General features: G+C 43.9%; 1 protein-coding gene across 1 annotated transcript; it reads right to left on the bottom strand.

Annotated features, from left to right (window-relative positions):
* Nucleotides 1–11,616: 11,616 nt before the first annotated feature.
* Nucleotides 11,617–53,905, bottom strand: CTDSP2 (CTD small phosphatase 2). The gene is made up of 8 exons (XM_066584386.1): nt 53,372–53,905; nt 25,622–25,770; nt 24,752–24,790; nt 18,987–19,088; nt 18,357–18,413; nt 17,633–17,725; nt 16,200–16,385; nt 11,617–13,751 (listed from the first exon to the last, which is right to left on the bottom strand). The coding sequence occupies exons 1-8, from the start codon at nt 53,433–53,435 to the stop codon at nt 13,626–13,628; spliced, it is 816 nt and encodes a 271-aa protein (XP_066440483.1). The 5' UTR covers nt 53,436–53,905; the 3' UTR covers nt 11,617–13,625.
* Nucleotides 53,906–72,089: the final 18,184 nt, after the last annotated feature.

Below are 72,089 nucleotides of genomic sequence, written 5' to 3'. Positions count from 1 at the left end.
TGAAACGCTTGTAGACAACTCATCAGAAAGTCTAGTAAACCTGCGGCATGACGCGTGACTGAAGACCTGCTCTTTATTCCAGACACTTCTGCATGTCAAAAAAAAGTGATGCTTCATAAAATATAGATCTCCCCCTAAGCTTTTCTATATCCTCCTAGCTTTCCAGCCTCTGCAAGATGCTCAAAAGAACAACTAAGCATTAGCGCCATCTTGTGGTTTCAATGAAAACTCAAATCCACTGGAGACGTCAAGTTTTTCGTGGTTTTATTTTTCTAGTGTATTGCCATTAGGCTTTATCAAATATGTTGTGCTGCGGGAAATTATTGCGGCTTCACATGGGCGGAATTCACAGTGTGCCACAGAAGGTATGCAATGACATTGCATGTTTGCTGCACGCCACCAATCGTGATGCACCATCTTAGTGTGTATTTGCGCTTAAAACGTGCCAAAATATAACGCTGTGATCTTTATTGTGCGTGTATTTTGCGCAATGTGTGTGAGCGGCAACATGGGAGCCTATGGCAGATTGGTATAGCATATTACATGCGCAAAACCTGCACACGTAATACGCTGTCACCACACACCCATGTGAAAGAGCCCTAGGTAGAGTGACTGAAAGAACTGTGTTAGGTGGTTGACATTGAAATGTGAAACCTCTATTTACATCGGGGGTCAATTGGACTCTTAAAGGGAACCTATCATCTTAGAAAAGCTGTGTAGTCTATGGGCGGCAGGTTGTTGAGTAGGAGGAGCTGAGCAGAAGAATATATAGTTTTGTAGGGAATTATTCAGTAAAGCTTGCATTTTATTCATTTAAGTCTCTTCTCTGTCTATGCTTAGGAGTCCAGTGGGCGGTCCTATTCTGTGATTAACAGCCTTCCATTCATAAATAAGCAGAGATAGCAGTCAATCAGTGATCGCATCGCTTACTGGACTCCTAAAATCAGATTAGGCAACAATTTAAATGCTGGCAGATCAGACATTATGTTCAGCGTACCAGGTTCCCTTTAAGGAAAAGCTGTAAAAAAAAAACAATTTGGTGATTTCATCCCTCTTCATCCAAGCAAGACAGTGGCATGGATGTAGTTTGTTTTGGGCTCACCCTTGTACATTAAGCAAGTTCTTTATAGTTTTGGTCACTTTGAAAGAATATGTAATTGCATGTATATGTGTGCTTTTTTACATGGCTGTGAAGAAGGACCGAGGTAGAGAGACTCTGTCAGCATCTTTTAGCACCCTTCTCCAAGGGCAGCATAAAGTAGTGAAAGTCACACGGATTACAGCGACATGTTTGCTGTGTGGATCTATGCAGCAGTTTTGGAGAAATTTAATATTACTACTGGGGCTGCAAAGGCGGTTACTATTATTACTGGGGCTACTGAGAGGGGTTAATATTACTACTGAGGGGGTTGTTATTGTTACTGCAGCTACTGTGGGGTTAATATTGCTATTGAGGGGGTTATTACTGGGGCTACTGATGGCCACTGTGGGGGTCACTATTACTACTGATGCCTCTGTGGGGGGTAATATTACTACTGAGGCCCTTCTGCACGCTGTGAACATGTTCATATTATACACTAGAATGTATTAGATTCTTATCATGTGTTTGAGCAGTAACACATACCTTAAGGTGTTAACATACATTAATCACTAGAAACTAATGCCAATGCGGAGTTCTTATGACTTTAAGGGCATGTACCTATTGCTACGTCATTTGGAGTATATATGTAGTAGGATGCTATTAATAAATCAGAAGCATTGTGTCAGTCTCCGTTACTCTGTGTGTACACATTCCTCAATAACCAATTTTGCCCACACAGTAAAACCAGGGGATAACAACATGTATAGAGGACTACTTAAAGTAGTCTTGGATATTCACAAGTTGCAGGCTAGCTACCGGCACCTGGCCCTCCAACCAATGATTGACAGCTCTCTGCTTATTACTGTGCACAGAGAGCTACCAATCATTGGTTGGAGGCCGGGGTGGGTGTGGCTAGGCTGCAGCTCATGAATATGCAGGACTTAAATCTGTTTCTGGCTGCTACTAATAAAATGCAAGTTTCTTCAAAAATACTGCATGCAGGAGACACATCACTGTAATCAGTGGGACAGGCTCAGATCACTACTACAACCGCAGGACCTGAAAACGTCTCGCCCGTTGAAGTGAACCAAACTTGTTACCAAAGACCCCAGGTCTTATGGCTGGGATGCAGATGCTAAAATTTAGATGCATTATAACTGTCTAAATGAATCCTTGGCCTGTATTTACGGAACATAACCGTAATGAAGCTTTAGGGTGCCTTCACACTTGCGATCGCAATATCGCTGCGTTGTTTTTTTTTAACGCAAATGTCAATAGGACTTTCTAATGTTAAACACACATTGCATGAAAATCTCAAATTTGGGCTTTGTGATTTTTGTGCAATGCTTTTTTTAACATTAGAAAGTCCTATTGACATTTGCGTTAAAAAAAAACAAAAAACGCAGCGCTATTGCGATCGCAAGTGTGAAGACACCCATAAGATACATTTATCTGGCAGGAATTCAGACATTCCCTACCAACCTGCCTCAGATTTAAGATTCTATTTGCTAGGCTGTGTATCTGGAGGGTCTATTACCATTACATTTTGATGGGAGTTTAAAAGGCTACACTGAAAAAAAAAGTACACAGGCTAATTACGGCAGGGGAGGGAGGACTGTTGCATATCATCATATAGAGCCAGGAAAGGTGGAGGCCGACGATCTCCTGGAACCTTTTATTAGAACATAATTAGTGATTTTGATTCTGTAATTCAACTCCGAAGTCCAGACGGTCAGTGCGGCGTCCTGGTGCTGACCGCTGGGACCCTGCTGCTTCTGCTGATGTAAGCTTGGTTCGTTCAGGGATATTATAGATTTTTTGACAGTTCTCTCTGCCGCTGCCCAGGGAATGGGTGATTTAGGAGGGGAAAGCGGAACTACTGGCAGCGGTGGCAAAGAGAAAAAAAAAGATCTGATTGCAGAGAGGAGGCCGATGTACAGTGGGACAAGTTCACTTTAATTTTTATGTGCTTTGCTTTTTCTCCCCAACTTGATTGGTGTTATCTCAGCATTCCTCTGTATACAGATCAGTTAATAGTGATTGAAGGCTGGGGTTCCATCATAGTAACGCTGTTGTGCCCAAACCATGGCAAGATTGTGATAATGTCAAAACGGCAAGTGTTTAAAAAAAAAATAACTAAAAAAAATTACCGTAAGCATTAGAGATGAGCGAGCACCAAAATGCTCGGGTGCTCGTTACTCGGGACGAAAATTTCGCGATGCTCGAGGGTTCGTTTCGAATAACAAACCCCATTAAAGTCAATGGGCAACCCGAGCATTTTTGTATATCGCCAATGCTCGCTAAGGTTTCCATTTGTGAAAATCTGGGCAATTCAAGAAAGTGATGGGAACGACACAGCAACGGATAGGGCAGGCGAGGGGCTACATGTTGGGCTGCATCTCAAGTTCACAGGTCCCACTATTAAGCCACAATAGCAGCAAGAGTGGGCCCCCCCCCCTCCCAACAACTTTTACTTCTGAAAAGCCCTCATTAGCAATGCATACCTTAGCTAAGCACCACACTACCTCCAACAAAGCACAATCACTGCCTGCATGACACTCCGCTGCCACTTCTCCTGGGTTACATGCTGCCCAACCCCGCACGACCCAGTGTCCACAGCACACACCAAAGTGTCCCTGCGCAGCCTTCAGCTGCCCTCATGCCACGCCACCCTCATGTCTATTTAGAAGTGCGTCTGCCATGAGGAGGAACCGCAGGCACACACTGCAGAGAGTTGGCACGGCTAGGCAGCGACCCTCTTTAAAAGGGGCGGGGCGATAGCCCACAATGCTGTACAGAAGCAATGAGAAATATAATCCTGTGCCACCGCCATCAGGAGCTGCACAGGTGGGCATAGCAATGGGGAACCTATGTGCCACACACTATTCATTCTGTCAAGGTGTCTGCATGCCCCAGTCAGACCGCGGTTTTTTATAAATAGTCACAGGCAGGTACAACTCCGCAATGGGAATTCCGTGTGCACCCACAGCATGGGTGGCTCCCTGGAACCCACCGGCTGTACATAAATGTATCCCACTGCAGTGCCCATCACAGCTGAGGTAACGTCAGATTAAATGCAGGTGGGCTTCGGCCCACACTGCATGCCCCAGTCAGACTGGGGTTTTTTATAAGTAGACACAGACAGGTACAACTCCCTATTGTGAAGTCCGTGTGGACGAACAGCATGGGTGGCTCCTTGGAACCCACCGGCGGTACATAAATATATCCCATTGCATTGCCCATCACAGCTGAGGTAATGTCATGTTTAATGCAGGTGGGCTTGGGCCCACACTGCATGCCCCAGTCAGACTAGGGTTCTTTAGAAGTGGACACATGCAGTTACAACTCCGTGTGGACCGACAGCATGGGTGGCTCCCTGGAACCCACCGGCGGTACATAAATATATCCCATTGCAGTGCCCAGCACAGCTGATGTAACGTCAGCTTTAATGCAGGTGGGCAAAAAGTTAATTGTATTACACTGTAGGCGAGGGCCCAAAAAAATTGGTGTACCAACAGTACTAATGTACCTCAGAAAAATTGCCCATGCCCAACCAAGAGGGCAGGTGAAACCCATTAATCGCTTTGGTTAATGTGGCTTAATTTGTAACTAGGCCTGGAGGCAGCCCAGTTAAAATAAAAATTGGTTCAGGTGCAAGTTTCAACGCTTTAATGAGCATTGAAACGTATAAAAATTGGTTACAAAAATTATATGACTGAGCCTTGTGGGCCTAAGAAAAATTGCCCGTTCGGCGTGATTGTGTCAGGTTTCAGGAGGAGGAGCAGGAGGAGGAGGATGAATAGAATACACAGATTGATGAAGCTAGAAGGTCCCCGTTTTTGATTGTGATAGAGAAAGATGCTTCCATCCGCGGGTGCAGCCTACGTATTGCTTAGGTATCGCTGCTGTCCGCTGGTGGAGAAGAGAAGTCTGGGGAAATCCAGGCTTTGTTCATCTTGATGAGTGTAAGCCTGTCGGCACTGTCGGTTGACAGGCGGGTACGCTTATCCGTGATGATTCCCCCAGCCGCACTAAACACCCTCTCTGACAAGACGCTAGCCGCAGGACAAGCAAGCACCTCCAGGGCATACAGCGCGAGTTCAGGCCACGTGTCCAGCTTCGACACCCAGTAGTTGTAGGGGGCAGAGGCGTCACCGAGGACGGTCGTGCGATCGGCTACGTACTCCCTCACCATCCTTTTACAGTGCTCCCGCCAACTCAGCCTTGACTGGGGAGCGGTGACACAGTCTTGCTGGGGAGCCATAAAGCTGGCAAAGGCCTTGGAGAATGTTCCCCTGCCTGCGCTGTACATGCTGCCTGATCTCTGCGCCTCCCCTGCTACCTGGCCCTCGGAACTGCACCTTCTGCCACTAGCGCTGTCGGATTGGAATGTTACCATCAGTTTACCGCCAGGGTCCTGTGGTATAGCATCACTCTCGAACCCCTTTCCTCTTCGGGTATGAGAGTGGAAAGGTTCTCCTTATACTGTGGGTCGAGCAGTGTGTACACCCAGTAATCCGTAGTGGCCAGAATGCGTGTAACGCGAGGGTCACGAGAAAGGCATCCTAACATGAAGTCAGCCATGTGTGCCAGGGTACCTGTACGCAACACATGGCTGTCCTCACTAGGAAGATCACTTTCAGGATCCTCCTCCTCCTCTGGCCATACACGCTGAAAGGATGACAGGCAAGCAGCATGTGTACCCTCAGCAGTGGGCCAAGCTGTCTCTTCCCCCTCCTCCTCATGCTCCTCCTTCTCCTCCTCAACGCGCTGAGATATAGACAGGAGGGTGCTCTGACTATCCAGCGACATACTGTCTTCCCCCGCCTCCGTTTCTGAGCGCAAAGCGTCTGCCTTTATGCTTTGCAGGGAACTTCTCAAGAGGCATAGCAGAGGAATGGTGACGCTAATGATTGCAGCATCGCCGCTCACCATCTGGGTAGACTCCTCAAAGTTTCCAAGGACCTGGCAGATGTCTGCCAACCAGGCCCACTCTTCTGTAAAGAATTGAAGAGGCTGACTCCCACTGCGCCGCCCATGTTGGAGTTGGTATTCCACTATAGCTCTACGCTGCTCATAGAGCCTGGCCAACATGTGGAGCGTAGAGTTCCACCGTGTGGGCATGTCGCACAGCAGTCGGTGCACTGGCAGATTAAACCGATGTTGCAGGGTGGCAGCGTCTGTGTGGGACTTGCGGAAATGTGCGCAGAGCCGGCGCACCTTTCCGAGCAGGTCTGACAAGCGTTGGTAGCTTTTCAGAAAGCGCTGAACCACCAAATTAAAGACGTGGACCAGGCATGGCACGTGCGTGAGGCTGCCGAGCTGCAGAGCTGCCACCAGGTTACGGCCGTTGTCACACACAACCACGCCCGGTTGGAGGCTCAGTGGCGCAAGCCAGCGGTCAGTCTGCTCTGTCAGACCCTGCAGCAGTTCGTGGGCCGTGTGCCTCTTCTCTCCTAAGCTGAGTAGTTTCAGCACGGCCTGCTGACGCTTGCCCACCGCTGTGCTGCCACGCCGCGCGACACCGACTGCTGGCGACGTGCTTCTGCTGACACATCTTGATTGCGAGACAGAGGTTGCGTAGGAGGAGGGTGGTTTAGTGGAGGAAGCATACACCGCCGCAGATACCACCACCGAGCTGGGGCCCGCAATTCTGGGGGTGGGTAGGACGTGAGCGGTCCCAGGCTCTGACTCTGTCCCAGCCTCCACTAAATTCACCCAATGTGCCGTCAGGGAGATATAGTGGCCCTGCCCGCCTGTGCTTGTCCACGTGTCTGTTGTTAAGTGGACCTTGGCAGTAACCGCGTTGGTGAGGGCGTGTACAATGTCGCGGGAGACGTGGTCGTGCAGGGCTGGGACGGCACATCGGGAAAAGTAATGGCGACTGGGAACTGAGTAGCGCGGGGCCGCCGCCGCCATCATACCTTTGAAAGCCTCCGTTTCCACAACCCTATACGGCAGCATCTCCAGGCTGATAAATTTGGCTATGTGCACATTTAACGCTTGAGCGTGCGGGTGCGTGGCGGTGTACTTGCGCTTGCGCTCCAACACTTGCGCTAGCGACGGCTGGACGGTGCGCTGAGAGACATTGGTGGATGGGGCCGAGGACAGCGGAGGTGAGGGTGTGGGTGCAGGCCAGGAGACGGTAGTGCCTGTGTCCTGAGAGGGGGGTTGGATCTCAGTGGCAGGTTGGGGCACAGGGGGAGAGGCAGCGGTGCAAACCGGAGGCGGTGAACGGCCTTTGTCCCACCTTGTGGGGTGCTTGGCCATCATATGTCTGCGCATGCTGGTGGTGGTGAGGCTGGTGGTGGTGGCTCCCCGGCTGATCTTGGCGCGACAAAGGTTGCACACCACTGTTCGTCGGTCGTCTGCACTCTCAGTGAAAAACTGCCAGACCTTTGTGCACCTCGGCCTCTGCAGGGTGGCATGGCGCGAGGGGGCGCTTTGGGAAACAGTTGGTGGATTATTCAGTCTGGCCCTGCCTCTACCCCTGGCCACCGCACTTCCTCTTCCAACCTGCCCTGCTGCTGCACTTGCCTCCCCCTCTGAAGACCTGTCCTTAGTAGGCGTAGCAAACCAGGTGGGGTCAGTCACCTCATCGTCCTGCTGCTCTTTCTCCGAATCCTCTGTGTGTTCCTCCCTCGGACTTACTCCAATTACTACTACCTGAGTGATAGACAATTGTGTCTCATCGTCATCCTCACCCACTGAAAGCTCTTGCCGGAAGTCCCCAGCCTCATCCCCCGGACCCCGGGAACTTTCCAAAGGTTGGGCATCGGTCACGACAAACTCCTCCAGTGGGAGAGGATTCGGAACCACTGCTGCCCATTCTGGGCAGGGGCCCGAGAACAGTTCCTGGGAGTCTGCCTGCTCCTCAGAATGTGTCATTGTAATGGAGTGAGGAGGCTGGGAGGAAGGAGGAGCAGCAGCCAGGGGATTCAGAGTTGCAGCAGTGGACGGCGCAGAATTCTGGGTGGTCAATAGATTGGTGGATGCACTTTCTGCCATCCACGACAGGACCTGCTCACACTGCTCATTTTCTAATAAAGGTCTACCGCGTGGACCCATTAATTGTGAGATGAATGTGGGGACGCCAGAAACGTGCCTCTCTCCTAATCCCGCAGCAGTCGGCTGCGATACACCTGGATCAGGAGCTCGGCCTGTGCCCACACCCTGACTCGCCCGCGTCCACGTCCTCTAGGCCTACCCCTACCCCTCAGCATGGTGTATTACCAGTAGTGCAGAAACAGAACGCTGTAATTAAATGTGCCGCTTATTGGCCTGTGGTTGGAGGCGGACTTCGCTTACGGAACGCACAGCAGAGCCAGGAAAGAATTTTGTGCAAGCCTGCTGTAACACTTAGCTGGCTGCGTATTAATTAGGGCTACTACCCCCAGCAGACACGCAGTACACTCAGGACGGTCACAGGCAGCCCAAATAGAATGTTTTTTCACAAATTGTTTTGGAAAAGCCCACTGCCTATATACACAGTATATCTCTTTCACTGTCCCTGCCTCACCACTACTGGCCCTGGACTATGTAAAATTACTGCAGACTGAGGACGCAATGCTCTGCACGGCCGATATACAAAAAAAAAAAAAAAATGTGCAACACTGCAAAAAGCAGCCTCAACAGTACTGCACACAGTCAGATGTGGCCCTAAGAAGGACCGTTGGGGTTCTTGAAGGCTAAAATAACTCCTAACACTCTCCCTATAGCAGCTCCACCATCAGCAGCACTTTCCCTGAGCTATGTCAGAATGCATCTGTGGCGAGCCGCTGGAGGGGCCGATTTATATACTCGGGTGACACCTGATCTCCCCAGCCACTCACTGCAGGGGGGGTGGTATAGGGCTTGAACGTCGCAGGGGGAAGTTGTAATGCCTTCCCTGTCTTTCTATTGGCCAGAAAAGCGCGCTAACGTCTCAGAGATGAAAGTGAAAGTAACTCGAACATCTCGTGGTGCTCGTCTCGAGTAACGAGCATCTCGAACACGCTAATACTCGAACGAGTATCAAGCTCGGACGAGTACGTTCGCTCATCTCTAGTAAGCATAAAAACCATACAAAAACGATTTTCATTTTATACGCATATGAAAAAAAGCCCAAAAGAAAAATCATAAGTGCACGAGAAACGCGCAGAAAACGTCGCTTGCAAAAAAAAAAAAAAAAATCTGACAAATTTTTATACTCTGAATTTGCAAATGTCTGTGTGAATAAACCCTTAGGGCTCATGTCCACGGGCAAAATATGATTTAAGATCCGCAGCGGATCTCCCGCATGCGGATCCGCATCCCATAGGGATGCATTGACCACCCGCGGGTAGATAAATACCCGCGGATCGTCAATAAAAGGGATTTAAAAAAAAATGGAGCATGGAAAAATCCGGACCATGCTCCATTTTCGTGCGGGTCTCCCGCGGGGACGGCTCCCGCGGGCTTCTATTGAAGCCTATGGAAGCCGTCCGGATCCGCGGGAGACCTAAAATAGGAATTTAAAGTATTTACCATCCGGCGCGGGCGGGGAAGGTCAGCTGTTCCTCACGGCCGCATCTTCCTTGCTTCGGCTCGGCGGATGTGCCCGGCGCATGCGCGCGGCACGTCGGCGACGTGCCGCCGGCGTCAGGAATTCATCCGCCGGCCGAAAATGAAGATCCGGCCGTGAGGAACAGCTGATCTTCTCCGCCCGCGCCGGATGGTAAATACTTTTAAATTCTTATTTTCGGCGCTCATGTCCGCGGGGCAGGAGGGACCCGCTGCAGATTCTACATGTAGAATCTGCAGCGGATCTGATTTTCCCCGTGGACATGAGGCCTTAAGGCTGGTTTAGACGCAACGATAAATCGCTCAAAAGATGTCACTCCAGCGACTTTTAAGCGATCATCGTTGTGTCATTTACAGCGCAAGATGAGCGATCACCTTGCGCTGCCAGCGGAGGATGCAGAAGACAAGCGGGGTGTCCCCGCTTGTCTTCTGCATCTAGCTGTTCTCCCGCTGTTCCTCAGTATTGCACGGGCGATGTAATAATTGTCAGTGCCTCAGGTTTACTTACTATAGGATATCCTGAAAACATGACCTGTTGGGGTGCCTCGAGGACTGGAGTTGTGCACCCCTGATCTAGTGGCTCAGTTACAGCAAATGTGGACTGATATACTGCAGGATACAATGCAGAACCTGTATGCCTCCATGCCTGCCCGTATCACATCTTGTATCCAAGCTAGAGGAGGTACAACAGGGTACTAGAGCCTCCATGCCCCCTGTATCACATCTTCTATCCAAGCTAGAGGCTGTACAACAGAGTACTAGAGCCTCTATGCCTGTCCGTATCACATCTTGTATCCAAGCTAGAGGTGGTACAACAGGGTACTAAAGCCTCCATGCCTGCCCATATCATCTTGTATCCAAGCTAGAGGCGGTACAACAGGATGCTGGAGCCTCCCTTCAAGTGTTCATTTCTCTGTAATAAACTATCCTTTAGTTCTGATATTGTAATCACTTACTTGGAACGTTTCATTTGATTCCGACAAACCCTTCTAGGTGCTTGATTCTTTTTGACAGTGAGAGTGGAAGATCATGATTTACCAGTAGACCTTGATGTTATGCCGCCAGGCTGTTCTCTTGCTGGTTTTAAACACAGATGTGAAAGAACAGCAGACAAGTGTTTCTTTGTACGAGCGATCAGCCTTGTCTAGTGAATGTGTCAGTGAAGAATCATATAGGTACTTCAAAAGAGATAGACGTGGAGCGACTCCAGCAAACTAAGGAATCCAATATTGATGCGACTGTGTGATGGATAGTAATAAATGAAATAAAGCTCTAAGAGTATACCTCAGTTCTAAATGCATGTGTCAATATAGCCAATTGTGAAAAGAGGGGGAAATAGCGCAAATCATAATTGAGACCAGAAATATAAACCCAACTCCTATTTTAAAACAGAACCAGCGCACTGATACATTTCAGATGAAGCCCCTTCTTCAGAATCGCATCTTCTCTAACCCCGAACGTGTCCAGGCTGCCCATCCTCAAAGAGCCACGCTCCGCTCAGCCATTCTGAGAAATGGGCCATGTCCCTGAAACAAGTCAATGAGGTGGTTCATGTTTATATTCCTCGTTTCAATTATTTGTAAAAGACGGCTTTATCATTTGCCCAGCTTTTCCACTTTCTCCTTTGGCTGTATAGGTACTTGACTCTTGAACAATGTCATTAGCGAGTTACTCAGTCTCTGTTGCAACAGGGAGAACAGGAGCGTCATGTATAAAGAAAGCATGGCTATGGAGAAAGTACACCAAGTAACTAGCTAATATCATTGTTACGGGGACACCAGGGCATCTGAAAAAAGGGGCATGCGAAATAAAATTAGAAAAAGAAAAAAAAAAAAGTGTAGCAGCGACCTCGACCTGATAGATTGCGGAAGTCAAGCCCTGAAAACTGCAAGTCCCATACTTACAAAAAACATTTTTTTTTAAAAGTTTTGCCACAACGTTGACTGTCAGAAGTCCCCCCCCCCCTCTTTAAAATTCAATCACACAATACAAGGTAGGGCATAAAAATAGATTTTATTACATGCTCTGTTAGAGGGATTACATAATTTTAACAATTCACCCATTCAACCAGTCTTGTAGAATCTTAAATACAGCAATGTGCTGAAAAACCATCCAACAGCTGCTCAACCTAAAAGGAATTAAAAACCTAATACTTATTGTAGACCTTCGCTCAAGAAGGTTGTATCTCAAACGCACATCCTCACACCATGAAAGAGACACACAGGAATGTACGTTATTCTTTTTTTGTTGTTTTTCGCCTACATATGTGCAGAAGTGTTAGTTTAAAAAAAAAAAAATCAGGATGGCCAACCAACTCCACGGTGGGTCAGCCGAATTACATGATGTATAATTCAGTAGGAGTGTTTCCCCTGAGGTCTACTTTGTAACAGTCTTACAGAATCTTGTAGATCACTCACTACCAGAGAGGCAGCATGAAAAAAAATAAAAAAATAAAAGAGGGTCTGAAGATGACAGCTACATACCTCAAATTGAAAAACAAGTGTTATAAAGAGTAAAAAACTGCTTTTTTTAGCTATAGGCTTTTAAAATACATGTTTAAAATAGCCGAAAAAGGCACTGCATGGTTTTCCATTCATTACCTATCAGGAAAGTACCTGCTCAGTGACCAAATACTGGCATCATGAGGCCACGGCCGTCTTATAGCTGGGTAGTGCCAATGGAATATAAATAAAAAAATTTAAAAAAAGAAGACTAGAATGTTTTTTATACCCTTGCTATAAATAAGGCATTGCCCTTGTAGTGTATGGTCAATGACAGGTCTAAGTTACCGAGCACCACTCTCCACAGGCTTGATAAATACAATTATCAAAACCCTCAATAGGAGATCAAACAGTAAAGCTATTCAGATCAACCCCCGACCCCACCTACCATGGCAGCAGATGGACAAACATTTTGGATTCAAGTCAGTTATTAGCAAAAAAAATAAAAATATTACATATAATCTCAGAATGGCTAAAAACATCAATCGTTAAAAATTCCTTTGGCTTTGATATTTTTTGCTCCATTAAATACGGTAAAATGGGGGGGGGGGGGTGGAGGAGGAGGAGGAGGAGGAGGAGGAGGGTGAAGCACAAAAGCCGAGAATACGACAGTTTAACAAGTTATAAGTAGCCATACAGTTACCCCACTGCCTATCATCTGCACGGTGCTTGTGCCATGCATGTCTTCGTACTAACAATACCCTGTACATCACTGGCATTTACAGCACGCCTGGCATGCGGTCAGCATCTAGACAGCAAAGCTTTCTTCTTGAATAGTCTTACAATTACCGTATAGATCAGTTTCTGTAGAGATGATGATGAGTTGCGATCATCTTTTGGGATGAATAGCCATGACGAAAAAAAAAAAAAGATGGACTGTAAAAGGGCACAAAATGCCAGTGAGTGCCAAGAGTTATCAAGGTAAGTGCATTCAGCTAAAAATATGCATATAAAACAGACATTGGCATGTAGAGAGTTAAGGAATCAGTGAAAAGGTTATGACGGTGTCCCATTTTATGCAGCCTGATCCCTAATGTTTGTCAAGTTATTGAACTAGAGTACCTGTGTGTGCCCTTTCTGTTATTGGCATCCTGGCATCGCACCCGCCTGGTTACAGTCTGACGTCTTAAGTGATATGAAAGCTAAAACAGAAATGGAGAACCGAAAACCATAGGTACACGGTACCATTATTTTAAAAAAGGGCACTGTCTTCTACTAGTGCAGTGCACCAAAGTCATGGCATTGATAGATCCCTGCATTCACTGCTAACATGCCACTGGGCACGCAAGCCACTAGGAGTGTAAGCCACAGCCAGTTTGCTTAAGGGCAGAGAAATTTCTCATGAAATTTTCATTCTGCTTATGAATAATCCACTTTTTGTTCCTCTTCCTCCGAGGCCAAAGGCACAGTGAGTGAGAAATTTGAAGAAAAAAAAAGACAAAAATAAAAGAATATTTAAAAAGGTACAAAAAGTCCCCTGAAAAAACTAAGACAATAGAGTCTTAAGGTGCCTTCAACTGTCCAAGACTTGCATAAATGTCCTCCGAGTAACTGAGCTCCTCAAAGATGGGGATAAGGCTTAAAAGTTCTGTGTCTCCCATGTCGTCAAACCACGACTGCACAGGTACCTGCAAACAAAAGACCAACGATTAGTACCATGAAGGAGGTATAAGAGACATTGTATGTAAAGGTGTTGTCTACTTGTAAAACTATTGATGGCCTATCCTAACTCTAAGCCATCAATAGTAAATCGGCATGGATCAGCCGCCTGAAATCCCTGCCAGTGTGCTCAGGACTGAGACGATTTCTGCAAGAACCAAACAGCTCCGATTTCTGTGTAGTGGCAAAGCTTGGTATTACAAGCAAAGTTCCCATTCATTTCAGTGGGAACTTTACCTGTAATACCAAAACTTTCCGATTTTTGCAGGAAGTTGACACGTGCATAAGCACAGCAGAAACATTGGATTCTAACATGTACTGCAAGCTACAGGTCCGCATGACTGCACACGCATAAAAGCTATTGCTATGTATATAATGTAGTGCAAGTCAAATATCTTGGCATTATGACTCAATTACTCCGCTTCACCTAAATTGTCAATGAACGCATATATACAAATGGTAATCAACATAAACCTAGCTATATTCCTTATGCAGTAACATAGCCTGCACAGCTCTAAGATTAGGCTGGCAGATAGTTTATCTTTGCAAGGGTGAGCAAAGTAAGGAAAGGTGAAAACCACCTTCAAAGTTAAGGAGCAATTTTTTAAAAATAAAATTGTAAAGTCTAACCTTAATTAAATGCGTGATACATGGGAAGAAAAGGTTCTCATAAATCCTTTCAAATGTAGCTCAGGCCATATCTTTTGATTAGCACAAAAAGAAGTTAAAAGCCTTAAAAAGGGCCACTCCGGTGAGATTATTGTTCCAGTCATTATGTAACTAGTCCCCCAGTATAGGTTGGCTAGTATTACCCTATTTAGTTATTCCTTTCTATCTGAAACTCCTGGAGTCCTTCTCCTCAGGTGGGTCATGTGATCCTTCTGACAACCCGAAATTCACTTGGAGAGTTCATGTGCTCTCAAATTAGTCAGTGAGCATAATCAATGCATAAACCCTATCAGACAAACTCTTTAGAAGGAAACACAGAAACTCCAATCACAGTTATTGCCAATGATTCGAGTCTCCTGTCACACAGTTCTAATGAAGGAGATTACAGCTCATCCTCCTGACTGTATACTTAAGGTCTGTAACTTAGGTGAATATAGAAGGTAATGAGAATTACACTGTCCTCCCTGCAGGCAGAGCTGGTACAGGCTCCAGCTGCTCATGTGAGGTTTACTGATGCATCATGGGATTAAAAAAAACAGAATAGCGAAAGCAAGGAGAAATCTCAGCATTAAGACAGTGCCTGATAAGCATCAGACAGGACGCTACACTGCATGGGCATGACTGTAATATATGAAAGAGGTGTACAGAGTTTGACAGGCAATCAGGTGAGAAAGTATAGGGAAAAATGTGTTTTTTTTACTGGCAAGGCTCTTTAAAAAGGTAGACTGATCATATGAGCCTCGTAATCTAAGCAGCGCACGATTTATGGCTATAGAATCCTTACAATGGAAAGTAAGATTTGTTTATAGGATTACACATTTCTTAAAAAAAGTCTTAAAAAGGGAATCTGTCAGCTTAAACTTGCTGTCTAAACTGCAGGCATGATGTTATAGAACAGGAGGAGCTGAGCAGATAGATATATAGTTTATGGGGAAATAGTCAGTACAACTTGCGTTTTATTCATGTATACCTTTACGCATTCTGAGCTGAACAGTCCAATGGGCGGAGCCATTAGTGATTGACAGCCTTTTCTCCATGTACAGTCAGACAGCTGTAAATCACTGATAGCTCCGCCCATTGGACTGTTCAGCTTAGAATGTGCAGATATATAAATGAATATAATACAAGTTATACTGAATATTACCCCATAAAACCATATACCATTCTGCTCAGCTCCTTCTGCTCTATAACATGCCGCCTGCGGTTTGGTTAGCGTGACCAAGCTGACAGATTCTCTTTAAAAGTTGTGAGGCAAAGAGGAAAAAAAAATTAATTAACCTGAAGGTAATTGTTAAGCACAACATGTTATGTACTAGTGTTCATGTAGCAGCAAGAACTTTAAATCAATGTTCTAAAGCAGCATCAGACATCTGCTATTGTTAATGGTTTCCTAGCAACTGGTCCGTATTACCTCTCAATACAATCTGTCAGCAATATTATTGTGTGCAATAATTAAAAAGAGGGAGCTTGGAAAAATAACAGACTTTGCTCTTAAAGATGACCTGTGGCTTTCCGACTGCAGAAACACTACATTCGCACTCCTCCCAGGCAGACAGTATTGTACATCCATATACTGATGGTTTAATAACAGATATAGACAAACAATCAATAGTCTGGATACTGATGCAGCTTAGCCAGTTATAATAGCAGCTATTTAGAAACCAAATCTAATGCAAGTCTTTTAGAGATTGCAAGGAGAACGCCTCTTCCAAGAACACATTAAGATCAGAATGGCTTTAAACACTTACAGCATTATCTGGATGGAAGATATAGGATGCAGGAGAGTTGTCTAAAATGATAGTCTTCTTCAGATCTCTCCCTAGACGGCTCAAGTCTTTGACGTAGCAGCCCTGATGGAATACACAAGCTTCCCTGAAGAGCCGGGATCGGAAGATTCCTTCCTTGTCCAGAAGATCAGTCACTGGATCGGCATACTAGAGATAAAAGGATAAATCACAAGGAAGGAGTTTCACTTAAGGCAGACAGATCACCTTTAAACATAAAGCAATACTGAAAATCAAAAGGTGATACAGTACAGGTTTTGTCCTATGTCCCCCTTTACTATTCTTCCCTTGCAAAGGGGCACCCTGGTCATATGCTGTGTAAGGAACTGCACGGCGGTCAACTGCAATTCCCTAAACAGTCAGCTGGGAGCGCTGCTGTTGGTGGGGTGGAGGGGGCAGAGAGGAAGAGATTTAGAAGGGAAAGCAGCGCTGAACCCATCCATGTTCAGGTCACTAGGAAGTTCCAGAGATCGGACCCCCACCATTCAAAAAGTGAGGACATATCCTAGCGATATACCACCATTTAATAAGATGGGGATACACCTTTAATAAGAGTTTTCTCTTCATGGGTATTCTTCCGACCTTGCATTTTATAGTGTTTAAAGGGAACCTGTCATCGGCAAATAGGTTTTAATGCCAACACCATTGTGTGGTGCAGTATAACACATAAGCCAGCCACACATGCTGGCACCCAAAAAAAGGGTATGTAACAGTAAAGGAAATTCTTACTTTAGATTTTCCATACACCGTATGCAAATGCCCCACTTCGAGTCAAAGAGGCAGCATTAGCATTCCTTCAGGACAAGACGTCATGGCGGTAACCCGGCCTCTTCTCCCTCTTGGCGCCACCCCTTGCCTCAGGACGTTGGTGGTCCGAGCGCTGAAATCTTAGACATGATGCATCCTCCGACGTACGGGCAGTGAAGTTGAAATGTATACACCCCCGATTTCACCGAGGCAGTGCAACAGAAGATGCGGCAGGAGGCGTACACAGCAGGTGCACAGGATTTCAGAGGGTGTGGCACCAATAGGGAGAAGAGGCCCAGTTACCGCCATGAAGCCTTGACTCAGAATTGTTGGCGCTGGTTCTTCGACTTTGCATTCTGAAATATAAAGTAAGAATTTCCTTTACCGCTGAAAGCCTTCTTTTGCATGCACACGTGTGTGGACGGCTCATGGTGGTGGCTTTACAACTAAATCTTCTGGCGACAGGTTCCCTTTAAGGTAAAATACTACAATATCGGATTGGTAAACAAAATTTTAAACATGTGGCAACGAATAGATGTAATATTTAACCTGTTGTACTCCTACATGCATGTAGGACCTTAGTGGACTTCCATATGCATCCAATTTAGCATGCTAGTAATTTATCTATTACTGTGGAAGCTTTTCCTTACCTTGGCAAGGCTAGCAGTGAATAGTACACATTCATAGAGTTCCCCCATTCTTTCCAGAAACTCGTCTACATAAGGCCTCTTTAAAACGTACACCTAGAAGGAAGAAACAGATCAGAGAAAGAAGCCAAATATTAGTATACTGTGGTTTGACCAGCCAACGGAAGCCGCCACACAAGTCATAGAAGGCTGTTACATAGCTGTTCTGCTGTAAGACGACCGGCAGATATGCATTCACGAATGTGGCACCGTATAGCACACAACCACTAATCCATGGTCATAAAGTAATTTATATAAACTTGTTTTACACCCCCCCCCCCCCCCCCACAAAGACCTATGGTCCCAATGCTCTAAACCCCAAAAAGGACAGGCACAGTCACATGGAATATATAGAGTCTCATTACCAGTCCTCCTATCTGCCATGGTGAATGCACCATATAACTAAACTACAAAACTAAGTTAACTATAAAATGAATCTTCAGCCAAACAACCACTTGTTCATACATAACTTTACCCTCTGTCTTAGGCGAAATATCAGCTGCTTCCTGAAACAAGTAATCAAGAGTAGGCCGTGCTGTGAGGAAACAGCCTATCCTGGATTACTTGAACCGGGCTGCAACCATGACTTTGACATCTTCACTCTTGTTTCCGAAAGCTGATGGGAAAATTAGGATTTAGAGGGGAAAAAAAAGTTTTAAAACTATATATAAATGTTATTCCCCCTTACCTGATGAGTGGTCCCCTCAATCTCCACGGGAACAATAAAATCTGCATTGCTGATTGGCTACATGAAGAAAAAGAAGGAGAAAAAAAAAAAAAAAAGATCATCATAAGGCAAGAGACCAAACTATTTTCTCTCCAGTCAGAAAAGTTACAAGTATTTCATAAAAGATGCAAAAGCACAAACTACAAAATCTGTCATTAAACGTGTCTAAAAGACTTATCGGAATAAAGGTGCATTCAGACGATCATTTATCGGCTGGGTTTTCACGCCCAGCCGATATACGGCGTCCCTCTCTGCAGGGGGAGGAAGCTGGAAGAGCCGGGAGCAGTGCTCTGAGCTCCCGCCTCCTTTCCACCCCCTCTCCGCCCCTCGCCACTATTTGCAATGGGAGGAGGAGGAGGGAACTTAGCTCCGCTCCCATCTCGCCCCTCCCATTGCAAATAGTGGCGAGGGGCGGGGTGGAGAGGGGGTGGGAGCTCAGTGCACTGCTCCCGACTCTTCCAGCCTCCTCCCCCTGCAGAGAGAGAGGCCGTATATCGGCTAGGCGAGAAAACCTAGCCGATATACAGTCGTCTGAATGCACCCTAAAGGTCACATTCTGTGATGTCAGAAGCTTGTATAATGAAGCCTTACCTTAAAAGAGCTATGAACCAATGTTTCGTCTAAGTCTATCACCATGCATATTTTTCCCTTATCTTTTGGCGCTACCTCAGGGAGTAAAGAGGTTCCTGGAATCTGAGAAAAAAAAAATTTGATCATTTCAACTCATCTGGGGAATATAAAATTCTTTCATAGGCCACACATAACAACAAAATCAGACACCAATCATCTATGGTAAAATAATAAAAAGGGAAATAGGAAATCTAACTAAATGTGTTAAAGAACCCACTAAACAGGTCTTTGCTCCTGTCCCACCTGCGGAAACATGCATCAAAAATTGGCCAGAAATAAATATTAAATATATATATATATATATATATATATATATATATAAAATAAGATAATATAGCAATATTTACTTTGATCAAATCATGCCAAAAATTAAAACCTAAAAGATAGATGTATGCAGATAGAAATTTTTTACTTTTTTTCTGCTGTCGATATAGGAAGATGCATTAAAAAAAAAATGTTGGATTTAAATGTAAACGTGATTATTAAAGCCCCTTTTTCATGCATGTTTCATTGAAAAGATAGGTAGTCTAAATAAACTAGTGGGACTTTTTAAAAACTTAAGGGGTTTCCCACTTGGCAGCCGTTCCTTTTAAAGCGTATGCTCACTATCTGCCACACAGGGAGGGAGGGGGGGGGGGGGGGGGAATTTAAAAAAAAAAAAATGTATTAAAGCAGTCCTAATTTATCCATCGGGATAAAATGCTTTTACAAATACAGGAAGACAGCACTTCAATTATCATCGGTCTTCAATTTATCTACCTGGAAAGGATGAAAGAGTGAGCAGAGCTAGCCGGGATTAGATCCTGCGACCTGCAGGTCACACAGATGCTTCCAGGCAGGAGTCTCAGCTGGCTGAGCACCCTCTTCGGTCCCACTGGCTGAAGCATTAAAAGTGCAGGTGGAAGAAGCTTATTGGTGAAGCTGCATTTCACAAATTAATTTCTTGAGATTTTATGAGCTATGCACAGAAAATGAAAAATGAAAACAAGTCCGGGGACGGGGGTCGAAGGGTTAAAAGAAACGGAATAACCTGAGATAAGTCACTTCACACTGGCATGAGATCAAGGAAAGATGCAATAAGACAATTTTTTAGGGCACTGCATGAATGACTGACCTGAAAAAGGACGACATTTTTTGAGGTGGTGGTGGTGGTGGGGGGGGGGGGGTGGATTTGAAGTACTACGATGGCGGTCACCATCCACTCCCTCAGATGTTGCAGAGCCTCTTTGAAATTGCAGTGTTGTCGCCTACTAAAGTCTTTGGTTTTACTACAGTTTTTTTTTTTTAAAGCAGGTATCTACTCTTAAAGGAAAGCTCCAACCAATGCAGTAATGGTGATGGGTAACGTTTTTCTGTAGACATAAGGTCTACAAAAGTCAATGTCCATAATAGAACCCAACTTTGGGTGAAGTTTTCCCCTTAAGAGCCCTGGGTACCTCGTTTGCACTTTATTATTAAGATCTACAGCATTGTACGAAGCTCAATGGAGGCAATTTGTAAATAGTTGGAGATTCTATCTATCCATCTATCCATAGAAAGGGTAGTGTCCCAATTAGCATCTACAATGCAGCCACCAGCACCAGCTGGGTTTGCTTTCAAGTGATCTAAAGGGTCTGTCACACATCTGTCTGCTCACATCCCTTTCTCATACCAGTGCAATGGCCCCTATCTGCACCGTAGGTTACGGAGGATTGGAACTCACATGGTATTACTACCTGCGGTGGCTTCATGTCTGTGGAGATATGTATATAATAAATCACAGACACCATAATACAATGTATGTTACTTTTTTATCTCATGGGTTTTCAAGGAATACATATACAGGGCCTTTTCCATCATAAATCGCTTTTAGCCCATAAAGTACGTCAATTCATGCAAAGCAAGCTGAGGTAGTAACAAGACAGGAGAGCCGAGCGTGGAGGCACGTCGGCAATAGTAGCAACGTTTCAGGAGAAACAATTCCTTCATTGTTGTACTCTATGTCCAACGGGCGGTTTTGATTTGCGGAATCCGCGCAGGGCAACCACACGGAAGATCTGCAAATCAAGCCGCCCATAGGGAAGCATTGGCACCCACAAATGAAGTAAAGCATGCGGATTTGATTTGCGGACCCTTTGGTCCAGAAAACAAATCGCAGCATGCTCTATATCAGTGCAAATCCTGCATGGACAGCTGCCATTGAAGTCAATGGAAGTCGTCCAATCTGCGGCCTGTTCAAAAAGGGTGGTGGGTGCACGTTCACACCTGTCTGAGGAAGGGGTTGGCACTACTGGCTTGCAAGTTTCTTTCTATGACGCGGTCGGAATTGAAGATGAAGGAAGAAAAGAAAAAAAAAAATTGTGTTACTTTTATTTCAGCATTCTAATATGATTAGGGGGATAATTAACAAGTATTGGGAAATGCTAAATACTAACCCAAAGGGACAAAAGGTTTTCCCATCTAAAACGGATGGTGTCGGAGGAAATGACAGCAGGTGGCGGTGCTGCTAGAAAAAAATACATTGCTTCAAAAGAGAAACTTTTTGGGGATTTTTTAAAATTTAGATACACTGGTCCTGAAAGGGTTAAATGAAATCTGCAACTTTTATACTTGTATATTTATTATTTTTTAACAGATGGGAGGTGATGTAATTATTGTATAAAAAGGGTGGTGAGGGGTGCATACGATCACGCCTGATGAAGGGGGAGGTTCCCAAAAACATTTCTGCTATTGCCGACGTGCCTCCACGCTCGTCTCTCCCGTTTCGTCACTACGTCGGCTTGCTGTTAGTGAATTGAAGCGCTTTATGGACTAAAAGCAATTTATGGTGAAAAAAAAAAAAAAAAAAAGGCCCTCGTGTATGCATGCCTTGAAAACCATGAGATAAAAGTAACAAGAAAGCATTAGAGTATGGGGGCTGCGATTTATTGGATGCATATAGGCGATTGCATATGACGCCTGAGGAGTGCACACCTTGGGGATCGGATTGCGTTTGGACAGTCTCTATGGAGAAGCAGCTCTTCTATTTTCCACCATCTCCCCTGTGAGAGCATTTTCCTCTCCAGCTGACGTGAGAACATCATTTGGGGACAGTTGTGTCTGTTTTCTTTAACAGCTGCTGTTAATAAAGTTAGTTGCTCCCTCCCCATCCCCCCAAAAAACATAACATTACTGTCTGTGTGGTGGTTTCCTTTTCAGTTGACTTTGATTAAACAACATGAGATCATCACCTGCAGAGGAAACAGGGAGGAGAATACAAGAGCTGCTTCTCCATCGACTCTGGCAGACATGAAGACGCTGCAAGTAGTAATACTGTGCGATGTCTGCTGCTACTATTCACCTGTCTGATCAGTGTGTGTTGAACACGAGGTCACATGAAAGGTTAGGTGGGTCACATGACTGACTGCCATTACTATGGACTGTCCAGTCTACTGTGAAGATAGGGGGCCACTGCACTGGTATAAGAAGGGGATGGGAGCAGAATTTTAAATACACGTCTATTAGAAAATTGTGTTATTTCCTATTCTATAATGAATAAATATAAAAAAAAGGTAGAAAGTGGACAACCCCTTTAAGCGGTTACAGAATCTTCATTGTTAATGGCCACACGGTTTTAGGCAAAGTGCATGGTGATTAACAATGAACAGCCAGTAACTAATCATTTGTGAGGCACTAGCAGCCACAACTTTAGACATGCAGTAGCCTCACGACAGGTGCCGCATAGGGTCCTACCCAATAAATCATTGTCCGGCGATGGAGGAGGTTTATAGCTTGCATGAGGAAGATGGACCAGACACTTTAGATAAATGAATGGGGCACAGCAAGCTAATCCTACAATATAAGAGACAGACTTGTAGTAAAGGGATACCAACATCAGTGGCTTGCATTGCTGTCTCAGAGAGCTGCCATTTTTAGGGGTCTTCCAGCTATGTTGCAAGTTGGGGATTTAGCATTTCTAGGGATAGCACAAATTTTGCATATCCATCATGCTATTTAGGTAGGAGGCCGCAGCATTCTATAAAAGGCCCCCTTACCCAGCATGAGCTGCCCTGATCCAACACGTTAAGTCGTAGTCAATTGCCTACTAAACTGTATTTCATGTAAGCAAACAAAATGTGACAGGTAATTTACCAGATTTAATTTCATATAAAGTAGTAGGATGTCTAGGAGGCTTGCATTGGACGAACCCTTAACAGGACACGACAGCCATTTTATCTAATGGCTAAATTAAACAGGCTGGCCCACAATCAGATACTCTGTTAGATCACACAAGACATAAAAATTTTTAAGTGGATGGCGCCCCCTGGTGTTCTCTTGATTCTACATCAGAGCATCCATCTAATGGATAGTCCTAAAATGTGGCAGATTTCTCATACTATCTTTGCTGAATGAGAAATCTGCCAAATGTCAAGACTGTCTAGTCCAAGGGTAAACTACCTATTACTTGGCTTGGTTCATGGCAAAAACTGGGCCAGAATGTTGGTGCTGGTCACAGCAATTTAGGCTACGCCCCCTTTTCAAACAAGTCTGAAAGGGTCTAAAAACATAGTAAATGTGGTGCAAAGCATGTAAGGCAGTTTTCTGGCGCAATCTGCACCAGGAAACGGTCATATTTTGAATAGTAGATAAGCCCCAGTTTGTCCAGCGCTGTTGCTTCTAGTGTGCAGATTCTTATTCGCTGCCCTGCAGAACAGGAATTACTCCACTGCCCCTTTATAAGAGAATTCCGGCAATTGGACTGAGCCTTTGATACACAAAGAGCCGCGACAAGTGTGTAACAGTAATGTTTAGGCACTTTTTAATCACTTTAAGACTAGAGATTCAGCACTTTTGTTTTTTTTGGCCCCGCCTTCCAAAAGCCATAACACTCTAATTTTTCCATTGATAGCCATATGAGGTCTTGTGTGTAATGGAACAAGTTGTGTTTTAAGGAGATCTTTTAGTGTACAGTATGATGTATGGTAACATTTTTTAAAGTGGGGAGAAATTTAAAAATAATTTAAAAATTGCAACACCGCTTTTCTTTTTTTTTTTTCTCTCATTGCCTTTACCATGCGAGATAAATATGGTGATATTTTATATTTTAAACAGTTCCGACTTTCAGGTACATGACAATACTAATTTAATATGTGGTTTTTTTAATGGTTTAGTTTTTTATTTGTTTTCTTTAGGAAAAATGGAAAGAATGGGGTTATTTTTGTAATTTGTAAAAACAAAACTTTTTTTTTAACCTTATTTAGTTTCCACAGGGGGACATGACCTTGCAATCCTTAGCTCGCTTGTACTATATAATGCAATACTTCAGTATTGCAGTATAAAGTGATTTTTGATGTTTCCTTTTGCTAGGCATCTATGCGTGGCAGCCCTCAGTAAACTCCCGGCTGCCATGCTAGCCCATCAGTAATCCCCCCTCTCCCGCTGACTTTTTAGTTGTGCGTTAGCTCTAATCGCGTCAGTTAACTGTGTAGGTGCTGTGGTCAAAGCTGAACTCTGATCTCGGCAGTTACCGACAGCTATCAAAAACAGCCGATAGGCAACGGATATGAAGCAGACTCTGCTCCCAATCTGGCTCCATACATACATCAGTACTGCAAGACATTTTTGTGTGTTCGGTGGTCCTGAAGTGGTTAAAATTATTTCAAATATAAAATCATGTTTTGTGTGATCTTGCAGAGAAATGTTTAATTATGGAACAATCTCTTTAAATGACATGTGGAAAAAGATCCTAGTACCAAAACTACACATACCTGGTAAAACTGATACTGGAGACACTGGAGTAACTCCGACTGAAAAACAGGGGGAATATCACAAGTAAGCCATCCTTATCTTTACAAGATGCACAACACAGGAAAAGTACAGATACAAGGCAAAAGGAGAGAAGCGAGTCACAGATTGGATTGTATGGGCCCAAAACCCATGAGTGCACAATGATGTGATGTCGACAGACATTGTGTGGCATATAGCAGGCAAACAATGCTAGCCACAGAAGGTTTCATCCATAAGGACTTCACAGTAGTGCTCGCCTCTTTTAATAACTCCCGTAGACTTCAATGAAGAGGCCAGCAAGGCCACTTTTACAAAGTAGTATATAAAGGGGGAGGTGGCTGGCATACCTCTTTAAGATGAAGTAGAGGGGGGGGGGGGGGGGGAGTTCTTTACTGTAACAGCAGTGAAACTCTCTGTCTAAGGACGTGGTGATGGTGAACACAATAAAGGACTTTAAGAGGGGCCTGGACGTCTTTCTTGAGTGTGACAATGTACATGTCATAGCCACTGATTACTTCAGATGGGTCGGTGATCCGAGGATTATTCCTATGCCAGATTGGAGTCAGGAAGGATTTTTTTCCCCTTAAATGGAGAAGATTGGCTTCTACCTCATTTCTGCCTTCCTCTGGATCAACATTGGGGGTTAAATAGGCTGAACATAGGTCTTTTTTTCTCGCCTAACGTACCATGTTAGAACAGCTACAGGGAACGTTTAATCAGTACAAGGATAACGAGGGCAGTAATCGTACAATATACAGGAGCGTCATTCCTGACAGTTTCAGCAGTGTTACACTATACAACCCCACTGCAGAGGACATTAAACGACTGCTGGATGTCTCATTTGAACATACCTTTGGGGTGGTTTGTGTCTCCTCCTTTTGGGTGGGAGGTTCACCCGCGCCTCCTGGTCGACTGACATTCTGTGCACTGAGGCAACAGAAAAGTGCCTTAAATATGCTCCGACTTCTTGGCTTCTTTGGTGAGGTCCTGGAGACTATCCCTGGAAGAAGAGAGTCAGAGCTTTACTAAAAGTACATTTCAAAGTAATGGTATTCATTTATTTGTACACTAGGGGGCCAAAAAAAAAAAACACTTTACTGTTAACGAGTTGTATACCGCCACACTTTTTGAACAATTTGTCATAATCTAGAAAAAATAATTAGGCAGACATTGACCAAGAAAAAGCGCCCCAAAAATTATATATTTATCATTAATGTATATTTAACACCCTGCACAATTCTCTTTAGCCACAACCCCTTCTCTTAAAGCTTTTCAACACTGTTGGGAAGTAGGTGTAAAATGTGCCAAGCTTATTAAAGGTTATGCACCATATTTGTATGAAGATCACTGGCGCACATGTAGAACAGCCATGAGATGGTATAAGGCAAAGAAAAGTGCCTCAAAACACCCAGCGAGTTGCATCAAATATACCACGCCACGAGCAGGCTTGCGACTTATGACAATATTGATAAATCTCTCTTGATAACATTCGAATGGCAGAAATATTCATCGTCCTTCACATAGCCATAAACAAACTTTCGTTAGGGACCTCCAATTCCAGTTTATATGCCACAAATGTAAAAGGTTTCATTCACAATAATCGGGCACAACAGTAACTATCCCAATGTAGAAACCGGTCAAAATAACAAAGTCCAAACAACACTGGCATAGTGACACTAGGGGGCAGTCAAACCAATGATCTTCAACTCTCTCCATACACCAAACACATTAAATCTACAAACTTTATTTACATTACTTTTCTGATCAAGTTCACCATTTCTGCAAATGGAAGAGCAGGCGGAGCAAAAATATTCAGCCAGTGAAAATGAGCGAAACAACACTAGGAACATTAGGAAACCAAGAAGTGTCAATCTGTATTGTTTGTAGGAACAGCAACTGTTTGGGCTACTAAAAAAAAGAAGAAAAAAAACCGGGACCAATCATAGAGGACATGAATATCGGGCAAACTGAATAAGAGTTAGGAGTAAGGCTACATTTACATGGGCAAGCGCGATAAGCTGAGAAACTTGGCCCGATATTGCGCTTGCCAAGTTGCGATTTTCACAGCAAAGCGATGCGTTTTTGCATCGCCACATGTGAAAACATGGCAACCGCTTCCCATTGACTTCAAATCACATTGTTCTCACATGCACAATCGCGCGGCATGCAAGTGCCACGCCATTTCTTTCAAGGTCCCATTGAAAACAGTGAGATTTAGAACACGCTGCGATTTCCCCCCGCAGAAAATGGAAAAAGAAAATTTGTGAATAATCTATTTAAAAAAAGATTTCATATTTGTGCGAGTTTCTCAGTCATGTGAATAAGCCCTTAATACCATATCTGCCCGTCCTGCTTATAAGATATAGTCAGTATCAGGTGTGTGAAGCACTTCCCTCTCTATCTCTCGTGCCGTTCCAAATTTTCTAGAAGCAGACCCTCCAGTAGGACAGTCTTCTTTAGCTGCCATGGTGAGGAGGGTGCGTTCACAACTGCGTGCTCCGTTCCCTCCAAAATTGTATTCAATAGGTTAAAACAAATTAATAAAAGTTTGCTTGCTTTTCTTTAGGATTCCATTTTTTTACTAGAAGAGCGCTTTGGGTAAAGAAAAAAAAAACCAAACAATGTTTAATTCTGTTTTTATGCTTCCAAAATGGGAGGAAAAAAAAAAAAAAAAGACGGATCGTGCCATAAAGCTCCAACACAAGTGTGAATATACCTACCGGAATGTCCACAATGATACGAATTGCTGTTAGTCTCTAAGTAGAAACAATCTTCCTAAACTAGACGGTCCCCAAGACACAGTTACTGGCCTATGAAATAAGGGACGGAACAAAGCTTGCCCGTATCTCTTCACATTAGGTATTTCACTTATGATATTTAGTTAAACTAAGCACACCGTCCGGCGTTTAACCCCATCATTTCTACCAGTGGCCACAAACCACCGTGTTGTAGGGATCTCTTCCCGGTATTTAGCTGAAGCTGCATAGTGGAAAATTATAAGCTCACAAAAAAAAAAATTAAAAGATTAGATTGCAGGAAGTGCCCGGAGGTGAACACGATTACCATCTTGAAAACAGAGCAAATCAAAAGAATTCCTTGCATCAAATAGCTTTAATAAGTCATGGGGAGACAGAGCTAATAAGCAACTTACTGGAACGTCGAGACGGTTCATGGCTGCAGCTCATCCCAGATGATGACGAAATACTCCCTTAAAAAGATGCATTTTGCTTAAAATTGTGCTTACTTCCCCATACTGGCTACAGGAAACTTAACTAGGGGTTTAGGTTTTGAACAAATTATAGCTTAATTATTCAGAAAAATGTCCAAAATTACCAAGTTCTCAGCCAATTCTAGTTTGACATCTGTGGCAGAGACATAATCATCTAAAAAGAAAAGACTATTTTAGAAGGGGATTTCCGGGAACTAAATTATTGATGGCCTATACTAAGGATAGGTAATCAATATCAGATCAATGGGTGTCAGGCAACTCTCCACTAATTATTTGTTTAAAGAGGCTGCAGCACTTGGGTGATAGCTGTGACCTCCTCTCTGGTCTGTGACATCCCATCCATCCATCACGTGGTATTATTGTATCTTGACGCCACCGGAAGCTAGGGGGTTTGACAGGAGGAACGCCCCTGTCACACCCCTAGCTCCGATTGGCTGACGTCACAGAAGGTCCTAGCAGCACAGTGTGCATTGATTGTTGCCTGCCGTGGATGGTTAGGGTTAGGCAAGATTTTCCTTTTAGCCTTACATTATTACATGTCAATACTTCCATGTGACAGCTGTAACATGGATTTACAACTAATAATGTAAGGCTAAAAGAAAAATAATCCCTAACCCTAACCATCCACGGCAGGCAACAATCAATACACATGAAGCGGCAATGCCTGTTGCACTGCGGTGGATCTCCTGCCGCTGCGCAGGACACAAGGGAGCACCTCAGCGGTGATATGAAGCAGCAGGGGCGAAGGGCCGGCGAAGAAAGAGCAGAAGCGCCAAGCCGACGTAATGGCCGGAGAGCCACGGAGAGGAGCCGGGACGGGAGATGTTACGTGGCCTGTCAGCAGACATCAGGAGCAGCAGCGCCGCGCAGGAGACAGAGTGGCCGCTGATAAGAACGGCCACGGAGATCAACAGCTGCAGCAGGGAGCACAGGAACGGTGAGAAGAGAGCAGCAGCGGGGACCACAGCGCCGGGGACCAAACTTCAGGAGCGAAGATTACAGGCCCGGGGAAGAAAGTGGAGACGCGGGGAGCTTTATTAACAGCCGGGGAGCCACGTAGAACGCCCGGTGAGATACACAGCTGTAACGGGGAGCACAGGGCCGTGGACTACAGAGCACACAGCAGGAGCGGGGATTAGAGGGACGGGGAACAGTATGCAGGCGCCGGCAGCTGTATTAAAAGCCGGGGAGCTGTGACGGCAGACCAAGAGCGGGGATTACAGGGCCGGGGAGGGGAAAAAAAAAAAAAAAAAAAAAAAAGGAGCCGAAAGCACTAACAGGAGCCAACATATATTACCAGGGGACGGGAGTATTATAGTTACCTGTCAGGACCTAGAGCCGAGCCTTCTCTCCAGTCAATGAGCTTCAGGTGGCGTCAACTCTCAGTCAGTCTTGTCTCCACCACTACTTCCTGGTGGGGTCAAGATACAATAATACCCCATCACATGACCAATGTGCAATTCAATCCCCTATTCAGGTGGATGGGATCGAGTTACAATACCAAGCACCATTGCTACAAAACGTACTGTGCCCAATATACAGCAACACTTGCCGGAGTCGGACCGCCATGGTAGGTCATCTGTATTTCAGTCCTGTTAAAAATCCCTTATTATTAAAAATTTTGTAAGATTTGTTAGGGTAGTTGTTCATATGCGGGCTGACGGGAGAACATGAAGATCTTAGGTCACTCAATCAAAAGGAGGTTTTTTGTTTTTGGTTTTTTTTTAAGGGGAAGGGCCAGTTGTAATAGAGTAATAAAAGTCTCTTCCTTGCTCTACATGACAACCGGATGCGATACCAGCTTTTTAATCTGAATTAATACACCTGTGCCCATGAAAAATGAAGTTAGCAGAATACTCAAAAACCACGATATGTGAACACTGGGCTGTAGGGTTGCATGGCCAATATTATCCGGAAGCTGCCTCTGGTGAAGCAGCCGAAGTCCTGCCAAACTGGTTAATTTCACAGTGTTTACTACTGACTTTTTCCACCCCAGGTGTACAGTACAGAGTTATGGACCTAAAAGACAGTGGATTTAAAGTAGTATCATTCTCTCTTATGTATTGAGCATTATCTAGAAGATTAACCCAGATTTTAATTAGAACATCCACTGACATCCTTGCAGTAGTAACCCCTTACCCAACTTGTCTGAGAAGGTGGATATGAACCAGATTGCCTATATACACACACATACACTACTTCTGTCCATGGGCCGTACTGTACCTTGCATTACTGTAAAACTGGTCTCCTTGAGGGCAATCTTGTTCATATCCACCTTCTAAGACAAGTTTGGTAAGGGGTTCCTACCGCAAGGATGTCAATAAGACCCACTGACAAGCGGTTGTCCACTATAAAGGAGGTTGGTTTATCACTGCATTTACAGAACTATTCTAGAACACGATTTTCTGATTACATTAAAAGAGGTATTCTGGCAATGAGATGGGTAAACAGTGATAGGTCATGGGGTCTGACTACTAGGACTCCCACCAATCCTGAGAATGGGGGACCCGTGTCCTCCCTGTTTCACAGTTCAAGTTACAGTTTGCCATTTCTGAGGAGCAGTAGGGAATGAAGCGCTAGTCACACATGCGCAGCAGCGTCTCTCAGTGGTGCAGGCAGATAGTCAAGCAATGTGCTCAGCTATATGTCTGTCACATTGAAATGAATGGAGCCACTGCTGCACATATGCAACCAGTGGCTCCAGTCCCCATTACACTAATAGAAATAGGACAATATCTTGAACTGTGAAGGTACTGATGTATCTTGACGCCTCCAGAAGCTAGGGGTTTGACAGCGCCGGCAAAGCTGCTTCATGGCGCTGTGCAATCTACCCGAGCCTGACCCTGCTCTGTGCTGTAACACAGAGGGGGGTGCCGCCTCCTGACCCACCGGTGGGGAAGCCCCTTTCAGATGGGGCAATGCACGGCTGGAGCGAGGACCGTGCATGCCAATGAAGGGATCCGACGGCCCTTTCCGGTGGGGCAATGCGCGGCTGCTGTGGGAGACATGGATGCAGAGTAAGGGAGCTGCTGCATTACCTTAGTGGGCTGCCAGGACCTGCAGCCCAGCTACCTCTGCAGCCAATCACGTACTGGGGGCGTCACTGTCCTCTAAATCTTGTCTCCACCAGGACTTTCTAGTGGTGTCAAGATACACCAGTACCAACTGTGAAATTGGGGGGTGGGGTGATGGCAACGAAAACAGTCACCGTATGTGCCCTGTAATCCCAAACCACACATTTTATATATCAAAACATCCAAAACAAAATGAGGAAGCCATTCCCATACTTTATTTTAGCGCAGATAGATAGATAGATAGATAGATAGATAGATAGATAGATAGATAGATAGATAGATAGATAGACAGACTTTTACCCCCCCCAATAAAACAAAAGAGGAAAAAGGCCAGTGCAGAAGATATTAAAAATATACCCCTATATGTCACGGAGGGGAAAAAAAATACATTGAAAAAAAACAAATGCTGCAAAAATAATTTTGGTAGCTGAATGAAAAAATATAGGGCAGTTAAACCACCACATGGGTAAAATCCCTAAAAAAAAAGTGTCTGGTCCTTAAGGTTCATAAATGGCCTGGTCCATAAGGGGTTAAGGCAGGGGTTGTTGTAAATACTACACTGCACTACCGGAGTAATTCTATGCAGTGACAAACTAGGTCCTTCCCAATTATCAATGGTGATCCTCTGTGTCATGCCATCTGAGTGCCATTGTCATTGGGTCATGGTTGTTTTTACAATGGTCTATAAAAGTTTATGTTGTTACTAGAGATGAGCGAACGTACTCGGTAAGGCCGATTTCGTAATCGAGCACTGCGATTTTCGAGTACTTCACTACTCGGGTGAAAAGATTCGGGGGGCGCCGGGGCGTCCCCTCTGCAACCCCCCGCTCACCCACGGCGCCCCCCGAATCTTTTCACCCGCGTAGTGAAGTACTCGAAAATCGCGGTGCTCGATTACGAAAATCGGCCTTACCGAGTACGTTCGCTCATCTCTAGTTGTTAACCAGCCTTCTCATGGCAACGTTTTCCCCCTCTTCTTACAGTGATACTTCATAGTCCATATATGGCTACAGGAAGATAAATAAAGATGCAGGTTGTAATAAATGACTATTGTAGGTACAAATTCATAGACCTGCATTATTTTAGATATTTATGACTGATCAAGGATGAATCCCCTCAGAGGTTTGTCAACATTATTCTCTCATGGTGTCTTGAGTAAAAGCCATTATTCCGGGACTCCCGAGTGTTAAAAGGTGATGTTTTTCTGTAAACTCCACAGGTATTCTACATGAAGGAAGCAGGATACACATTGGAGAACTAATTCTGCTTTTTTGGTATAAGACTGGAGAGGACAACAAATCCATCGGGCTACAAACATTATGAAGAGGATTACCATAGATTGTTGCTATCAAAATGACTAACCAACACAGAAGATTCTGGGAATAGGAGCTGCAAACCTGACTGGTGATGTGTGATACTATATATATATCCATTGTAGTAAGCCTCTAATTATAGGACCGCAGCTTCCTACTCTGGGAGTTCCTACAAGTTCTTTTCAATTGTCTTCCTTTAGGCCAATAATGACTTCCTGCCATGCTTCAAATAGGTTCTTCACTTCTTGAATATACCAACTTATGCTTCAGCTCACGCTGGATATAATTAATATATCACAGTGCTATGATCGGCTAGATGCAAAAAATTAGCTGATGTCCACTTCAAGAATATAGCAGAGCGGATTTTGTGCCTTAAAGAAAAGCTTTGCAATTTAGAACTTCATAGTTTTTAGTTCCATGCCATTTTAAAGAGATTTACCTGAATAGGAACACTTGTTAATATCCACCTGCCCTGAAAGGGTGCCACTTGCACACCTCAAAGTGTACCTGTCATTTCAAAATAAGCATGCTTCTCAGGTACACACACAACCAATTTGTGGCCACTATTGGACTTGCAGCAGCAGGTTTCTACTCTGCAGGCTCAATCTCTAGTTCTCAGTTTTCTCTGAGCTAGTGGATGGACACTGTTGCTCTTATCTCTGTAACACACCCTCAGAAGCCACAGCAACAGCATGGAGGGCATTATACAGCAGTACTGAGCAATGTAGCTGTAAATCCAGCACTGGGATGAGGTAAAACACTTACTAGAGCTTTAAGCTGCTGCATCCTCCTTCCCCTCTGTAGAAGCATGCAATCTGATCTCTCAGTGAGCTGATCTGTTGCAAGATCGATGTAGAAGTTAGCGATACGTGGAGAAGGCAGCATTTTTCTCCATTCAGATTATTACAAAAGGTTTCTTAGATTTGCTTGTACAATTGATTTATATTTTTTAAAAATTGAAACATCAGTGCCCATTTTAAGGAGTTACCCACTTGTAAACTATTGATGGCTTACCTACAGAAAAGGCCATCAAAGGCTAGTAGATTGGTAGAGGTCCTCTGCCTCAGACTTCCACTGATCAATTATTTGCCAGGCAAGTGAGTAGGCTTGGTATTACAGGCAAAATTCCCATTGAAGTGAATGGGAACTTTGCCTGCAATACCAAGCTTGGCCACTGCACCGAGAACAGCGCAGTCTGCTTCCTGCAGAAATCAGCTAAGTACATGACCACAGTGGCCTAGCAAACAGCTGATCAGAGGTGGATCCAGGCAGCAGACCCCTGCCAATCTACTACTGAAGGCCATGAATAGTTTACAAGTGGACAATCCCTTTAAAAGGTAAATCAGAGCCCTTTCTTTTAAAAAGTCCTGCAGCTGTACCGTTTTTTCCCCCATTCACTAACAGTAAGCAGAAGTTCAGCTTTATTTACTGGAAAACGCCTTTACGTTCATGGAGCTAAAAATTGTGCATGTTGATAATTCCGTAGCATTAGCTGCAGCTATGCAAAACCACAGGTATTAAACCATGATACAAACTCCAAAGATCCAGCTTAAAAACAGGACAGCGGTGGTTGTGTATGCAAGTTCAACAACCTTATACTAGCTCAAATAATCTATAGCCCAAATGGAGCCTGTATTCTAGTCCTGAGGACGTCCTGATAAGCCGACCTGCAATAAACATCATTAATGTCAAAAGAGACTCCGACTGCTACATAACAAGAACCATTTCCCTGAAGCAGGACAAGACTCCTCAAGCAGATACAGAATGTTCTCTATTGACACACTGGTTATGAGTGATACAACCCTGCACAGAGAGCAACTGGAACACAGTACACCATGTCCTATTCAATTACTGCTATACAGGGCCTTGCAACAGGAGGTCAGACCCGCTGCGGAACACCTTAATGACAAATGCTAAATGGGAGCAGCATCTCTCCATACGCGGTTAACTGCAAGATGCTCAGCCAAATACACCGTATCAGATAGCAAATGTAACCAAGTTATCTCCTGTATACTGGTTACCGCCATCTAATACACCTTTAATAGAGTCAAATCCACGCAGATTTTTCACACCATCTGAAAATGGGGTTTGGCAAAACCCGATTCACTTGCATTACACTATTCATGGCTGCAGAGCCAATGATTCTCCGCTCGTGGAGACGGGGATAGCGATCACTGCGTTCCCCGCAACCGGATTATCGCCACGGAGAACGCAATGAAAATCCACCTGTGGACAGCCAGCCTAAGATACAGGGGGTGGACAAAAATATGAAAACACTATATGAAATGCATGCCTTAAGTTACATGAGATTATAAATCATATGACACAGATGTTGCTGGGCAGAAGTGGACATCTGTCCGAGCAACAAGTTTCCATTGGTCAGGGGTTTGAGCCACTCAGCTGCTCTAACCAGCTGCCTCCCAAAACCACCCAGAGCAGGGCAAGAGGCGAAGTAAAACACAAGTTTGTCAGGAAAGCTGTCAGCCAAGCAGGGGTGAAAAGGGCAGCTCAGGGCTGACGATTAAAATCCCATGTATTTCGTATGGCGTTTCCATATTTTTGTCCACCCCAGTGATCGGCAATCATTATAAAGGACAATATCTTAAAGTTTGCTATAGTGTTTGCACAAAAGAACCGTGTGAGACATCTATTAAAACAGAGGATTCCCAAACTTGTGGCCAACTGTAGGTCGAATCCATCAGATCGGACCCTCCACAATTTTGAGATCATCAAGATTCTTGATCCCATTTTGCTGTAGCTCAAGCATGGGAAGTCTTTCTCCATGGAAATCAATAGAGGTTATAGAAACTTCAGACGGAGAACATCTGGATCTCTTGGATCCTGAAAACAATGAAGGTGGCAGCTGCCAGATCTCCGTTCATTTGAAACTCATTGAACTATCATTAGTATCAAGTTTGTGAGACCCTTTACATACTGAAATATGACCCCTAGAGTGATAGTCTTAAAAACATTTGTGTGGCCTAGGCTTCGGGCTGACTATTCCAGCCAGTAAAAGAATTGGATATATTCGTTTATTTCCAGTCTGCCAACATGTTGCTCGGCAACAGGTCATTGTTAAAATGAAGATTATGAATGGTAATAAAAAGCTTTTTATATCTGTCAAGCCATCAAGAAGCATATAAACCAGCGAGTCACATGTCTATGCATGGTAATCACCCTACTTCATGGGAATGTTACCACCTCCATGCTTATAAAGTGACACATGTAGATATTACTGTACACTGCAATACCAATATTTCACATCAGCATTTAGTCACGTTCCTTTGACACTGAATCAGAGTACTGTGTATATATGCTAATTGTGAATCAGATAAGGAAATGATTGCGTTCTCAGCTCTTTGTAGGCGGAAATTATTAATTGGCCTTTGTCTCTCAAAGCTAATGTATCTTTAGCAAAATGACAGGAAAGAATACAATCATACCGTCCTTGAAGATACATATACAATAGCTATACTGAGTTAGCATTGTGTACAGCACGCTGCAGCGACAATACGTTTTCTTCTAGACCGAGCTCCCACGTCTAGTCAATAGGAAAGCAGAAGTATAGCTCATCAAACTGGCTTGAACCAAATATTTAGCCATGATCTCTATACAGGCTCATGGACTATGAATTACTTACTAATCCATAGTTATTAAAAAGTATTAAAGGGCCTAATAGATTTGGAAATCTGTGTCAGTTCTTGACAGAAGTAGCACAAAACTAAAGGGTTGTCCCTTTTGCAGTTTTGCTGAAGAAAACATAGCACCGTACATTACACAGTGGCCCGGGTTGGTACTGCAGGCTGATTCCTATTGAAGTCTGCAGTACTAACCCGGGCCACTGCGCAAATGCATGGAGCGGTCTGCTTTTGGCAGGACAACAATATAAGTGGCACAACCCCATGTCATTTAGAATGCAAGGCAAAGGAAAGAAAACAATGGCAAGCTGTTTCAGCCGGCCAGATGTCATATGTGACCCTACAGATAATCAAATCTGACCATCAGCTCTCATACACATTAGGAAAAAGTAATCGAAACACAGCGATCTCAGTACGACTAGCTAACTGTCATAATTATTTGTCAGCGGAAGGTTGCTAATACCTATGAGGAAAGATAGGGTGGGCACCTTGAATTTGAACGCCGAATTCTTTTGTTCTGTCTAAAGGTAAGTAGATGGAAATCACTTGGCAATGTAAGTGTATGGAAAGGGTCCACTTCTGACCCAAATAGAATGCCATCAGTTTAGCTAAACAGTGACACTTGGGGTGCAATTATGGGGAAATAAGTTGCGAAGCGTTTTCCAACACGTTAAGGCCGCACTATAATAACGATGTGGCTTTTGAATGGGGGGGGGGGGGGGGGGCTTTAAATACTTATTCCCAGCCTGGGCAACAAGGGCGTTGCACCACGGCACAGCAAAGATCAAGATCTAGAGTAAAAAAAAAAAGTCTCAGATTCTATGTAGTTTATAGCCAATATATCTAAAAACACACATAAACCCAAGAGTACTGAAGCACTATCTTACACAATGTATAGATAATTTACAGGCAGGGACTGACTTTAATGTAGCATGTAGGAAGCAGATGGTACTTCAATCTGTCCTGTGGATCCTGTGTCAGAGAATAGAGTAACGGGGCACTTCTCAAGAGGCCCCCCTGAGAGAGGAGAAGACCCTCGAATTACATGTGCCAAAGATCAACCCGAGGTGAAAGAGAGAATACATTTCCTGTCAGTCGCTAGGTAAAACACCGAGTTATTTCAGGGTACTGAGAGCTGTGCTGAAGCAGTAATAACAATAAATTAGCCTCATAATAAAACAACGCCATTAGCGGGTTTTTATAGCTAAAGAACAAGGAATGGAAAGTCTTTGTACAAAATGTACAAAGCCCTGAGAGATCTATTACAAAGCAAAAATGAACAACTATTCAAGAAGAAAAAAAAGCCCTCATTATACCTTCCTTATATGAATTTAATCCACGTGCCTGTAGAAAGGAAATCAGAATACAGAGAACAGTGGCTTAATAAAGAGTCAGAGACTCGGTCACACCTGGCGGGAGCCCTATGACAAAGAGTACAACAGCAAGCCAAAAACAGTGTGCAAGGGTCCCTTTACTCAGGCCAAATATGGATTACTAATATGTCAGAAAGCAGATTTACAGGATGTTTATCTGTCCGTGTTTTATGAACCGTAACATAGAGCTAATAAAATATATATATAAAATAGGTAAAGTCCCCCGGTGCAAGCAACGAGTCGTGACCAACTTGTGTCGTTTTCTTGGCAGGCCGTTTTTGCGGGGTGGTTTACCATTGCCTTTCCCAGTTATATTTCCCCCCCAGCAAGCTGGGTACTCATTTTACCAACCTTGGAAGGATGGAAGGCCGAGTCAACTTGAGCCGACTACCTGAACGATGTGGGGATTGAACCTGCAACCTTCAGGTCGTGAGGGAGAGCTTAAGAATTTTGCTGCCCTAACACATTGCACCACACGAGGTTCTTAAAAAAAATAAAATAAAATAAAAAAAAATATATAACATTTTTTATTAAATAAAAGTTTTATTTTCTAGTGGGACCGAACAACAATTTGATATTAACCAAGTAGAAAATGAAGCTGATGAAGCTAAATACAGAGACAAATGCAGATCAAATACTGATAGAATGTCTTCATGTCTAATATGGAGCTTCTAGTGTGGAATTGTCCATGCCATATTTGTCCGCCACGTGTGAAAGCGCCTTTAAAGGCTGATCCTTGCAATATGCGATCACTATATGATTGCTGGTAGTCTGAAGCTCACTCACCCTGAGAATGGAGGAACAGCAGCAGCAGTTACAGTATGTGGCCCCTTCATGGGTTTTCCCTGCACAGTAGAGCTTCTGGACACTGGGTTGTACCACAGCACCCGAATTAGCACTGTGGTCCCTTCATTCTCAGGATCAGTGAGGGATGGACCATCATCAGCATAAAGTGATGGCATATCCTAGTGTTATACAATCACATGATGAGATGACAGTACCCGCTGAACGATGTATCTCCCCCACATACAATATCTTGAAGGGGGTCTTTGAACTCCTCACGTTTGCAAATCTAACTTTTCTGGTATCACTCCTATACTTATGTTAGAAAAAAAACATTGGCTGCAATCCCATTTACATTCCCCTTAAATGAATATTCCCATCTAGGATTTTCATAGGTGAGATGGTAATCCACTACTATAGTTACCGACCACCCGGACAGTAAGAAAACAGCCAAGCGCAGTGTCATTTGCATTGAAGGGAATAGGAGGTAGGGAAACGGTGTAGCACAGCACACTGGGGCGGTTACAGAAACAGTGTAGCGCAGTTTCCATAGCTCTCATTCACTTCAATAAGAGCTATGCCAACAGTGCTACGCTTAAGCAGGTGGTTGGAAGCAGAGGGCTGGTTTTCCTATCTTAGCCGAGAAAAGTGAAGATAGGAAAACCCCATTAAGGTACAGTTTTTATAAGGTTTGTTGAATCATTTGTGTAAGGCTTTAGTCATATTTGCATTGGGGGCTCCGTTTGAACTCTCTAGTGCAGTTCTAGAACTAAAAACAGCACCATATGCAACGTTATTTTGGGCAGGAAATGCTAGGAGGTATGACAGAAGCCAAAGGAACCCCATTATAGTCAATTCTGTCTGTCAGGTGTCATTCGTTTCTAGCATAGGACAAATCTTTCCCCAGCTGGAAAGATTTTCCGGTTTTCCCCTTCCCATGACTGAATACAAAAAGAGAATGCCACAACTCAAGTGTGAACAAAGCCTAGAGGCAGGCAATAGCAACGGTCACTCTTCATGGACAATGCAGGGAAAAACGAAGCAGCTCGCCAGCAGGATGCACGCGGGCCGGAATCATCTGCAGAAGGTATGAATAGATGGTGCGGCGACCGCTTACAACGCGTCAGAGGATCGCTCCATTTTATGTCCTTCCTGTTGGGATTTTAATAAGCTGTGATTTTATGGATGTTGGATCCTTTTCTTGCCGTCTTCATGGACAATGGGCCGTCACTGCTCAACCACACACCGAGCCCCTACAGGTTCTAGGCTTTGGAAAATCCCTGTCCCGTGATCTCTCACCCCACCAACGAGCTGAATGTGGGGAATTCCACCCGCATGGTGCCCAATAAGAGTAAACAGGCATCAGCATCATACGCAGACAGGCAGGTGTGCCAAGTAGGAGCGAGGGAGGGCTGCCTTTGTATCAAGAAAGGGAATTTTATATACAGCAAAAACACAAAAACTTGGAACATATCGTCCTGCTTCTGAGCACATTTTATGCCCGTTACTTGCCATCGTGATGACACACTGACCTACATACTCTCATATACAAGCTAGAGCTTCACATGAAATGCATTCGTTGAACAGTAAATTAGATACACAAAAAAAAAAAAACACAGCATAGAGATGAACATTGATATCCGCTACATTGTTTCCATGACAGATGTTTGACTGATGAAACAAAATTGCAATGCTACATGGACCTGTACAAAGATAGCGCTCATAGGACAGGATCCTGTATATTGATTGAGTTATTACAGCCTGTATATTCAAGTCATCAGGGAGAACGCCAATCACAGACTAACTTTTAGATTAAGTAGCAGTCACAGCTCACCAGCTGTTTCGGATCTGGACAAGGATGACGTCATAATATCAACCCTGGCCCATGTTATCCACATGCCTGCCCATGCTTGGTGTTGGATGCCATCCGGAGCGCTTCTATGCAGGTATGCGGATGGTCTGGTTGGCTAAGAGTCATGTGTCCCAGCCAGCCAATCAGCACTTGTCTGTACACTGTTAATCTAGTTCCTCCTTATTCGGGATGCCAGTTCTACTTCTAGTCTGAAGGCGTTTCTGGTCAAGTCGGTGGCTCCTGACAGAGAAGTCTGTTTGGTGTTGTAACATCTCTCTCCTGACGTATTGGTATTTCCTCATCAGGTTCATAGCATGCTTGTTTAATATCTATAGCAAATGTATTATTATTTAATGTAGCAATCATCATCCCCGTTTCCAACTAGGGAGAGTTAGGGTCACCCGGGTTCCTGACGTGGGGCTGCCCTCATCAGGGAGAGTGCTCCACTTTTAGTTAGAATCAGATTTCCCATTCCTCCACTTTTAGGTTTTGTTCTAGTGTTCTCCATATTAGTACATCATGTATATAGACGTCTGAACGAATGAGGTCTTTTGCGTTCAGCTCTGTCTGTGACCTTTTGGTAAATTAAATACATAGCAGTCATTTCCTTACATTTCATGCTGACAGAAGTGGGGCAACTCACTTGAACTAATCAAGGCCAAGTTTTAGCCATCTAAGATCACATGACTAAGCTCTAGAATTGCATATTTTTAGTAGAGAACATCTGATACGTGATCTAAAAATGATACACCCAACTATGTTAGAAGCACCAACGAGGCTCACACACCCAAATAAGCATTTAGAACTGGTCAGCTTTCTGCCCCAATGGAAAGATCAGATGCCCATTCGGTACAAGTGTTTTCATGGGGTAAAGATAAGGCGCTCGGTCTAACTACTTTCTGTTGTATCACTTCAGAGAGCAGTGTCCTTTTAAAAAGGGACAATAAAGGTAAATGTATACATATAACCAATTACGTGTCCATCTACAAAACACCTTGAATGCTATTAAAAAAAGGGAAAAATCTAGTAGAAAAAGCAGGGCTCCAGCCCCTCTAATCTTTTCCATTCTATCTAATTAATGGGCAGGTTTAGCATGCCTAGTCTGCCAGCATACAGTTGTAGTAGTAGAACTTTGTTGCAGCCATAAATTCGCCCAATTTAAGGTTGATAGTGGAAGCATGTATACGTCTCCACCCGATATAACATTTTTTTTTTACCTTCACAGAAACCAGATTGCCCTACAAAATACCCCAAATTTCTAGACAAATGGGGGCGTCTGGATGAGTAGCTCATATCTTCTACAATAATCACTGCTGTGCCACGTCTTCCATTCCCAAGTGTAGCTATCCAAATACTAAATCTTTTGACATACACCATCTCTGCTGTGCTAGGCTTCTCTATTGTATTATGTTATTTGGAATTGTCTTTTGATTGTGCTTGCCTCTCTCTAAATATCCTACCCAAGGCCTCATGTCCACAGGCGTTTTTCACTGCGTATTATGCACGCGTTGCAGAGCCACGAGATACGCGGTGAATGCAGTCAATGGATTTTTGATGATCCATACAGATGAGAGTAAGGACACTGTGTGGCGATATGCATAAGAAAAAAAAAAAAGATGCATCATGCTCTATTTTACCACATATTACATGCATACAGCCCTATTCATCTCTATGGGTGTGTGTGAATATGCAATGCACACACAGTGCTTAAAGGGGTTGTCTCGCGGCAGCAAGTGGGGTTATACACTTCTGTATGGCCATATTAATGCACTTTGTAATATACATCGTGCATTAAATATGAGCCATACAGAAGTTACTCACTTACCTGCTCCCTTGCTAGCGTCCCCGTCTCCATGGATCCGTCTAATTTCGCTTTCTTCTGGCGTTTTTAGACGTGCTTGCGCTGTGCGGTCTTCTTCCTGGTGAATGGGGCCGCTCGTGCCGGAGAGCTGGTCCTCGTAGCTCCGCCCCGTCACGTATGCCGATTCCAGCCAATCAGGAAGCTGGAATCGGCAATGGACCGCACAGAGCCCACGGTGCACCATGGGAGAAGACTCGCGGTGCATCGTGGGTGAAGATCCCGGCGGCCATCTTGGTGAAGGAAGAAGAAGGAAGACGTCGCAGAGCGGGGATTCGGGTAAGTAATAAAATTTTTTTTTTTTTTAACACATCCTTTGGGGTTGTCCTGCGCCGAACAGGAGGGCCTATGGAAAAAAAAAAAACGTTTCGGCGCGAGACAACCCCTTTAAGCAACTGGTTGTATAAGCACTGCATGTGAAATGCATGTTGCTAAAATACATGCTGATAAAGTGGCAAAAAGCATGAAGAAGTTCTTGCGTTGTTTTGCACGCATATTGAAACGCAGTGGATACATGGCAAAAAACACATACGCAGGGAAAAAGATTCTATACACAGCTAATGGGTATGAGGCCTTATACTCGGAGATTGTACTATGTTTTTCTGTGGAAATGCTGTTTAGCTCCTCCCCCTTTTACATTATTTGTAAACTAAATAGTTTTCAATAAAAATACAACACAACTACAGTACATGTGTAATTTAATTCACGTCTAGTGATTGCTAGAAAGCAAGGTACTTTTTACTGGCAGCCATAACGAGGTCTTATGTCTATTTGCCTGCCAACTTCTTCACTCAACGGCTGCAGTTTCCACCGGCAGAGGACACTATCTGCAGCGCAGAAGGGATCAGGGTGGTCTCCGATAGCATGCAGTATATGCCTAAATTATCCTCTGCATTGCTTTGACATACACCAATGGCAGTAAAAAGAAGGGGGGCAGGGGGGTGGATTAGGGGCCAAAACACGACTGTACAAATATCATACAGAACATCTAAAAATCTTTTATGCCATACCGACGATACTAACATATACTAAAAGGACAGATGATGGAAGGGACTGCTAATATAAATGATACGTAATAACTAAAACGCCCCTGCAGGCAGTTCCGAGGATGCTGGAAGGGAGAACTCATGTTGTGTACAGCATTCTGGTGTTGGGAGGGGGGGGGTGTTTAAATAATTTGCATTATAATAACTGCTCATTAAGGGATTTCAATAGAAGTAGCAGTAATGTAACAACATCCCCTGTCTTTATACCACTAGTAAATAAAGAATTCAGAAGCTAGACAGTCAATTCTATGCGCCAAGGAAAATAAAGGAGTATTCGAGGATCAAGTTCATATTTGATTCCACAGTAAACACAAAATTCTCCGTTTATAAGCCGTTCCACATCTTTCAATCAGCTTCATAAAAGTCTGTTGCCAAGAGAGACGATCACTTTATGCGGTCAGCGCTGCACGACATGCATGGATGTTGTAGTCTGCAACCCTGCAGAACCTGCTGATCTGATTATACAGCTGATCACACAAGCGATCCAAGTGTGAAGGCTTTATGGGGTGACAACTATCTAAAAGTGTACGGCCAGTTTATACTGCATCGTGCAGTACATGCTGTTATATTCCCCACCTAGATCAGAAGCAGTCAAGTTCTGCCTGGAGAGCACCTAGTAGGTGAGAGGAGACTTTAAGGCCATGCATTCCACTCTGAGAAATGTATGCAAATGCCAAGATGCAACAATGTATCAACAATGCACTGTTGACACATTGTTCCATTTGCATATATTCCTCACCTGCTCACAGGATAGATAGGCATTTGGGCTTTTCCAATATCCAAGGCTATAGTTTCATGAGTGCTTGAAGAGAAGACAATTTGTAACAGAGTAATAGACAATATACGTTAGTTAGCATGGATAATGTGATCCGTTTCATCAGGGAATGTTCCGACTAGGTACAAAATGCTCCCAGTGTAAAGTGCAGACAAAGTATAGAGCAGCTGCTATAGCAACCCGATTGTAGCTTTTATTTCTCCGGAGCAGGTTAGGAAATGGAAGAAAGGCTGCTTTCTTTATATACGCTAGACAGACCGTTCTGCATTAATAAAAAGATGTTTCATATGGAAATAATAATGAAGTTCTGTATCTTCCCTGCTACAAGCCAGACATGTAGGTGTTCCTCATCAAGCTAGAAATAAGACAACTTCAGACTTCACTCTGAAGTCTAGCAACAGTCTCGAATCAGGTGCCGTTTTCGGTAAGTTGCATTTAAAAGGGAGTCAGTCATCAAAACGATACCCTTCAAACATTCTTCAGAGCACTCAAAGTGTGTTCCTATGGCCGAGACGGGAAAACCAGCACTCCATTTCTGCCCAACTGCTTGCGTAGCGCTTATTGAAGTGAATGACAGCTATGGAAACAGCGTAGCACATGGCGCTAAACTGTTTCCGCAACTCCGAGTTCTAGAAACAACGTAGCGAGCTGTGCTACACAGCTTCCGTAGCTTGTGTTTACTTCATTGGAAGCTACAGAAACAGCGCCTGGCGGTTTTCATAGTTACTGTGTGGCTATGAAAGGCCAAGATGCGATTCGCACACGCTTTGTACTAGGAAAAAAAATAAAGATTAAATCAGACATGCAAATAAGCTGCCAAATGCTGTGGGGGTATTCCCAATAGTGCCAAGTGCTCCGGTTCTCACCACATAGACCTCCCCACTTACCTGAGCGACAGCCCCGCAATCAGAACACCTTCATGACGTCAACTACCTCCACACAGAAAACCAGCAGATCCTCTGTTGCTTGGCAGCCTGGCGTCCATGCAATACATCTGTGACCAGCTGTCCATAGCATTCCTGGCATGCACTGGGTTACGAGTGGCGTATGTGAGATTTCTGTGTGCAGGTGCGTTACGTCATGAATGTCTTCTGATTGACATCCATGCAATTAGGTAAAAGATGGAGGAGCTGGGTGGAATTACGTGGCAACAAGCAGAGAACTTGCCAGGTCAACTGCATATCGGATTAAACTTTAATTTTCCTCGGGAATGAAGAGGGTATGAATAGCAACAAAGGTATGTCTTTGTATGCGTAGAAGTGCTCTAAAGAACGTTTGCCGGTAAGGCGAATCTGGCATGGAAATTACACCCTCCAAACCCCTGCAACCTGACCACGTTGTCATATATACAGCACAACAGAGTTCCTTTTTAAAGGGGTTGTCTTACCAGTTAGCATTTAAAAAAAAAAAAAAAAACACTTAGAACCCCTTCAAAATAATAGTAATACTCACCTGACCGACCCACCGCCGCTCACAATCTGAAGCTTTGCGGGGGTTCCCTGCAGGTCTCTGTACTCCCTGGACAGTGTTGACTCAGGCATGTTGTGACTCCTCAGCGGGGATCAGGTCACTGCCATGGTCAGCGATAGGCTACAGTAGTCACAAGATGTTCAAGTCAACACGGACCAGAAGTACGGAAACCAGCAGCGGAACTGATACAGTGTCAATAGGAAGGCAGCGCTGGGGCGGGACGTGCTTTCTAATAAAGCTATAGCAACAGAAGTAGGAAAGCAATGCATCATTTAATGTAAGGAGGCTGGAGCAGAACAACCGAGCATCTCATTTGTTTCTGGCCTTTATGGAGTACACGTGAAATAGACACTTGTCCTCCACTGCAAATGTACATCTTGGAGCAATAGGTGACAGGCATCATTCTGTCCATTACTACAGCTCCAACAAGGGTAATCCTTTAACTTAAAGTGATCCTCTAGTCCTGGACAAACAAAGATGGCCACACCACTTCTCTGACTACATAGTGCACGCTGTTTATTAGCATGCGTCATTAGCACGAGGGCTCTTTTACACGGGACAGCCTGTCCAACAGGCCGCCACAATGATAATAGCCCCTGTGCTCTTACACAGGAACAGGCATTGCTCAATGAATGGACAAGATCATGCAGCTATTGGCTGTGTGCAGTCTTAGGCCCCCTGCACACGGGGGGGAAATTCTGCAGCAGGATTTCCTGCAGAATTTCGCCCGTGCCCGCATGCATAGGATTGCATTGCAAAACGCAGTTCTATGCACACAGCCGCGATTTGTCCGGGTGAAAAAAAACACACGCGGAAAACAAATCGCGGCATGTTCTATAATGTCAGTGGTGATGGGCTGCCTCCGCTCTGTGCATGCGCCGACTGGCCGGCAGCCAGTGCATAGCAGGAGACAAAGTTGTTGGGAGCAGGTGAGCTGCAGGCCTCTGCAGGGGCCATGGGACCGCATCGCAGCGGGATCCGACCAGGCCATCTGCAGGCGGCCTTAGCCGCAAGCAGTTTTTGCTATGCGAGGGTGCACCCTTAGACTACCAATGCATACTATGCACATCAGGTAGTCAGAGAAACGGTTCGGCCATCTTTGTTTGCCCAGGCCCAGAGGGTCACTTTAGTGAGTCTTCGCACGGGCAGAATGATTACACCCAGTTGCAGCGGAAGTTGCTGCTGCGGAATTCCGCACCAAAATCCGCAGGGCTCCCTGTGGATGGTGATGCGGGATTGCAGGCAGATTTAAGCCATTTTCTTACTTGCATTATTCTTATTCTTCTGCTGGATAAATATGCGCTATGCTTTCTGCTCATTACATGTTATAAGAAGTAACCCATTATACTAGATGGGCAGAAAAGAACGGGTAATTGGTAGATACAAGGAGAGTAATTAACAGAACAACTGTATTGTGAATAAGTTAAAAAGAGCGAGGATAATCATAGCTGCCATCCTTTGGCTCTGTTCATAACACATTCGGGAGCTATGTTTGGCGCATACGTCACAAAATTCTCAAGATGTGAATATTTATTTAGCCGGGCGTATGCAAACAGTGGCCTTTTGGCTAGTATAACTTTTTCAACTGTATTGAAAAGTCGGCTACGGCTTTCAATACAAGTGGATCCTGTATACTTCTGGCAGCACCCTTTAAATATGCATGTGAATGACGTGAACACAGCATAGTTCCAGCTGTACAAGTCTGGTCGGTACAAGCTATAAACTGCCATACACACATATGCATATATTAAAACTTAGGTACGGAACCTCCAGAAAGCCTAATAAAATGCCAGCATAAAATACTCTAATGCCACTTTAATTTTATAACTTCGTCTCGCTACTTAATTAGCAATGTTTGGCCTAACCGAGAGCCAGATTAACAACATTTTTGGACTTTTATACCCCACATAGAAAGTATCTGCAACAATATTTATACACAAGTATATATTTTTCCCCCATAGGAACACAATTGTATAGTATTCTGATTCAAGTGAAAACCTCAGTGGATACAAGTTACCAAATAAAGATAACATACCAAAGACGTAGAAATACTTGACTGATTGACAAGAAGCAGATTTCTAGAAACAGTTATTTGGCATCGCCAGAACTTAGACGCCAGTGAGCCTTGCACAGAGCGTCAAACGTCTCCAGTTACTCCATGAGGAAATTAACCCATTACATAACAGCAGATGAGGTCTTGTCTTCAACCAGAATTTAAAACCCACATGTATAAAAACAGTACAATTCTTTAACCCCTTGACAACCAGGCCAAATTTTAGTCTAAGCTTCCATCCACACAGCCGTATTACCCATCTGTGTTCTACAGCTATGCAATAAGAACGCACACAGGAATTTTCGCCGCACGAGCTGTGAGATGCCCCTGCTAGTAAGAGAAATAGAGCAAGATGCACCAAAATGTGTTTTTACATTATTTTCACCAGTTTTGACATAAATGATAGTAAATAGATCAGTGCTTGTCCATTTTTTGGAAAATGTGGTAAATGTGGTATAAAATTCTGAAAAAAGTTATTTTTTTTTTATGCAAAACACACCAAAATTTGCACCTTTTTCCTTTAAACACCAGAAAACTGCCGCAAGTACCTTGATAAAGTCTCCTCATTGTGTTTGGTTTCTTAACTTTTCGCTACCAGTACACTAGCCTATGTATCGACAATTAAACTGGTAACCATTAGGTCATACGTACACTCAAGTTGACCTAACAGAGGCAAACAACTTCAGAACCCTATAATGGGCCTGGCATTCTCTACCCATCTAACAGACATTGGCATCTATTGCATCCTAGGGATGCCCCTACCAAAAGTAAGCCCACCTTTGTCCATGCCCTTACATACTGTAATCAACCTTTTGGATGTTGCTATCAAATCAAACAGTAGAGAATAGAAGTTTCTCTGATCTTCAGTGTTTGAGTAGTACAGATGCATTATAGCCTCTTCCCCAATCATAATTCTGTATGCACAGTAGCCACACCCCCAGAATGGCATAATTTTATTGCAGGAGGTTGGCAGACATTGCATACGTCATAAGTCCCCGAGAGGTCTTGTGATAAATACCTTGTGCACTGCTAGATTTCATATTTTAAGAATAGCTATGGAACGCATATGATTTATACCAAATTTGGGAACATCTAGTGAAGTGTTCTGCAACCTCTGCATCTCCAGGTGTTCACAAACCACAAGTCCCAGAACACAGAACTCTAAAGGCTTTCATACCGTGCTGGGACTTGTAGGTCGCAAAAGCTGGGGAGCCACAGATTGCACATCAATGAGATGGTTATTTTCCGGTCAGAAAGAACCTAATAACGATCAGATCACATCATCCAGACTAGCTAAATAGCATGAGCCAGAAAAGTCACTAATAATCCTGGATTGCCCACTCATTAGCAAAAGAATGAGCTATTGTGTGAGAAAGTACACAGCAATCCTCACATAGTGCAAGTCATGTCAGCACATGTGTTCTCCAGTTCACGTGGGGGTTTACTGTACCTGTGTTATAACTAGGACTGATACAAAGTATCCTGTTTATGTGACACATTGTTATTTAGTAACAGATCACATACATAGCATACTATGTTCTAGTCTATTATTAGGGCTCAATAGGTGTTCACTCTTTTGCCAACGAGGAGAACAGAAAATTAACTGTTGACTCAGACTTATCACCAAAACGTAGGTTCATCTTCACAAGCAGCAATTCCCCAATAGATATTTAATACCAAAAATGCTCACTTTGCAATTTGTAGTTTTCTGGTAATACAGATAACTAGATGAGGGGCAAGCAAAAAAAATTCCCAACATGCCCTGCAAATCCATCAGCAGAATACGGGCAGTTGTATATTTTATGTCTGTGGCGCAGCACACACACAATGCCATAAAACTGAATACAATCTGGCAACAGGCAGGTGAATGGGAATATCAATTCTATAACCTCCTTGCTCTATTATCTGAGCACTACGGAAGTTTGATAAATATGTATTAGGAAATGGCCATTAATGCAGTTACCTACTGTCAGAGTTACACCCAATTAAAAAGGTGCGCATACACATTAGGACTGATCCACTTTAATTGTAGATGGATCACTACTAATTGCTGGCCAGCACCTGGAATTAAATGGCAAGTCCAGATGCTGTCAGATTACCAAAGGTAAATAAGGAAAATGGAACAATATTTCTGCAGCGCCACCTATTGGAAGGCAACATTTCTGCGAATCAATGTTAGACTCTTTATACAAGCCTTGTAACAATGACTGGGAATTGAAAGCCAAGCCAGAATCCATACACAGACTGCTGTTTGCCCCTCATCAGTGTGTAGTAGGTTTCTGGCTTGACTAGTGAGAGGCCTGTAAGGCGAGTCAGGAACGCTATCTTTTCTCCTTAGGGAGAGCACCTAGAAGGTGAGTGAGGAGACTTATAAGGCCATTCATGCTCCTCTGGGTGATCTGTCTCTAGTTAGAGTGGATCAACAGCAAAATGTATGTAACGTGCTAGGTTTGCTTTAAGTGAACCATCAAGTTGAACATACTGTATATCAATATGCTCAGATTAGATTGTATCTACAAAGCTATCGAATGGAATTGATTGGTCCCCGCTAACTCGGGGTTTATAAGTCCAGTGAGTAGTCAATACTTGAAAGCCTTTCCCATATAGGTGAATTATACAATATTAAGTCAATAGGACAGCCCACGGGAGTCCTAAATCTAGAGGATGATCAAAAAGGTTCCAAGTTGAATAGTGAATCATTTTTACAAATTATATATGATTAAACTGCTCAGTTCCTCCTGTTACACTAATATAACATGCAACACCCGCTACACACATGCCAGACAGCATGTCAAACATGGAAGATTCCCGTTAAACTGGTCCTATTAATTAACATAACATGATTTAATCTAGTAATGTAATTGCTGGACACTTAAATAAAACCTGTCAGTTCCCCTAACAAGCAGGATGGACGGAATACATTTACAATTACTCTCCCTCTGACTCCATTGCTGTTATTTTCCCTATAGGCTCCCTTGTTCGCCTGCACCAGCTACCATAAGAGACTAGTCTACGGTTATGTCAGTGGTTTCCACTGCTTAGCGTTAACAGCTGATGTGTTTGATTGACATTGGGGGATAAAGACTGCCCCCCTTGAATAGATTAACCCTTTCCAATCCAATTTGTATCCTGGTTTTCCTAGGGGCCTTACTCTTTTTCTGCTGTTATACAACAGCGCTATCTGCTGGCTAAAGCCAGTACTGGATGAGGTGACACGTTGGATAGGCTCCGACAGCAGAGAGGCTGGCAATATACAGTAAGAGAACCCCGACAGACGTCCTCCAACATCGGAGCTGTATAGCCTTAAATCATAATGTCTTCAGACGTCATACAGTGGATTGGAAAGGGTTAAAGAGTCTGCAGGACAGCAGCTCTAAGGGCATGTCCACGGATTTGCTGTGGATTCTGGAAAATCCACTGCTTTTACAGTACAATGAATGAGATTTTCAAAATCTTGTTCACATGCTGCGGAGAAAATTCACCAAAAATCTGTGCAGAAATTTACAGGCGGGCGGATTTTAAATCCACAGCATGATAATTAGCTGCAGTGGATTTGTGGCATGGATTCCACCTCTTCAAAATGAGGGGGTTGAAGTCTGCACCAAAATCCGCAACAAATGGTGTAGATATGCGTTTGCACTGTGAATCTGCTGTGGACACTCCACAGCAAATTCTGCCATGTGTGGACATATCCTAAAAAGGGATGCAGTCAGTCCCACAAGTCCTCTTTAACATTAATGTTCAAGGCGAATCTACATATTGGTATTGGTTGTATCACTGTTTGCGTGAGTTTCAGAAAACTGTAGCAAAAGGTTACAACAAAACTGCAAATTGTGGCATTACCCTTCCACAAACCATCAATAAATGCTGTTGTAAGGGTTAAAAAAATTTTTTTTTTAAATTTAATTCTGTTGGCATTTCCCTTTCAGTGTGATCATGACTGACAGAAAAAAAGTCTCACAATGCAACACAGACATTGAATGTAAGATTTGCAAACTATTCAGTAGCCGTTTCCTTGTAATACAGGCAAACATTTGTTATCTTTCTGCAGAGAGGTTTGTCATCGAGAAGAAAGAGGAAGCTGAAAAAAAAAAAAAACGAGGGAACAAACAAACATCACGGGAAAATTAGGTGTGAAGATAGATAATAATGGAACATAACGGAGTATTTTCCCGCCAAAGTTAGTCTTTTTTTTTTTTTTTTTTTTTTTATACGAGTGCCGTACTATACGAAGAAATTAGGGTGCGCAGGCTCCACCCACGTCCAACCTCCTTTCCTGAGTAAGTGACTGCACAATAACAAGAGGAAACACAGGAACAGGTGCCCCCCATCCCACAGGGATGCTTCAAGAGTGACATACATTTTTCACTTTATTTGGAAGGGACAAATCGACTTGAAGTCTGCTTATTTCCCCCTCTACTATGAACTCCATGATTGTCAGTCTATTCATCAATAAAAAAAATAATAATATATGATTATAATATCACGTGCCATACCATGAAACACACATAATAGCACGGGAGCACTTAGAAAACACAAATACTTTTATAGTGGTCAAAGTAACGAGCAATCATAAAAATGATTTTTTTTAAAAACAGGGAGAGAATCTACTATATGCAGACACCTATTTGTCATTAAAGATGAAGCATGCCAACCCTTTTTCCATGAGGTTTACTGTAAACATCGCTCCAGTAGGGGAACCTTCTGGCTGTCCTGTCACAACTTGTCAACTAATGTTATGAAATGCTCATTTACGCCAATCTAGAAAAACACCATATTTGTAAAAAAAAAAAAAAAAACTCCCCCCCCCCCCCCCCCCCCCAAAAAAAAGGAAGAGAAAAATCAAACAGCGGGCACACTGTGCCAAATGTAAACGACCTGTAGCAGTTGGCGAAAACATCCCAGATGGTTAATGGCACTGCATTAAATAATCTGTACAAACAGCTGCACCTGATAAGTGCACATCAAAGGGAGCGTGTGAACATCAATCTGTACATAACGCGACCTCTTTTGGCGCACAGATAGCTTACCAATTTTTTCGTGTTAACCCCTTTACGCTCACTCACATCCATAGCTGACATGACAAAAACGTATGACTTGGATACGCTCAGCAACTAGCGGTTGTATATATAGACAGCCATCACATGGCACCGACAAACTAAACAGATGCAAGGAATCCATTTTGGAGCTTAGCACGAACCCTTTTTTTCCTGCCCCCCCCTTGATCGCAAATTACGTATAGATAAATCTGATGAAGGAAACCCATAAATGCGATTGCTCCTTAGAAATAGCCAGGTTACATCCGAGAGACGTGAAGTTGCAGATACCTGTACGATTCTGGGAAACGGCTTGTTTGTTTTGGTTAAAACTAGAATAAAAGCCACTTGGTCTTTATATAACAACACAGGTGGAGCAAAGTTATTATAACCTTCATCAAAAGCATATTAAATCGTCTGATATGTGTTATTCGGATCACTGAAACCATACAGACTATAATAAATCTAATAGAATATTGTAGAATATCTAGAATAAAATATTGAGTTATATTTGCTGGTTGCCAAATATAATAAGTTAGCAAAAAAATTAAAAAAAAAATTTAAAAAAATTTAAAAAAAGCAAGGTCCAAAAATACCTCCAATAACGCTCTACTAGGGCAATACCTGTCAAAAAGGACCAATTAGAAGAAGAAGAACTGCAAACATCAACAGTTGAGGCATCAACTAAAAACCATAGACCCCCTTAAAAAAAAGGGGGGTGTCAACATGAATACATACAAGTTCAGCTCAAACAATGACAGGTTTAGTAATAATCAGGCTGCAAGAGGAAAAGCATTATTTAAAAATGTGTCCTGCTCACACCCCTACGTACAGGGAGGGGTCTTCACTTGTTTTCCTTCTAACCAGAAAGATCAGATTACAATGTTGCAAAAAAAGAAGAGAAAAAAAAAAATCAAACATTCTAAAATAGATACAATGTTGCAAAATCATAACACTGGGGAGGAAAAAAAAACATGCAAAGGGATAAACAAACAGAGAGGCACAGGCTGCATTTAGGCTCCATGACAAGCGGAGAGCAACATGAAGCATGGGAGATAAACAAGTGCAGATGGCAGCAATGGTCGCCCACAGCATCATTACCTTGCTTTGGATGCACCAGAGGCTCTTCTCTCTGCACTTGGGTGATGATACAGCTGCTTTCCATCTAATACTTGCACGGATCCAGTGCGGATTCTCGTCTTCCCAGATCTGATCTGCAGATCTCCACCCCAGCGATCTTCCCCCTTTTTTTTTTTTTTTTTGCAAATCCCTGACCCCCCTCACTTATACAATCCTCCCTTGCACAATAACAGTGTCCCTTGCAGCTGGGGATAAAAGGCTATATACATCCCCTATAGCGCCTATACATACAAGGTCCCAGCCCAAATATCAGAATTGGTTCAACATGGAGAATCCAGACTAAAGAGAAGCAAAACAACAGAGGAAATAGGACATCGGCTGTTTGTTTCAAGGCCCCCCCAATACTATAGATAAACAACCTTCCCCGATCAGCCTCTTCTGCCCTGCAATCCTCTTTGGAGCTGCACCCCGGGAACGTAACTTGGCTTACAATTAAAAGCTACGATCGTCAGAGCGGGGAAAATAAAAGATTTCGTGGAAATTAAGCTTTGTTTTCCTAGAGCAGGGCAGTGTGATCGGGGAGCCTTGAAACCGCCGTCGCCTCAGATTGGATGGCAGAGCTGTGGGCAGTCTGAAAAAGGCGGGCTTCTACTATGCAGTGTTTATCTAACTACATTCCAGTGCATAAGCCCTGTGTGTGCAGCGAATGGGCCGAGCAACAAAAGGCGAGCTGCTCTCTAGTCACTCCACGCCTTTTCCTCTTTGGGGCTCGGAGTGAGCTGCACTGGGCACTGAAATGCAGATGGATGGCATCCAGCCCTCCTAGTGCCATCACGTCCAGTCACACAGTAGTCAGGGACCATTCGACCCGCAGGGCGTGAGGAAATGGTTAAAAAATCTATTCATGAAACGTCCGAAAATAAAAAATGGTTCTACTTGCCTGCGTCGCTTTTACTGCTACTAACGGTTGGAATTGTGGAATCCGCGATTGTCTCCTGCGTGGACGATCGGCAGCGTTCCGCGGAAATGGAGCATCCGCATGTCCGCTCAAAGTGACTGCATCATACACTGCTTCCTTTTCGTGCGGGCTACGCACGGACAGCTTCCATTGAAGTCAACGGAAGCTGTCCGACCCGCGGCCCGCCCGTAATTGACATGCTAGGCGATGATGCGGGAAAGATAAACACGTAAATCTGTACTGCGCATGTCTGAAGGCGAGCCGGCTGGACCATCCGCAGTTCAGAGGAAGACAAGAAATGATAGGTCTGCAGGGTCACCGGCCGAGTACAGGGTCCGATTCCGTTGTGGGATCCCTGTTGGTGCGCAGCTGGCCCTAGGGCTCCTTCCCACTGGCGATCGCGATATGGCCGCCAGAAAATCACGGCAAAATTGCAATTTTGTTCACTAAATTTTTAAGTGTTTCCGCAATGCTTTTTCTGCAAAAACATTACTGCCACTTGCGATTTTCTTGCACGATTTTTGCATTATGTTTTTTTTTTTACGCAGAAGTCAATAGGACTTTGTAATGTTAAAAACGCATTGCACGAAAAAACCACAAGTTCGTTCTTTGCGATGTGATAAAAAGGAGGCTCCATAGGGAAACATGGGAGATTTAAAAAAAACGCAAAATGCAGAAAGATAGGATTTTTTTCTCTCGCAACATCGCATGAGTGAAAACGTCGCAAATGTGGTAGAAATAGAGATGAGCGAGCGTGCTCGGTTCGGGTGTTTTTGCACTCGAGATCCGCTTTTTTCGAGTAACTGACTACTCGGACGAAAAGATTCGGGGGGCGCCGGGGGTGAGCGGGGGGTTGCAGAGGGGAGGGGGGGGGGGGGGGAGAGAGAGAGAGCTCCCCCCTGTTCCCCACTGTTCCCCCCCGCTCCACCACGACGCCCGGCGCCCCCCGCGAATCTTTTCGGCCGAGTAGTCAGTTACTCGGAAAAAGCGGTGCTCGAGTGCAAAAACACCCGAACCGAGTACGCTCGCTCATCTCTCGATGGAAACCATTGAAAATCATTGGTTTCATAATTCTGCGGTTTCACTCACTCTAGCATCGCACGAAAATAGCACGATTTTATCGCCAGTGTGAAGGCGGCCTTACTGTTCACCCGCGGGCACAGCATTGGAGGTAATACTACGGGTCGTGATGATTTCAGTGAAAGACAGTTTTTTTTACTTGTTTCTATTAAAAAAAATGTGAAAAAGTTTGCTGTAGAATACGTTTTCTGTTTCCGATACGTACGTGAGCGTTACAAAAAGTTTTAAATATAATGTATTTCTGAACAAGAGGTCCGACGACCGTGTTAAATATGTCATTGTAAAGAGGAATGAACAATGTACCTAACAACATGAGTCTGACCGAGGTATGACGCTACAGGGTGATGCAATAGCGCCGCCATCTTGAGGTACTGAAATCGCCGTGGCGCGTGGAAAAAAAATTAGTGTAGACTCCGGTTTGTGGTCATGTCGTGTGAGGTGTCGTTTGATGTCTCTCAGTGAGGTCTACAAGTATAAAATTGTGGTGCAAGGAAATGCAAACTTTGTCTTTTGCTAAATGTTGCGACATACAGCTAATTAACCCTTTCCGATCCAATTTGTATCCTGGTTATCCTAGGGGGCTTACTCTTTTTCTGCCATTATACAATGGCGCTATATGCTGGCTAAAGCCAGTACTGCATGAGGTGACACGTTGGATGGGCTCCGACAGCAGAGAGGCTGTCAATATTCAGTAAGAGAACCCCGATGGACGTCTTCCAACATCGGAGCTGTACAGCCTTAAATCATAATGTCTTCAGACGTCAGACAGTGGATTGGAAAGGGTTAATGGGTTCAAATACCAGATTAATGCTGCGGGGGAACCTGCAGTGTTTTACCGATAAGTCCGTGGACATGAGGCCTTAGTGCTCGTTCACACAACCATATGAGTACAACGCTGCGAGTACAACTGTGCAGGGTAAAGGATCTTCAGTGAATGACAGTCATGTGACCAGCCATGTGCCACGCTGCGTGGATAGTCACATGACTGTCATTCAAATCAGGGAAGGCCCTACAGGCCTCGGGAGTGGCGGTGCGGCAGAATCTTTCTACCTACAGTATTTGGAGTCGTGTGTATATGCCCCCATCCCATGTGAGTACACCCTTAGGCCTCATTCACACGAGCGTGAAACGCTCTTATTCCGCTGTATTACCCGCGCAAAAAAATTGCGGCCAATAGAACCAATGGATTCCTATGAAAACGTTCAGATTGGGAGAATTTTGAGCACGTAAAAAAAAAAAATCACACCTAAATAATAATAGGACATGCGCGACTGAAATCCTGCAACTGAAATTTCCTGCTGTGTGAAAAGATAGGACCTGACGTATCTTTGGTGCGTGATGCACAGGAGTTTCCATAGACTCCTATGGGAGCAGGATAACAAGGGTGAGGGGGGAGGTTGATTAAGTAATCATTCCGATTGTTTATTTTAAACCTCTAAACAATCGGAATGGGGGATAAGAGGGGAGGGAGTGCTGCCGCAAGGCAAAACACAGAAGCACATTTTAAATGTTACGCTGTAAGCTCCTGTTAGTCCCCGCAGGGATAAGAGGACTAACAGGAGTTTACAGCGAGACATTTAAAATATGCTGTTCAGCTGTCGAGAAATTCCCCATAGCAGGGAAAGAAGGAATTCCTTTGCAGAGAAACCTCTCTCTCCCTGCAGTGGGGGGAGATAAAGGTGAAGGAAAGCCCCAGGGGAACCCCCTTCTCTGCAGGGCTTCCCTCCATCTCAGCCAGGGTTCCCCTGCAGGGGAGAATAAGGATATCCCTGTAGTGGGGAGAGAGAGGGGTGCAGGACTAGAGGACTTCCCGAGTGCAGGGGTGGGGCTAGAGGGAACCACCCTCTCTCTCCTTGCTATGGGGGAAACCCTGGAAGAGACCCTAGCCCTGCCCTCTCTAGTCGCGCCCCTCTAGCACCACCCTCCTCCAAACCCCAGCCCCAACACCCCCCCCCCTCTCTCCTTGCTATGGGGGAATCCTGAAGTGACAGCGTTTGCCTGCAAGGGAGAATAAGGAAATCCCCAGCAGCGCATTGTCGAGGTTCATCTGCAGGGGAGAATAAGGAAATCCCGTGCTGCTGGGGATTATTTTTCCCTGCAGGCAAACTTCAACATCGCGCTGCTGGCGATTTCCTTACTCTCCCCTACAGGCGAACCCTCGACATCGCTGCAGCAGGGATATCCCTCCAGCCCGGCTGAGATTAAGGCTAGCCACGCCCCACTCTTTCCTTGCTATGTGGGAATCCAGAAGAGACGGGGTTCGCCTGCAGGGGAGAATAAGGAAATCCTGCGCTGCTTTGATTTTCATGTGAATTTCACGTTTGTGTGCATAAGGCCTTAGATAGAATGCAAAAGACACTCCTGCACCATGACTATAAGTGTGAATGTTTAAGCTTTATATTCTACAAATCATAGAACACCATATACTATTATTTCAGGTTGAAGTTGTCAATATTTGTAGATGCACAGACTACTGATAAATGGTAATAACTGCCATCTTGAATTAATGCATTTGGGGCAATTACAGATAATAAGTAGAGGACTTGCAATGTTTTGTGGGGTTTCTGTGCTTTTTTATTAGATGGTCTAGATGATATGCATTATGTATATTGTATTTTCAAATACAATATGACAAGTATTGATGAGCCATAAAATATTTAAAGGTACAAAAACTATTAAAGATATGACCAAATACTGACTTCTACCTTAGTGTTAACTGGCACATTATAACCTCACTGGTGTCAGTAGTGTACAATAGTATTCGCACCTGCTAATACCATGTTTCCCTGAAAATAAGACCCCGTCTTATATTAATTTTTGTAACAAAAGAGGCACTAGGTCTTATTTTCGGGAGAGGTCTTATACTTAGCTAGCAGGCTTGGTCCAGGTCCCTCCCACTGCTCTCCACAGCTCCAATGCGCTTCCCGCAGTCCTCAGCCACTCATACATCAGTCCTTGGTTACGGGATTTATAAATCCCACCTCCGGGATGCCATGGCTGTGATTGGTTCTTCACCGCTGCTCAGCCAATCCATACAGTGCTGAATGAACAATGCGATGGCTGTAACTGGTTTATCCAGCGCTGCATTAATTAGCTGTGCAGCAGTGGAAGAACCAATCAACAGCCATTGCATTGTAGACGCAGAATTTATGAGTTAGCTGAACCGCGGCCAATCACAGCCATCACATTGGTTTATCCAGAGCTGCATTGTTTGGCTGAGTAGCGGTTGAAGAACCAATCACAGCCTTCACTCCTGGAAATGGGATTTATGACTGAGGACTGTGGGAACCGTGCCGAACCTCTGGAGAGTAGCGGGAAGACCTGGACCTGTATTCTTTTTTTCAGGTAGTGTAGCTAGGGCTTATTTTTGGGGTAGGGCTTATATTTCAAGCCACCACAAAAATCAGGCTAGGGCTTATTTTCAGGTAAGTCTTATTTTCAGGGAAACAGGGTAGCTGGGCAGCCTTAAGTAAGGGGCCTGAGAATTACATGTGACTCCTGAGCCGCTGATTGGGGAGCGCAGTCATCTCTCCTGTTATGTACAGTAGGTTTTAGAATAACAATTGTGAAGCACTTTTTGTTAGAACTGCATTGTACTGTTCCTTTATTATTGTAAATGTATGAGTACAGTATATGGAACATGGAATACATTGAGAGAAATGTAACAACGCTGTTATAAGATTCATGGTTTATATAATCAAAATTAGCACAATTGCACTTTATCGAAATGGCTCATATAAGAAATTGCCAAATCTACCAATTCATGGTAAACACATTCCTCTTCCTTATGCCACCTTGTGGCTAAGGTACATATGCACCAGTATTTTACGCCAAAACATGATCCTTAATAAATTTGGCCCATTTTACGACTTATTTAATTATTTAATTCTTCATAAATTAATTTGCAACATTCAATATACTACACCTCCATCAGCCTAAAGAACACTGCTCTCTTCTGGTTCTCCTCCTACCTATCTGTCCGCTCCTTCAGCGTCTCCTTTGCTGGCTCTACCTCCCCTCCTCCTCCCCTTGCTGTCGGGGTTCCCCCGGGGCTTGGTCCTCAGCCCCCTCCTCCTTGGTCCTCTCTCTACCTAAAACTGAACCTCTCAAAAACTGACTTACTCCTGTTTCTGCCCTCTACTAACCGACCTCCTCCTGACATCTCCATCTCAGTGTGTGGCGCCACCATAACTCCCAGACAGCACGCCAGCTGTCTTAGGGTTATATTTGACTCCAATCTCTCTTTTACCCCCTACATCCAATCTCTCACCTGAAAATGTCAGCTGCACCTCAAGAACATCGCTAAAACGCTGTCACTGCGGCCAGGGCTGTATTCCCACGCCATTGGCGGAGTAGTGTCACCCCCTAAATTCTGGAATTTATCCAGGAGCTGAATCAACTAATGTATATGGAGGAGTTTGGTGACGAGGGTTCTGAGGCTGCATGCTCAAATGTACTATGGAATGCATTCCGTGACTCTCCCGAGTTCCAAAATATAACAGAATGGTAGAGAGATGTGTCTCGAAGGGTTCATGAGGAGGCCCTAGATGGGGGCCCTTATCTTGATGACACGTAGTGAGGCTTTAATCAGCTATATACTTGTCACTACTAGAGGGTTTCCCTTCTTTTCTGCGAGCTATCCCACCCCCCTTTTTTTCTTTTTTCTTTCCTTCTTTTTTCCGAGAGTTACTAATTTTCCTTTTGTTTACCGTCAACATTTTTTATTTTCTATATAGCTGCAGTGTTTGAAAATTGTATTTTTTTATGAGTAGAAGATTATTGCAACTCGTTGCTGATCCACCTCCCCTGCACCAGACTCTCCCCCCTCCAATCTATCGGGAATGCTGCAGCCAGGCTCATCTTCCTGTCCACCCACTACTCGGATGCCTCTGCCCTGTGCCAGTCACTGCACTGGCTGCCCGTCAAATACAGAATTCAATTTAAACTCACTACCTTCATCCATAAAGCTCTCCATAGCACCGCTCCAGCCTACATTGCCTCTCTCATCTCAATCCAACACCCAGTCCACACCCTCCGGTCCACTAATGAAATCAGATTAAGTGCCCCTTTAATTCAAATCTCTCACTCCCACCTCCAAGGCATCTCCAGTCCTCTGGAACGCACTACTCCAAACTATCTGGGCAATCCCCAACACACAAAACGTCAGGCGTGCTCTAAAAACGCACCTCTTCAGGGAGGTATACCACATCTTCTAAACCAATCCCCTCTTTATTTCCCCTAATCCATGCTCCCTGTCCTTGCTGACTGCAATCTCTGTAACCATAAACAACCACCCCCTCAGCCATACCGATTTAGCCACCACACGGCTTAAGTCTGACCATTGTCTGTGTATAGCATCCCACACTCTCCACCTCGCCATACTGTGCACATCTACAGCCCTTTACCTTCTGTATCACCCCATTATCTGTAATATGTAAGCTCGTTGGAGCAGGACCCTCACCCCTACTGTTTCCATCAACTGATTACTATGTAACCGTGGTTTTTGTATCTGTTCTCCCCTGTTTTATAAGCGCTGCAGTAGATTTTGAAACTATATAAAAAAAGATTATTATTAATATTATTACTTCATGGGGCAATTTGCTGGGTAAATCTTCTGCAATACTTGAGGCATTTTGGAACAATCACCAAATTACATCTGTTACTGTAGATCGGTTATCTACCTGTCAACATCAGTTCCATTTTGCCATGCAATGAAAATTTTCTTTTCCATTTTTCCTCCAATGATCAGGGTATGTCTGAGGCCTCCTGCACACGAGCGGAAATTCCGTGTCAGGATTTCCCGCAGAATTTCCGCCCGTGGCCACTGCTATAGGATTGCATTAAAAAACGCAATCCTGGGCAGACAGCCGTGATTTGTTTGCATGAAGACACACGTGGAAAACCAATTGCGACATGTTCTATTTCTGTGCGGGTCTCGCAGAGGCCCACACAGAAACGTCAGTGAAGAGCCGCCGGCTCCACTCTGCACATCTGGCAGCCGGCGCATCACAGAGCTTCGGAGACGCCGGGAGCGGGTGAGCCACAGGCCTCTGCAGGGGCACGGGTCTGCATCACGCTGCGAGAATTCTCGCAGCGGAATCCGACCCGAACGTCTGCAGGTGGCCTAATTTTGCTTTTGCGCACTCTTATGTATACAGTAGAACTTCTGGTTACACTATTTTAGCTAGATCAGTCTATCCTAAAACCAAATTCAACTTGCACTGACACAGGCATGATTGTAAATCATTGCATCAAATTGGCAGCAAGTAGAGCCAGTCAGTAGGTGTATTACTAAAGAATATGTTCTTTGTGATTGCTTAGTGGCACCATTTTGCAGTACAGTACAAAGTAGAGCTATATTGCCATCTACCTGTGCCAGAAAGAGATGCTTTTTTGGACACCAAGTGAGGGCAACTCCATTTTACTTTTTTCCAACGTTATTGTTTCCCCCTCTGCTTGCCTGTAGACTCCAGCTACATCCCATTGGCCTTTACCCATCTCTGCTACATTCATCTAAATGTGTCTGGCAAGGTGAACAGTACCTAAGTGTCCCTTATACTTGTGTCCACCTATAGTCATTGTTAGTTTACTATTACACAGGTTTTTCTGACTTCTGGCTTATGCCTCTAGTTGCTCGTTTGTCTCATCCTTTGGGCTGTCAATTCCATTGCGTACTCTTATGACTTGACTACTGCCTTTGTTCCCAGAATTTACTACTATTTCTCCCCCTGGTAATGAATTTTGCACCTGTTAATTTGACTTTGGCTACTTTCTGACCATGTCTGCGAGGGAGTCAAGGGTCTAAATATCCATTGAAGCGTCAAAGATGAAGACCAAACACCTCAGTTTATGTAGCATCAGTTTGGTCCTGAGGCATGACAATGAAAACTTCTATGACATGCTTGAATTGTATTTTCTGTGTTATGAGCAAAGTAACCACAGGCGGCCCCAGCACATGTATTGACAGTGTAATAACTGTGCCCCATGTTCAGATGTTTAACTTCCTAATAAAAACACTTCCCTCCTGAATCTTCTTTATACATTTAACATATGTAAAGGTTTAGACCATGTCCCCCCTCTCCCTTCTTTCCTCCAGGCTACACAAATTAAGTCTTTCCTTAAAAAAGGTTGATCTCGAGTCCTTCCACCATTTTTGGAGCCTGTGTTTGGACTCGTTCTGTTATCAATATCTTTCTGTAGATGAGGTCTCGAGAACTGAATACAATATTCCAGATGTGGTCTCCCCAGAGCTGTATGCTGCAGGATCACAATCTTCTTCTTTCTACTGGTTATATCCCTAACTCAGCAGCTGAGCATCCTACTTGCTTTTCCTCTCCCCTGACCACACTGTGGACTAAATCCTTGCCTTCTGAAGTCCTGGATAACACATAACAGCAGATACAGTGTTCAGTCTTTCTTCCCAAATGTGCTATTTTACATTTGGAAACATTGAACTGTAGTTTCCATTGTTTTGACTATTTATCCAGTAAAACTAAATTGTTTTCCATGTTCAAGACACCACCAGGCATATTAACCCTATTGCACACTTTAGTGTCATCAGTAAAGATGAGCAAGTATACTCGCTAAAGGCAATTGCTCGAGCGAGCATTGCCTTTAGCGAGTATCTCCCCGCTCGAGACGGAAGGTTCGGGTGCCGGCAGCGGGCACGGAGCTGCGGGGGAGAGCGCGGCGGAACGGATAGGAGATCTCTCTCTCCCTCTTTCCCCCCCCGCTCCCTCCTGCTGACAGCCGCTACTCACCGCTCCCCCGCGCCGACACCCGAACCTAGTCATCACCAATAGACAGACCTTACCTGTCACTATCCATTCTTTTCGCTATCTAAAGTGTTATTGCTGTCCAAAAGAGATACAAAATAATAATTTTGTAGATGATACTTTCTCATGGATAACAAAAAAAAAAGGAATGATGTAACAACAAGCTTTTAAAACTACTTAGGTCTCTTCATCAGGCATGGAAAAAAGTATATATGAACGCACACATTTCTGTTTTTCATAGCCATTAAAAGGCATTATACAGTATCTGCAAGAATGTTATTTTGTTTCTCTTTCTGACAGAAATAACACTTTTTTTTGTTTGTGCTAACACAGTGCCTAGCTTCTCTTCACTGTCTAGACACATACCTGATTGAATTTATGCCTGCAGCTAATGGTTGTTGCTGATGAAAGTTAACATTTGAACATTTGACGGTTTACCTACACTTAGTGGTCAGTTTATTAAAAGCGAGTTGTGTGTCAAGTATAACCCCAGGACAGTGGGCTTGTAGATGAGGAAGGATGACGGAGGAGCAAGTAGAAATAATATCAGATATATGAATGTCTGAAGATGGAGGAAAGATGGTTCGGTTCTGGAAAGATTAAGTTATAGGGAAGACAAGGCAGTAGAGACAAATGACAGACTTTCAGTGGTGTTACTTAATAGAACAGGAGCCTCCTTAGGGCATGTTATCACACAGCAGATTCTTTAAAGAACTGTCTGCAACTGAAGAATCTCTTCCATATATCTGAATCAGTTTGCTTCTTCAGCGTAGCTGGGTGATTTTTGAAAACTTTTTTTGCAGATGCATGGGGCAGATTTTCTTTAAGTTGTGGAAATTTCTGCTACAAATTTTCCAGCTGCTTTAGGTTGCTGAAATAAGAGCAATGGAGATTTATCAATATCGTTGCCAGATGTATGGTTTGATGGGAAGGTTCAAAGTGTGTAAAATTTATGAAAATTGCACATGTGATATAATACTTTGATGCAACTGGCTAGACATGTTAGACATCTGAGGCCTCAAGCAGATGCCGGGGTCAGATCCAGCTACGAGAAGTCTCGCAGCAGGATGCGAGCCGTGCCCCTGCCGCCCCCCGCGGCTCACTTCCTCCGGTGTCTCCTCCGTTCTGCTATGTGCGTGGAGCAGAGCTGGCACGTCAGGGGTAATGTTTCTGTGTGGGCCTCTGCGTGACTCGCACAGAAATAGGACATGCCGCGATTTGTTTACCACACGAGTTTTCACGCAGTCAAATTGCAGCTGTCTGCATAAGATTGCATTAGCTAATGCAATCCTGTGGCAGCGTGCACGGAATTTCCGCCCTGTGTGAATTTACCCTTACTCTCTTTAATGCCATCTGATGACTGGTGTACAGCTACATGAAATCATGTTCATCGCTTAAATGACTGCTACAGCTAACCACTGGTCTGGTGCATGAATGTCACATGACTGTTGAGACCAGCAATTTGCTGCAGTGCTTTATATGAGCAATTAGTGTGATGTCACTGCTTCCTGTTTCAGCGGCAAATGGAGCAGTGGGGACTGAGTTGGCAGCGCTGGACTAGTGAAAGGGCGAGAAATTGCTACTCTATTTTCTGATGCCATGCCCCTTCTTAGGATACATCTAAAAATAGCAGCTTTGTTATGCTTAATTGTCAATTTTTCCTAAAATTTTGGCAAAGCGTCACAGCAAACTTGAGACACGTGGCCTCATCCTATGGCCTCATGCCTACGGCCAGTTCAGATTCCGACTGCGAAATCTCGCAACGGAATCAGACCCAATGCCCCGGCAGTGAACACCAGAGACCCATACTCACCTGTCCAGATCCACCGTGAGTGTCTTGGCCGGCCAGCCTGCGTGCATGCGCAGTGCAGGGCATGATACAACATTTCTAGGCTATGATGCGGATTCCCTCGATACTTCTGCAGTGCTCACTGTGAAGGTGCTGCGGGACGGACGGCTTCTGTTGACTGCAAGGGAAGCCATCCGTGCAATTTCCATGCCAAATAGAGCACTCTGCGATTCTCCACTGCAAGCGAAAAATAGCAGTTAATTTCCGGTCGCGGGCAGGGAAGTATCTTTTAAATCCATCCTATGTCAAAGTCATAATTTTACGCCATTTGGTGACATGGGCTCTAGACAGTTTCTTCCAGGCTATCTCTCTGTCTCTTTTTCAATCTGTCATGTCTATCACCACCTCTATGTAGATGGGAAACATATGGCTGGAAATGAATCTGATTAGAGGTATGCCCTCTCTCCTAGAAACTAAATAATACAGGTGTATTAAAGGGGTTTTCTCAATACTTAAAACTGCTTAAAGTCACTCTCTCCTTCCTGATGCCTGCTGACCTGCAGGAATCAGGAAGGACAGAGTGACTGTGAAGCAGTTTGTGACTGCTGCAGCCAATCACTAGTTATAGAAGGTCACTGCTGTGGCTGCAGCAATCACAGTTCCTTCTTAACAGTAACTAGGAAGTACAGAGTGGTTGTGGAGTCATGGGAAAACTCCTTTAAGTAGTTTACTGCATACAGTTGATTTATGCTGGGATATTCTATCACATATTTTGAATAGTCTCTCCTATTAATGGAGACCACATGGACATTTTAAGTCATAAACAATATGCAATGTTAATCAAAATGACCTGGAATAGCTACCACCCTTAATCACTATGCCTGAGGAAGAATCACTATGCCACATTATGCCCGAGGAAGAATCCTGAGAGGTTCGAAAGCTTGCTATAACATCATGTATTTTTGTTAGCCATTAAAAAGTATCATATCTACAAGATTACTTGGTTTCTCTTGCTGGGAACAATCACACCTTAATCACTAATCACTACTTTTTAATAGTTAAGAACACATTATACCCTGCACCGCTTTTTACAGAAATTTGGGGCCTAATGTCTGCTTTAATATGATAATTACACAAGGTTTTTACTGTATGAAGCCAGTATGAACTCCATTACATGATGATAATGACTGACTAAACAAAGTGTTTTCTAGTGATGGAAAATATTTCCTGATCATATGTATGGTACTGGGACACAAAGGGTATACTAGGTAGCCGGTTAGCAAGTTTATGGGTCATTTACACTTGGTCAGCTGATAAACATAAAGTTTTTTACTTCTTTTTTATACGTTCCAAACAACCTCTGTGCCCTGAGGGTTGATATTCACTGAAGCCTATCCTCTAGCTTATACTATATTCATCACTGACCAATCAGCAAACTCCTAATAATTAACTTTTGTGAATAGATTTCTTAATAGCTTCTGGCTGGAAGCTGTTATACAATAATAGTGGGTTATGATTGGTTTGTTTGTTAGTATTTGTACTGCCATTCACCAATGTCACCAATGCATCCAAGAAATACAAAAAAATCAAATCTGATTAAGTGAATCAAATGTGTAATGTTTTTTTTTTTTAATTCTCTGAAGTGCCCTCCTAAAGGAGTTAACGTTGTCCTGTCATATGACAAACATGTCATTTATAAAACACCCCCAGGCCAAACAATGTCTGGAAAACGCGCAATCTGAACAGGTTCTCAAACCTGCTGTATGTGTTTGGGCAATATTACTGCCAATCGAGGTACTGGACACAGTATTCACTCATGAACGTAAAATAATTGCAATAAAGTACGAAGCTTTAGGGAATACTGGATTCCTAATAGAGATGAGCGAACGTACTCGGTAAGGGCGATTTCGCAATCGAGCACCGCGATTTTCGAGTACTTCACTACTCGGGTGAAAAGTACTCGGGTGCGCTGTGGGTGAGCGGGGGGTTGCAGTGGGGAGTGGGGGGGAGAGGGAGAGAGAGAGGGCTCCCCCCCGTTCCCCGCTGCTACCCCCCACTCCTCTCTGCAACCCCTGCCCCACAGCGCACCCGAGTACTTTTCACCCGAGTAGTGAAGTACTCGAAAATCGCGGTGCTCGATTGCGAAATCGCCCTTACCGAGTACGTTCGCTCATCTCTAATTCCTAACTATTAAAAAACAGGACACTTTTCCATCTATTTCCTGTACACATTTTAGTGATTAAGAGTGATGTTATATCTCATCCACATACTAGAATGAGTATACTTATTCCAGGTTATTTCAACTATTAAATATCATATAGTTTCTATGCCTTAAAATGTCCTTGAGGGCTCCACTATGTAGGGCAGACAACTAAGAAAAATTATAGAATAGAGATGAGCGAGTATACTCGCTAAGGCACATTACTCGAGCGAGTAGTGCCTTAGCCGAGTATCTCCCCGCTCGTCTCTAAAGATTCAGGGGCCGGCGCCGGTGACAGGTGAGTTGCGGCGGGGAGCAGGGGGTAGCGGGGAGGAGAGAGGGAGAGAGAGATCTCCCCTCCGTTTCTTCCCACTCTCCCCCGCCGCTCCCCGAATCTTTAGAGACGAGCGGGGAGATACTCGGCTAAGGCACTACTCGCTCGAGTAATGTGCCTTAGCGAGTATACTCGCTCATCTCTATTATAGAATATTACAGTATACATTTACTGTCATTTATTTTGCTCAGTTATATAGCATACACATATCCTGCAACGGTGTACATAGATTGTTACCACTTACATTGGGCCCTATATTATAATCTATATTTGTCTATTTAGTATGTTTTTGGAGTGTGGGAGGAACCCCATACAAACACAGGGAGAACATACAAACTCCCTGCAGAAGATACCCATGGTCAGATTTGAACCCAAGGTCTCAGTACTGCAAGTCCAAACAGTATGAGCCACTGTGCTGCACATACTGTCCAGAATACACTTAAATTACCTATAATATTCAATTTCCAGGAGAAAGGAGCTGTGCCTATTCAGATTTATACCCCCCATCCTTACATAGAGGTGGAGATAGACATAAAAAATTGAAACAGAGGGAGATAGCCTGGATATACTGTCTGACCCCATGTCGCCGAAAAGCCTCGTTTAGACACAACAATTATCGCTCAAAAGTTGTCTTTTGAGCGACTATTGTGCGATAATTGTTGTGTGTTGTGTGCTCTGACTGGGGTATACAGAAGACAAGTGGGCCGCTTGTCTTCTGCATCCAGCTGTTCTCTGCTCGGAGCGCCTAGCTGTTATACAGCTGAGCGCTATGAGTGGGGTATGCAGAACACAGCTGGACTGCTGTGTTCTTCATACCCCGGCTGTTCACGGAGCGCACAGCTGTTATACAGCTGAGTGCTCTGAACGGGGTATTCCCTTCTTGATTGTTGCTGACCAGGACATGTAACTGCTGCAGCCAACCGCTGGCTGAAGAAGGTCACTGCTGTGGCCAATGATTGGCTGCAGCTGTCACATGTCCTGGTCAGCAGCAACCAGGATGAAAAGAGTGAAGCCATTTTAAATAATTGGAAAATCCCATCAAGAGGTTCTGATGGGAGTATGTTTATTCATCAGTATGGGGAGTGAACTGGAAACTCTTCACTCATAAAAGGATCAGAGTTTGTATGCTTTCTATTTAACCCAATAATTGTATCAAATAATGTATATAATGTATGTATTTAATTGTCAATGAACACAGCTCTAACCTCTTAAAGGGGTTGTCTCGCGGCAGCAAGTGGGGTTATACACTTCTGTATGGCCATATTAATGCACTTTGTAATATACATCATTCATTAAATATGAGCCATACAGAAGTTATTCACTTACCTGCTCCGTTGCTAGCGTCCCCGTCGCCATGGATCCGTCTAATTCTGATATCTTCTTGCTTTTTTAGACGCGCTTGCGCTGTGCGGTCTTCTTCCTGGTGAATGGGGCCGCTCGTGCCGGAGAGCTGGTCCTCGTAGCTCTGCCCCGTCACGTGTGCCGATTCCAGCCAATCAGGAGGCTGTAATCGGCAATGGACCGCACAGAGCCCACGGTGCACCATGGGAGAAGACCCGCAGTGCATCGTGGGTGAAGATCCCGGCGGCCATCTTGGTGAAGGAAGAAGAAGGAAGACGCCGCAGAGCGGGGAGTCGGGTAAGTAATACATTTTTTTTTTTTTAACACATCCTTTGGGGTTGTCCTGCGCCGAACGGGGGGCCTATGGAAAAAAAAAAACGTTTCGGCGCGAGACAACCCCTTTAACTGAACTCTTTGCTATTGCTGAACATGTTACGTAAACCAGAATGAAGATCATTAGAGCAAGTTTGGTTCAGATATTTAGTCAGCAAGGAATGCTGGGAGTAATGTTGAGTGAACTAAACCTATAGAATGCTGTTTTAGGTCAAACTGAGCAAAAACTTTGTTTCACCAAATACGAAATAGGGCTCTACTGGTTCTACTGCTCAACACTAGTCCTGAACATTGGTGTATAACATTGTCTAAGAGCTATAAAAACCCTGTATAACAATTATGGTGGTGTCATAATGCATTTTATGGCTCTTAGACACTGTTATATACCAGTATTAGGGGCTTTGGCGGACTTCTAGTTTGGCTTAAACTAGTTTGGACTGAATCAAACTTTTTGCAGAAGTTCAGCAAATCGGCTGAATTAAACTTTTCAAATGTTCGCTCATCACTAGTTGGGAGACTTAAAGGGGTTGTCCCGCGGCAGCAAGTGGGTCTATACACTTCTGTATGGCCATATTAATGCACTTTGTAATGTACATTGTGCATTAATTATGAGCCATACAGAAGTTATAAAAAGTTTTTTACTTAGCTGCTCCGTTGCTAGCGTCCTCGTTCCCATGGAGCCGACTAATTTTCGCCCTCCGATGGCCAAATTAGCCGCGCTTGCGCAGTCCGGGTCTTCTGCTCTCTTCAATGGAGCCGCTCGTGCAGAATGCCGGCTCCGTGTAGCTCCGCCCCGTCACGTGCCGATTCCAGCCAATCAGGAGGCTGGAATCGGCAATGGACCGCACAGAAGAGCTGCGGTCCACGGAGGGAGCAGACCCCGGCGGCCATCTTCAGCAGGTAAGTATGAAGACGCCGGACCGCCGGGATTCAGGTAAGCGCTGAGCGGTTTGTTTTTTTAACCCCTGCATCGGGGTTGTCTCGCGCCGAACGGGGGGGGGGTTAAAAAAAAAAAAAAAAACGTTTCGGCGCGGGACAACCCCTTTAAGCTCTGAAGCCTGCAGATCAGCTCAGGCTTGCTGTAAAATAGTGTTTAAAAGAGACTATATGCTTTAAATAGCAATTTCAATAGAACTGCATTATTACATGTATTCCTTCAGCAAGGCCGGCAGCACTTCTATGTGAGGAACCACAATAAGCATTACAAAACGGGGTTCTTGCTGTTTGTTAAGTTCTCTTTTCTCCCCCAACTATTATTTCTGTGGACCCTGGTTGCAAGATTTGCACCATACGTTTTGTAGCTTGTAAGAGTATATGTAATAGGAATGTAGTTTATCAGAACTGAGAACATAAAAAAAAATGAAGAAAAGAAATGAAATTTAAATGCAAGTTTTTCATATGTTATCTCGTTGGTGACTTGTTTACTTTTGTAAACAGGAAGTGAAATCCTACTCCACATTATGCATTTTCCCAACGTAATTTATAAGAAACCTGTTAATCTGACCACGTCAATGCAGCTTCTGCTGAATTTGAAGTAAGGCGGACATGGTGTCTATCACATACAAGCTCAACAGTGATTTCACAGGAAAACATATTTTCCTTCATGATCCATATATCCCTTGAGACCTATGCAGTTTTCAAGAGAGGCTTGTTATTCAAGGTTGATCTGTAGGAAAGTGTAGTACATTCAGGGTCAGGGCTGTGTACAGAAGGGTATGCACTTTGTGGCAGGTATGACTTTACCAACAAAATAACTTGCAGAAAACATTTTATCTTTCACAAACTTTTGTAATGCATGTGCAACACATACCTGTTTTGTCTGTAAAGTAGAATATTTGAATGGGTTATACAGAATTAGAATGATTCCAGGGCATAGATACAATGATATACTGCATATTGACTCTTTCACGTTTGATTCACTATTGTTGAGCTAGTAGTCTAACTGTAGTATTAGGCATGGTTTCAGAAACAGAACCAAAGAGAGGAGTGGATTCAAAACCAATGGGAAATATAAGGGAAGGACTTATACTTCTTCCTGTTGGATCCACTTCTGGTTTTAGCTAAAAAAAACTGCATTAAATATTGCAGTGGTGTTTTTTTTTTTTTTTCAAAAGTCACTGGGTGTAAATCTACCCTAAAGGCAGCTATACAATGTGCACTGTTCATATATACTTTCCTTTCTATGAACCTTTTAGTTAAACCCGCTCCCACCATAGCACTAAGAATGAATTTAGCATTATCAATAACTCTTGGCAGCTGTTTGAAACAACTGTGGACTCCATATTAACTACTTTTTTGTGCACTGGTCTGGATATCAGACTCAGGAACTCAGAGAACTCATTCGGACACCATCTTTTCTAAGCAGAAGCAGAACTGGTGATCTTGCAAATGAGTTTTTAGATAAAGCCATAATCATTTATGTACTTTATATACCAATATTATCCCTTTTTGCTCACTGTTAAATTTTACTTTGCAGGTTAATTTAATTTATTAGTTACTATTTCCACAGGAATAAAACATATTTCTTACCAATTAAATGCATTCTTATAGCTATGCAGAAAAAGTTATTAACCCAAGTAGCTAAAAATCCATTACGAAGGGTTCGGGGAGGGTACTACTGCTCATTGGGGAGACACAGCTGGTGTACAAAGACTCATTGTAGACAATTTTCCATGGGAAAAAGTATGCAAATTAGAAGGGTAAATATACATCATAAATATACATGAAAGTTTAATTAGTTCCTGGAAAGCCCAAATAATTGACAGAAAACATATATTTTGATAATTCATTCAATCATAACAATAATTCTTTTAAGTGGCTTTGCTGTTTTAGTGAGTAGGGCTTTTATAGTATGATGAAGTTAGACAATTTCCTAATTAAAAGTTTCTGTAGCGGTTTCTCTCTGTTTCAAGATCCTCATTTCGGGATA

Source organism: Eleutherodactylus coqui, chromosome 1, assembly GCF_035609145.1.
Source record: "Eleutherodactylus coqui strain aEleCoq1 chromosome 1, aEleCoq1.hap1, whole genome shotgun sequence".
Lineage (NCBI taxonomy): Eukaryota > Metazoa > Chordata > Amphibia > Anura > Eleutherodactylidae > Eleutherodactylus > Eleutherodactylus coqui.
The sequence above is the reverse complement of the archived record's forward strand: the minus strand, read 5'-3'. Positions and strand labels throughout refer to the sequence as shown.

Bases quoted from the DNA above. Each gene is read 5' to 3' on its own strand.
- CTDSP2 (XM_066584386.1), bottom strand. From the start codon at position 53,435: ATGGAAAGCAGCTGTATCATCACCCAAGTGCAGAGAGAAGAGCCTCTG. The intron at 25,771-53,371 runs GTAATGATGCTG...CTCTTCTTCCAG, and splicing joins TCTGGTGCATCCAAAGCAAG to GGATAGTCTCCAGGACCTCA. The intron at 13,752-16,199 runs GTAAGTGTTTAA...TTTTGTTTGCAG, and splicing joins TCTTCCATCCAGATAATGCT to GTACCTGTGCAGTCGTGGTT.